The 61,842-nt window shown below is 39.2% G+C and overlaps 5 protein-coding genes and 1 pseudogene across 9 annotated transcripts; 5 read left to right on the top strand and 1 right to left on the bottom strand.

Annotated features, from left to right (window-relative positions):
* Positions 1-3,168: 3,168 nt before the first annotated feature.
* Positions 3,169-8,206, top strand: LOC103714514. Its single transcript, XM_039123805.1, has 4 exons — positions 3,169-3,327; positions 3,869-4,301; positions 4,563-5,332; positions 6,240-8,206. Exons 2-4 carry the CDS (start codon positions 3,903-3,905, stop codon positions 6,316-6,318), a joined length of 1,248 nt encoding a protein of 415 aa, XP_038979733.1. The 5' UTR covers positions 3,169-3,327; positions 3,869-3,902; the 3' UTR covers positions 6,319-8,206.
* Positions 8,207-18,048: 9,842 nt separating this feature from the next.
* Positions 18,049-28,349, top strand: LOC103714548 (polyamine transporter PUT1-like). 3 transcript variants are annotated; one of them, XM_017844602.3, is made up of 3 exons: positions 18,049-18,644; positions 26,372-26,416; positions 26,488-28,349. In XM_017844602.3, the coding sequence occupies exons 1-3, from the start codon at positions 18,507-18,509 to the stop codon at positions 27,946-27,948; spliced, it is 1,644 nt and encodes a 547-aa protein (XP_017700091.2). In that variant the 5' UTR covers positions 18,049-18,506; the 3' UTR covers positions 27,949-28,349. The 3 variants fall into 3 exon arrangements, with proteins under 3 accessions (XP_017700091.2, XP_008800055.3, XP_038979732.1); XM_039123804.1 differs by having other exon boundaries at positions 18,561-18,644; positions 26,331-26,416; XM_008801833.4 differs by lacking the exon at positions 26,372-26,416 and having other exon boundaries at positions 18,051-18,644.
* Positions 28,350-29,703: 1,354 nt separating this feature from the next.
* LOC103714547 lies at positions 29,704-33,526 on the top strand (annotated as a pseudogene).
* A 1,012-nt stretch (positions 33,527-34,538) lies between these two features.
* On the top strand, positions 34,539-41,465 carry LOC103714513 (ATP-dependent Clp protease proteolytic subunit 4, chloroplastic). Its single transcript, XM_008801783.4, has 2 exons — positions 34,539-35,123; positions 40,730-41,465. Exons 1-2 carry the CDS (start codon positions 34,657-34,659, stop codon positions 41,211-41,213), a joined length of 951 nt encoding a protein of 316 aa, XP_008800005.2. The 5' UTR covers positions 34,539-34,656; the 3' UTR covers positions 41,214-41,465.
* A 2,339-nt stretch (positions 41,466-43,804) lies between these two features.
* Positions 43,805-51,761, top strand: LOC103714512. Of its 2 annotated transcripts, none has more exons than XM_008801780.4 (5): positions 43,805-44,260; positions 45,297-45,427; positions 49,234-49,359; positions 50,639-50,766; positions 51,336-51,761. In XM_008801780.4, exons 1-5 carry the CDS (start codon positions 44,032-44,034, stop codon positions 51,652-51,654), a joined length of 933 nt encoding a protein of 310 aa, XP_008800002.2. In that variant the 5' UTR covers positions 43,805-44,031; the 3' UTR covers positions 51,655-51,761. The 2 variants fall into 2 exon arrangements, with proteins under 2 accessions (XP_008800002.2, XP_008800003.2); XM_008801781.4 differs by having other exon boundaries at positions 43,813-44,260; positions 51,339-51,761.
* A 1,597-nt stretch (positions 51,762-53,358) lies between these two features.
* On the bottom strand, positions 53,359-56,997 carry LOC103714511. 2 transcript variants are annotated; one of them, XM_008801778.3, is made up of 4 exons: positions 56,864-56,997; positions 54,966-55,135; positions 54,585-54,869; positions 53,359-54,195 (listed from the first exon to the last, which is right to left on the bottom strand). In XM_008801778.3, the coding sequence occupies exons 2-4, from the start codon at positions 55,110-55,112 to the stop codon at positions 53,554-53,556; spliced, it is 1,074 nt and encodes a 357-aa protein (XP_008800000.1). In that variant the 5' UTR covers positions 55,113-55,135; positions 56,864-56,997; the 3' UTR covers positions 53,359-53,553. The 2 variants fall into 2 exon arrangements, with proteins under 2 accessions (XP_008800000.1, XP_008800001.1); XM_008801779.4 differs by having other exon boundaries at positions 56,886-56,990.
* Between the last annotated feature and the right edge of the window lie 4,845 nt (positions 56,998-61,842).

Below are 61,842 nucleotides of genomic sequence, written 5' to 3'. Positions count from 1 at the left end.
GCTGCAATTGTTGTGTGTTATCATGTCATGGTTAGTATTTCGACGAGAGTAAGGCATTAGTCTGTAACATGGAGAAACATTTTGTGAATTATTAGTATCTTCGAATCTCATGCAACCGTTTCGTAGTTTTCATCTTTTGAAACGAAGGAGAAATAGAAAACTAGTCTCTGCAAATCATTACTATGATCCCATATACAGTGAAGAGAGGGAATTTATGAACTCCACTTGCCTTGGAGCTCCCCTGGCATTGCCAAGCTATCACTATACATGAGATTATACAACTCCACGGTGCTCCCCGAACTCCGGTCATGGTTTATATGCTGCATCCTTGAATAGTTCACCGGCCAAAATGCCGAGGAAGCTGTACAATATTCAGCTAGAACTTCAATACTGTTGGTCAAGCAATTAGGGTTTTTTACATGTTTTCTTTGCTCGGGGGACTTTTCTTTTTTCATGAGGCAGCTTGCCTCATTGTCATTCTTTTATCATCATTCCTTTTGTTCTACCTTGTGGCCACATTAGGAGGCAGCTTACCTAGCAAAACCTGACTCCCCCACCTAAACTAGCCAAGCACAAGTGATGAACCTCTTAGTATAAGGAGAAAGGAAATGGAATTATAACTTTATATCTCAAGTGTATGGCGAGGCTTGGCCTGGAGTGGGAAAACTCGATTTGCTTTCAAGTTGGAGCTAGGGAGGGACAGAAATTGTTGTGGCCTACTTCCACAGCTCTTAAGGATACTGCTTGGGTTTGGAAGTTGGGCATTCATCCCAAAGTAGCTATGTTTTATATTATCTTTTTTTTTGGCATATACTTAATTGTATTTTTATCTTTTCTGCATAAGGATATCTATTTTATATAAAATTGCACATATATACTTATTTGTGCATCATAGACACTTTTATTGTTTTGTACATGGGCTAGGAGGTCACTAAAAGGAGGATCTAGAGTTTCTTTTCTTTCCATTTTTTTCTAATACCTTATTATTAAATTGATATCTCCTCTTCTTTATTAAAAGAATAAACAGTAAATTATATCTATTTAATGCACAAAATTGGCTTAAATTTCATGTGATGTGTCACATGTGAGTATTCCTTTTCTCCCTCATGAATCATGAGGCTCAAGTGGATTCATTATCTTATCTTTTGAGGGAATATATTCCATCTACTTTAACCACCACTTTTAGCTGAGAAATGCAAGTATGGACACCCTCTGTGATGGTATATGGACATTAGAGTAGAGAGGAATCTGGAAATTAAGGGTTGCTGAAAAAGGTTGTCAAGGTGATATATCTTATGAAAACTTCCTCAAAACTTGGCTCCCATTTTAATTTTTCTGTGAAGTTTCTTGATAATTTTTCCCTTCGCCTAAGATTTTGTGCTCATACGAGGTTCGCTCACATTGTAGAGTTCAGTTTAAAGTGCTTTTTTTCCTTCTGTTCCCCTATAAAGCTTTTGTTGCCACCTAATGCATGCAACTTGTGTCATCCATTGCACCCTCTTCCCTCTCTCACACATGGAAACTCATGCACTTGGGAGTTATTTTGAACTTGTCCCTAGCTAATTTCTCCCACACTTCTTTCTTGCACTCATATCTGTACCGAGATAGGAGACCTAAGATTGCACCCATGGGTGCATCAAGCATTATTTTCTTTGCTGCATTTCCCCCACCGGGTTCCTAATTATCTCTATGTCCTTGTCTCCTTGACCTTGTGCTCTGTTCTTCCAGTGAGGCAGCCAGCAGAGGGCTCCATTATTAGAGAAAGCAAGCCTAGACACATGGATTCTTTTTTTATAATTGGTCTGTGTAAATTTTTGTTTACCTCTTTTATGTGGTTCGCTTTCTGCTTTCTCCTTTCTCCTCTTCTCCCCATAGTTTAATGAATTGGAAAGAGTTTAATAGGTGGGCATTCAATTCCCTTTCTTTAATGCTCTATATTTTTTGGAGCCAATATTTAATGTTCTGTTTATGTTGCCATTTTATCTTCTTGGGCTTGAATGTAGCCTTATGTCATGATCCTTTTTTTTTTTTTTGATGGAAAAGGAAGTAGACTGCAGAAGCTGGGAATTGGTGGGTGCCATCTCTATAATTGTTTGGTGTCATTGAAATAACAAAGGGGAGCTTGTCACTATGCTTAAAAGCTCCAAACATTATTTTGGAAGGGGACTTCACAACGATCATCACTGGGATCTCTGACTTTTTAGCAACTCAGGATGAGGCTCATCCCATCTTGTAGGACTTAAAGAAAAATATGTTCGATGCTGAACTTCTTTATGTCAATTCATATATGTTGAAAGAAGATGAACAATGCTGCAGATTGGGTAACGCCTCCATATAACAAACCATAGAGGATTGATGATCTTAGAATTAGGTTGTGTGGTGCAGGATTTAAATCATGTGGGTTTTATTTATGCTAGGGTTGTGTAATCATGCCATCCTATCAGAAAAAGAGAAAAAATATCAGCGAAGTTGCATATCGTGAACGACAACTTTTGGTGCTAAATTATGACTCCTAGGCAATTAATAATGTGAGGGCTCTATCTCTAAAATTGTGTTTTGTTTGCATTATTTAAAACAAAGCAGCATCAAAGAAATCTGTTTCAAGCCATGAGAATTATTAAAATGAATTCCAATAAAGCAGCATCTCATGCTGGACTCTTGCTCTAAGGCCACCATTGACCTATAATCTAAGTATTTATTTATTTATTTTTAACCTAAGGGTGAGAGGAGAAGGAAAAGGATGGGGGTTGGTTGGTACCTCTGAATTTTGTTGAAGTCAAAATAACATCAAAAGAAATTTATGTTGGAGGCCATCAGAGTCTTCAAAAGATTTTATTTTAATGAAGATAGACGGAAGGGTCATTGCTCGAGCTGACCACGGGCAAAGCCTCAAGCTTAAACTATATTCATTTTTACTCATGATGTCATGCCAAGTTTATTTAAAATTTAGTATTTTATATGCCCATTTATTCCGACCGTAATCTCCATAATATATATATATATATATATATATATATATATATATATATATATATATAGAGAGAGAGAGAGAGAGAGAGAGAGAGAGAGAGAGAGAGGCCAACGGAGATCCGACGGTTGAGATGGATGGGCCAGTTTTCCGTTTCATACCTCCCCTAACCCCCTTAAAATCCCAACTAATAAAAAATTTCAAAATTACTCTCTGGGAGGAAGAGAGGAGATTGGAAAAAGGAAGGGGGTGTGTACCCAAAAAAAAAAAAAGGAAGGGAGAAGGAGACAAAAAAATCTCTACCTTTTCTTCTTTGTTCTTCGCTTGGATCGATCTCCCGAGTTCGTCGTGGACGAAAGGTCGGCAAATTTCTCGTCGGAATCTTATTCGAAATTTATCTTAGTAAAATATGATATTTGATTCCGACTTTGAACCGATTATGTTCCGATCTTTTTCCTTTTAGATTAGGATTTTGTAATTTCTCTGAGGTTGCTGTTTTCTGTCATGGTATGATGTTTTAACGCTTCTTGGTTTGTGGAATTTGGATCGTATGTCATCAGTTTTGTACTGATTCTGTTCTCTTCAATAGATCATTGATTTCCTCCCTACTAATCAATATATATGTCTCCAAAGATTTTGTTTTTGAATTTTTAGTTATTCTCGTTTTGATTGGCTTCGGTTGATGTTATATGTTCTTTCTGCATTGTTCTTGTTGGGGTTTAGGACCGGTTTTGCTTGTTAGTCTTGACCCTTTCATTTTTCCTGAAGTTTTCCTCTGACTCATGTGGATAATCTTTAATGGATGCTCCTTGATTTGATTATGAGGTTATCAGTGTTGTATTTGAGGGATCTTTGAATTGTTCGATTTTGGTCTCATTTGCTATCTTTTTATTGCATCAGGATTTGGAAATTTGGTTTTGACATCACTGCACCGATGAGATTTAAGAAAGGGTGCAAGGTGGAGGTCTTGAGGAAGAGGGAGGTGCCCTCAGGCTCCTGGTGGGGTGCAGAGATCATCTCGGGGGATGGTCATACGTACAGCGTGAAATATGATCATTACTCGCCGGATATGGATGGGGTCGTGGAAAGAGTACCAAGAAAGGCTATCAGACCATGCCCTCCTCCTGTTAAGTGTCCAAGGAGTTGGGTTCCTGGTGACATTGTGGAGGTCTATGAGAATAACTCATGGAAGCTTGGAGAAGTGTCGAGAGTTGTTGGTGGGAATTGCTTTTTTGTCAGACTTCTTGGATCCTCGAGGCAGTTTAGAGTTCATATATCTGACCTTAGGGTGCGACTGTCTTGGCAAAACAGCAAATGGGTTGTGATCCAGAAGGTAATATGATCAGCTCTTGTTCTTTGTAGATTATTTTTCATTGGATGCATCACCTTTTTTCCCATCATGCTACAAGAGTGCACACAGGAAATTTCTTAAATCCGTGCTCTCAGTATTGATCTTGCTTTGATTGCTTTCAATTTTCTTAAAGTCATGTTGAACATATTTGATATTAACTTGTTTTCTTCATTTTTAAGCTGGCTGTCTAGCTTATTGTCTTGTCCGTTGGTGATGTCTGATTGGTTTATCACTTGCTTGCAGAAAGCTGAAAGATCCAATGATGCACTTGTTAAAAGCCAGACAAAAACCAGAAATTTCAGTCAGTTAATGCAGTCATGCATAGAGTTGGAAAAATATGGAGGACATGACCATGTTTGTACTGGAAATAATAACAGGGCTAAGGAACCCACCTCAAGATGCATGAAGAAAAGACCACACTTCTGTCTATCTCCTGTTGACTCATGCACTGGATCCAGAAGAAAGATGAGAGCAGTTGAGAAAGAGAGATGTTGCCGGCAAGTGACTACTGCACATTCATCCCAATTACTGGAAAAGGTAGATGCTGTTGCTTCACCATGTAAATTGCTTGGTGAAAAATACATGCATGCTTTCTTAAACCACAAAGTTTGTGAAATGGGCATGCACAATCAAAAACCACCTGCTGGTGCTGGCTATCGTTTCATAGAAAGCATAGAACCTAATGATGCTGAAAGTGTTTCATCTTCTGTTGGTAGTTGCAGTCCTAGCAATAGTCCATATAGGTCCATCCTCTATCCTATATACAGCCCAATCCATGATTTGGGTAGTAATTGCAATGATGCTGAATCTCCTTGTGCATCAGGAAGAGAGCTTCCTCTTCATACAAAAGAGGCACTTGAAGCTGAAATTCATCGCTTAGAGTTACATGCCTATCGTTGCACCTTGCTGGCATTGTATGCATCCGGGCCCTTAAGTTGGGAGCAAGAAGTGTTGATAACCAATCTTCGTTTTATGCTCCGAATATCAAATGATGAACATCTATCGGAGCTAAGGTATTTAGCATCTGCCAAAACAGATATTCTTGAAAGTTTTCACGGCACAAACCATAGCTCATTGTAGGTCTCTTTGTACTTTACTGTCTTCTTCATTTGCTTTAATTCTTCCATTGCCCTGTAAATCAGTCATTGAATGTGTACTATGTGGCTATTCAAATTTTGAGGATAAGACAGTGACTACTGTGGCAAGATTTTTTGTATGATAAAACTTTTCCACAAAGCAATGAAATATTTTAGACTTGAAGGCTTTGAGTTAGCTTTCTGTGTCTTGTCATATACTTATTATTTCGGCTATATTGTATAGACTTATTTTATGGTGAAATTTTTGAACAATTACTAAAGGGATGATCTTCAGCAAGGTGTACGGTAAATAGTCGAAAGATTATGCTATTTTAGATACTTGTTGTTATGCTTCTATGTTAGCTTAAGCCTGAAAGATATCTAGGGCAGTCATTACCTGATTTGCTCTCCGGAGGCTTTTTCAAAGTGTACAATTAACCAGTTGTGCTCTCTTATTACTGATGCCCTTTTTAAATAAAAAGTTAGAGCTGTTTTCAATTCAATTGCAATTCTTATGTAAGAATTTGGCAGGTTCACAGGGCATTTTGAACCCTCAATATGTGAATTTGTGCCTGACACTGTGTAACTCATGCTCAAGGAAACAATCTTAGTAGGTCATGTTCAGGGTTGTGGTATTCATCGGTTTCCTTTGCTTTGTTTTGCTCAATTTTATTGAAGTCCATTTTTTTAATTAATATGAAATCTCGAGTATGACCCACTTCTCTGTGCTCCATAAATATCAATGATATCTATAGTTGAGCACTTTGATGGTATCCATAGAATCTGGCCCTATAAAAGTATTCCATGCTGAGGATGTATTTGATACTCCCAATGTGTTTTTCAGGGCCAAAGTTGGAGGCTTGTATAGCTTGCCACAGGGCCAGGATGATGGGGTTTGGCACAGGGCCAGGATGACAAAATAAGTCAGCATACGATGATTAGTTGGTATCTTCTATATCTTTTGTGGCTTGCATTTGAGTTTCGCTGTGCATGTGGTAATGACTACAGGTGGAAATTGGGATAAAATGGTAATTATCTATAAATTAATCCCATGATTTGGAGATCTTCCAAGTTTTTATTTCCGAAACCTTCTCCTTATCTACCTTGTAGATTTCATAGCTTGCTTGTACTGGCTCTGCTGTGTGCATGTCACAGGCACCTAGAAACTTAAAATGCTGACTTTTTTTGGGCTTAAGATTTATAACAAATCTGATGCATATTTTGGCTTCCTTACTCTTGTTAAGAGTGGCATGCAAACCTTAAAGAGGACGCATTGGTTTAGATCTAGAAGCTTCTAAGTGAAACTTTAGAAGCAAGGAATATTCATCCATAATACTTTGAACAGAACATAGCGGATGGCAGCACATGAATAGCAATGGCATGAAAATGTGCACAACATTCTGAAAAAAATATTTCTTTTTCTTGATGCGTTTCTTAGATTATTGAATATCTGATGAGAAAGGGTATGCTTCCTGATACCAGAGGAGAAGATCAGAAGCAATACAAAATGATTTTGTATGTTTGCTTAAAAGTTTGATAACAAAAAAGTTGTTTTCCCTATAGGGCTGTCCTTTCATATTTCCCCTTTTTCTAGGGTGGGGGTGGGGTTTGGGCTACAACGGAGCAACCAGCTGGGGATGAACTACTGCTGTTTCCCTCAGTGGACATCATTATAAGAGAACAAGATTTAGAAATCTGAACATGTATGGTTGTCAAACTATAACACTCCTATACAATTGAATGAAGGTCAAGATGAATCAAATTATCTATTTACTGAGGGGAGAACAGAGGAGGAATTGGAAGCAGAAACTCATGGTATAGAGTTACATGCTTTTCATTGTAATAGAACAAGATATAGAAATCTGAACATGTAAAGTCGTCAAACAGTGCCATTTTTAATACCATTGAATAAGGGTCACGATGAATCAGATATAGTTTTTTACTAAGAGATCTTTCTATTTGTACAAAGGAGGAATTGGAAGCAGAAGTTCATTGTATACGGTTACATGCCTATCATTCTGCTCTGTTGGCATTCTATGCATCTGGACCCTTTAGCTATGAGCAACAAACACCGATGACTAATGTCTGCATTATGCTTCATAGATCAAATGATGAAGATGTAGTGTAATAACTAAGGCATTGTACATCTGTCTGTTACTCATCATAGTTGTGATGATGTCATTCCCTTGCCATTGCAGGGTTTTCTTATACCTTTGTTCTATTTTTGTTCTCATTCTTCCTTAGCATTGTAAGACAGGCATTGAATTTATGTCTGCAAGTTTTGTATTTGGAGGTTAAGACAACATTGCTGTGGCAGGAATTTTGTACAATATACCTTTCCATAAAGCAAGGAAATAGCCTGGATTGAAGGAGGGCACTTATTGCTCGAGAAGCTTTGTTAAGATGGACATCTAAATATTGTGGCTGGCGTATTTGTGTGCATGTGCTTTCTTGCTTGCATGCACTTTATAGGAAAAGGATGGGGTTCTTCTTGACATTTAAAATCATGGGTATTCAGATAAGAATTTGGCAGGTTTCAAGATGTCCATGGTTGCTGAGAACATTTTGAACTGTCATATGTGAATGTGTGCCAATTGTCTCAGGAGAAAATTTTAAATTGTTTCTTTATTTTCTTGAGTGCAGATTTATTGATTAATTCATTTGCAATCCCTTATGTATAAGTAGCTTCTCTGTGCTCAGTTATCTCAACAGTCTGATTGTTGGATATTTCTTAGAGAACTTTAACATCATCCATAGGATCTGAAACTCTTAACGATTTTGCATTTAGAATATATTTATATCCCTTGTGTATTTTTCAGGCCTAAAGTTGGAGGCTTGTCAAGCTTGCCACAGGTCCAGGATGTTGATGATTATGTCACCTGTTACACACTTCATATTTCATTGTTGCAGCATTTTCATCTTATCCTGACAAATAAGTGAGCAAATCATGATTTGTCGGTATTTCCTATGTCTTTTGTCATTTCTTCTTTGGACTAGCTGCATTCTTGTGAGTTGTGTACTACAAGGTGGAAGTTGATTGCAATACCGCAAAAGATCTTAGTCGAATCCCATGTAATGTAGATTTTAAAATCGTTTATTCTCAAACCTTCTCTCTATCTACTCTGTAGTATCAAACAAACTTGAAATTAAAACTGCACAGGTGTCCAGCGGATTTTAAAAAAATTTGAAGAAACAAATTTAGATCAGGTGTGCAATAGTTTGGCATAGCTTAATGCATGAGAGGTTATGAATGGGAATATTATGAAAACTTCATCCAGTACTTAAGAAGCATTTGGTTTATATGCTTTCTAGATTAGTTATTGAAAATCTGGCAAGAAAGGTCTGCTTAGCATTTCTAGGGAAAAGATTATAACCAATACAAGCCATTTCATTTATCTGTTTCAAAAGTTTATACAAAATGATCCAATTTAGAATCTGTATTCAGAAATGACAGTGGCTTTATCTTTTCTTTTGTTTAATGGATATTTTTCACTGGTTGCTTAAGCTCTTCAGTTGTCAAGCAATAAGTGTAAATATATCCATAGACAAAAATGTTTGAAGGGAATATTGTAGGGATTGGTTGTATAAGTCATTTTTAAGGAAATATATATCAAGATATCCATCTTTTGATGGGTAGTTTGACCTTAAGTCTTCTAGAGATCGGTTGACTAAAATGGATCTTTATTTTGATTTAGTATGATGTGTCAGATTGCTGAAAGATTATGTTTACTAAGATGAAATTAAATGGGCAAGCTGAGATCATAGGACTTGTGTCGAGGATCGCTCAAGTGATTAAGACAGATTTTATAAATAGGAAGAGATGATAAAAGTTGAACGAGAAGTATCTCCCAGCCATCTGTAAGGTTAATTTGATGAGTGGTCTTCATCATGCTAGGGTAACATGTTTGTGACAACGTATATGAATGTAAATGTATTTGCTAATTCGTCTAATGTGACGCTGTCAGCTCTGGTCTTAGAGCCTATATTAGGAGGGAGATGTTGCCATGCTTTATCCATTCCATTGAACAGGAAAGTTGTGTGGTATTTAAGGACTCCTATATTAAGGAGTTTCAGTTCCCAAGTTGGGAGGTTGCTTCCCAGAACCCTCAAAATGAAATTAACAAACTAGATTTGCTAGTTTTACTCGTGTGATCAAGGACAGCAACATTTCTATGTCTTCAATTAGAGCACCCCCAAATAGGTTATCAATGCAATTAAATGTAAGAATTTTCATCAGATTGAACCTTATGCATATTAATCGCTTGCTGAAGATGCTTATATGGGTGCTGGAGGTGAAGAAGTTGTGGTGAGTTAGAGAAGCATGGGCATGTATTTGGGGAGGGATGGTAAGTAACGGAGAAGAGAGGCATTGGAGGACGTCTCTGTACTTGAACTGAGATATGTTTTGATGATATCTAAGGGTGAGGAGGATTGGAGACCATTAATTTTTGTACTTACATCAAGAGCGGTGACGAAAGTTGTAAACTTGTCGATAGGTGACAGCTGTATGGACATGGTTCAGGAATCTGCTAAGGTTTGGTTTGTTGAAACTAGAGTTGTACCTGCAACCTTATAAGGTTGTCTGGGTAAATGACTCTTGTGCTCATAACACAGATGTGCTAAGTCGGTTGAGTTCTTGTAGGAGTCTTGTACTTATTCTCAAATGTTGCCATATTAAGAACAAACCTCTAGATGCACCGAGCATTGTACATTACCATAAATGTACGGTTGGTGGGTTTTGATAGGATCATTTATGGCTAGTAACCACCCTTCATGTGAAGATTTTGGTCAGTCCTATTTTACCCTGACTAGTGATGATATAACTGAAGATTATGTAGTTTCTGAGAATTACTAATTTAGGACTAGCCACCTATGCACGCAGAGTGCATCCTCATGAGATTATTTCTTCTGGGAACTACATGCAAGTGGAGTATTAGGTTATTTTGAGAGGGATAAAAATATCTGCTCCTAGTTTTAGCATTAAGCATGATATGGCATGTGTAGTTGTACATGCTGTAAAATGCTTTCAAGTCTCTGATAGAATTTCGTAATCTTTTGTCTGGTTTTAGTAAGTATTGGCAAACCTTATGCATGGACCTTAATTGGTGCTGTTGAGATCCAGTTCACTGTTTGCATAGGGAAATTTACTGTCAAAATGTGTCTTCATCATTAAGAACTTGGCTCATGTTTAGCCAACATAACCTTGTTAGATGGATCTTTTTCACTACATGTTGCCTTCTTATTGCTGGTTTTTGTGCCTATAGTTTATGGAAGCAACATTCTGGTTTTGATCATGTTGGCATCTAGAGTATATCTGCATATTCTCCTTTTTTGCACCCACGTTTATGATATGTATTCTCCTGATGTATGGTACTCTGTTTGTTTGCACTTAGCTCAGTTAATTCTTTAGACATATATACATGTATTATGGTGAATGGATTTCATTTAATCTGATTTGATAGTTTGTTACATGTTGTATCATAAGATTCTCCTTGGAAGCTATATAGTCCACCTTGTAGGCAAACAGGTTGATTGATTGCAGAAAAAGAGTTGCTGTTGATTGCTATGGATGTTTATCTTATTTCTGCGTGATAGCGTTAGTAAACTACTGATTAATTTAAACTGCAAAAATTCATATCACTTGATTTGGGAGAGGAATTACAAGTTTAGTTCATATCCATGTAAATCATACTATAAATCTATGACATGTGCAATTATGTGCATAAAACCTAGCATTGGTCTGGCCCAAAGGTGGAAGCTTCACAATGGACTTAAGTTAACAAAGGATAAATGCGTGTTCGTAGCTTGTTTTATTTCTTATGTTGTAGTTCTGATAACACTAGCAGCAAGACTGTAGATTTTCTGACTTACCTCTGAGCTAGCTGACTGCCTGACTGGCTTTCTTAAGAACAGCGTTATTTCTAAATTGCGCACTGAAGAGGTCCCCGGGTAAAAACGCTGATTGTTTTGGTGCGTAATATCAGTCATGGCTGGTATCGTAACTAGCGTAAAATATTGTCTGCAATGTCAGATAAAGTCATGTGACCGTTCGAAGTTGGGCATCATTTTGAAGTATTGGGGAAGTTTATGTATGTAGATTGTAACTGCTATCCCTTCCATCAGATGAAGAGTGCTCGAATTGAAAGAAAGAAAGATCCTCTGAGGAACTGAGAACCTTTTGCTTACAAATTGTGCCATGTCATGGTTGGCAGGATCACAGTGGTGGGAATAGTATTTTCAAAATTAGACAAAAATATTGAAATTGTTTTTGATTTTTTTTCCTTCCCATAACGATTCTTGAAATAATTGTTGGTAAACAGTGTACTCTGGAACTATTCAAATATCTATTATTTGTTCACATATTTTATGATTTATTTACAGGTTGCTCATGATTAATTGAAGATTAGCTTTATGAGTTGTAAACTAATATTGCTGTATGCTGCTACTGGTGGATTTGCTATTGTTTGTTGCTCTTATCTCATGTTTTTATGAGGTTGTGTCTTCAAAAGGAACTCAAAGTCTTTCCATTTTTTCATTACATTGGTTTCCATATTGAGAGCTCTAAGGTTTATGTATTGTAGAAAAAAATAGGTCGGCATTTTCAGCACAAAAAATTACAACCTTTTTTTTGTACAATGGCGCCTTACACAAAATATGTATGAGTGCAGCCAACAAAATCAGAAAAGAGAAGCCAATAGAGAGAAAAAGGGATAGCCGCTTGGTTCTCCTAAAGCAAGCCTCCAGAATGATAAGTCGCAAAGAAGGCCATCTAGTCGGTCGTATTGTTCTCCTTCCGGTAAACATGGATGGCTCGAAAAGAGCCACACCCTCTCACTAGTCTTGGAGTATCATGGAGCAGCAACTGTTTGCTCACATCGCAATGCTGACTATGAATCTACTCAATTACCGTAGCCGAGTCTCCTTCGAGATGAATACAAGCCGCACCCAGAGCATGCCTCGCATAGGAGATGCCTTCCCATGCTTTAAGCTTAGCTCCAATAACAGAGGTGTTAAAGATCCACCGGCCTCCAGCCACCGCAAGTCTGGCATTGTGGTTCCTGATAACAAAGCCTACACTCTCGCCAGGGCATAACCCTTAGGTGGTCGCTTAAGGCCTCGACCCAATGAAAGGCCTCGTACAAATCCTCTTTGCCTCCTCTCTCTCTCTCCCCCTACCGCCCCGATCGAAATGGAGGGAGGAGATAGGAGCCCTCGTCGAAGCCTGACCCTCCACCGGTCGTCTCCCTCCTTCTGGCTTCGGAGCCCCAGCCAGCCTCAACACTGTCCGTCTTTGCCACACCTTCGACCTCTTTGATCGCTTTGAATTGCTTTAGCTCCAAGCAAAGAGAAAGAATGGAGAAAAGAAACTCTCACCCCCCCTCCACCACCTCTTCGTTCCAAGATTTCAGAGATCTCTGAAAAGTTTTGAGCTGAGAATATTTGATGGAAGAGCACTAGCAGAGCCCTTTCCGCCCCTACTTGGAAACTCTAACCCTAGATTTCGGTTTTTTGGGCCCATCTTTTTGGATGAAAGATTCAGAGAAGGTTTCTTCTTTCGTAGTAGAAGCTGATCCGGCGATGGGCGTCTCCGACGAGGATTCCTTTGATTCGATGATCTTGGTTTCTGGTCGAGGCTAGTTTAGTCCAAGCTCAAGGAGAAGGATTGCCGAAGAGGAAGAACCCAGCAGAGCTCTTGCTCCTTTCTTCTTCCAAGTAAGAAACCAATAGCTTACCTTTCTTTCCATATCTGCCTGTCTTTCTTGTGGTATATTAATCGTTTTTTATTGCCTATCAACTAGTTGTCGAATTGCCTTGCTTTGTTCTGTGGATTATTTTTTATCGATGGATTTCATGTTGAGATCACTTTCTTGTATACCCTTTTTTTCAAAATTTTGGTTGCTAATGATTTGTCCAATTTGTTCTTTTCTATGGGCTTGTATGAGGGGAAATCTGAAATAGGGATCACTTTCTTGTATACCCTTTTTTTCAAAATTTTGGTTGCTAATGATTTGTCCAATTTGCTCTTTTCTATGGGCTTGTATGAGGGAAAATCTGAAATAGGGCAAAGAGAAATTTGGAAGCTTTGGCCTTCTGCAGTATTTTTTTTTTCCTTCTTCCTTCGTTGGCGGAGGAAAATATTGGGCTACATATGTAGTTTTTTTTTTTAAAGTACATAAACAATATTGCCAAGCATTATCTCAGTTATTTAACCAGTTTTATAGGTCATTCTTTTAGAGTAATTACTTTTCCGTGCTTCCATTTAAGAATTATATTAAACTGAAGAGGCTTCTTGTCTATGTCTGTTAGATTCATGCATCTTTGTTGAAATAGTGTACTTGACAGCTATCTATTTTTATATCATTTTTTAAAGTATTTGATACTTATTATTTTTTTATTATTAAAAAAAGGTCTCTTTCATTGAGTTCGCCTTAGGCCCCCAAATATGTTAGGCCGCCCCTGACTCTGGCTGCCTCTCCCCTCAGCAGCACTGTCGTCGAACTTCATCTTGAGAAAACTAGGAGGTGGGGGCTTCTAGAAGACAAAAGCAACCATGGTTGCTGAAGAAGCTAAGTGGGAGTTCTGAATATCCCTAGCCGTCCTAAAAGAAACTAATGCAGCGGTACTGATGAACTCCACCGTGTGAAGCAATGCTCTGTCCACCACAATTCTCGGGTGCACTCTCTTGTCCTCAAATATTCGGATGTTCCTATCTAGCCATATGTGATTAGCCAGGTAGGCACATTTGATCTTTCGCTCCATGGGCCTCTTTGAGAATGCCTTCAAACAAGTCATACCTTGCTCGAAGCTAGGGACAACCATCGTGCACCTCCAGATCTAGGCTGCCCATGGGCATCCAAAGTTTGAAAAGAATATTTTTTTTTAAAAAATAATTTTGAAATACTCATTTTGATATAATATAGATCTTTGTAGTATTTGATTATTTGAATTCTTCGCACTTTTGGTGAATTTTCTAGGTTTTTATGTGGTTGTAAGGTTCCTTGATTCCGGATGGTGGTGTTGCTGGGGTGAATGATGATGTGGTGAAGGTGGCCATGGTAGGACAATAAAGGTGGTGATGGAGAGTTGTGTTGATGGATGTGGTTACATCGGTAGTGTTGGTGGTGGTGGGCGACAATGATATGGCAGAGATGGTGGTGGCGGTATTAGTGCAGGGTTACACTGGTGGCGTTGGTGGTGGGGGGCGACGATGATGTGGTGGCGGTATTGTTGGAGATGGCAGCTATGAAGATGTTGGTGGTAGGAGGTAGTGGTAATATGATGAAGGTGGCTGTGGTTCTAGTAGCGGTATCAACAATGATGGTGAAGGCAGTGGCAGCAATGACGGTGGAGATGATGGAGCTGGCATTGGTAAAGCTAATACAGTGTAGGTGATGGTATAATATGAGTTTTTTATTTTTAAAAATATTAAAAGTAGGAATTTTTTACTTTTATTTTTTAGAAATATTTAAAATTATTTTTGAAAAATAAGAACAGGAATGATTGCACCAAACATTTTTCTTGTCTTAGCTTCTGTATTTGTAGTTTTAAAAAAATAAAAAACAACAACTAAAGTATTGCCAAATAAGTCTCTATTTTTTTTCTAAAATCCAAAAATTGAGGCAAAAATAGTATTTGGTAAGCTAGTTTCTATTTATTTTTTTAAAAAATCCTTTTTCAATTTTATGAAATTGTGGAAACTAACACATTTGGTTCAAAGCTGTTGCAAACCAAAGGCGTTCGTGGCTGCCAGCGCCATCTTTGTCACCATCGTTCTCGCCATTGCCTATGGGCCCCATTGCTTGTTGCTGCTTGCACTGCCCCCGTGTGTTATGGCCGCTACCATCACATATCGCCAAACACCGTCTTAGTGACTACTAAATAAGTTCTAAGTTTCTGGTTTTTAAGAAAAACAGAAACTAGTTTTAGTTTTACGAAATTGAAAATTAGAAGTAATACCAAACACTACCCAACTAAAATTAACAGTGCTTTTCTAATTTTGTTTTTCCATCTTAAGGTCTTTTTTGATGTTACCAAGTACGTAATTTTTAAAGAAAGTGTTTTTTTTTTTATTTTTGCACATTAAAAGTCATAAAAGCACTTCTTTTGGACAATATAAAAGATGCCATTAAAAATTCTAGCTTCAAACTATAGGAAAACCAATAATAATTGGGTGTGGGCATAGCCATGAGATGTTGGGCTTGGTCTATATTTTTTGCTTAAGGAAAGGAAAGAGGGGGCTGAGGAGGACCTTACCCACATCCTCCTCACCCACGTAGCAACCCCCACTGGCTCCCTTTCCCACTAGAGAATGTTTGATATGGATAGACAAGTTTTACTCATATTCTTTCCACTCGTAGGGAGCTCCACCAACGTCGCAGCCCCTTCACGTGTGAATACATCACACCAGCACCATCTAAGTACCGGCGGACCAGATGGCGACTCCACCGGACAAACTAGGCGAGGGGCATATGATCCTTGCATTTAATCGATGCCCGCGCGTTTCAAATCTAGGGCACTTCGGTGAAATTTTAGTCCTGTTCCGAACCGTGCTACCACCTCGATGGTGGCCTAGCCTATATGGCTTTCTAAACTTGGCATGACATTTTTTTTTTGTTTAGCAAAAATCTAAGACAAGCTTAAGGCATGCTTCGTGTTGCTTCTAGAAATCAAAAGCTAGATTTTCTTGCTTCTAATTTTTTTTTTTTTACTTTTCTATTTATAGAAGCACTCTTTAGATAATACCAATAAATTATTTTTGAATTTTTAAAATCATAGAAATATTATTCCAAGCAAAATCAAACATGCTCTTAGATTCAGGAAAAAAATCGATGGAGATAGTGTGCACATGAATAAAGAAGTAAGGAGAGGTCCTTTGATTCGTGTTGGAGATAGCAGGAAAAGGAGAAGACTAAGGTTCCTTTGATAAAGGTTATGAGGAAAAACAATGCTTGGAGCCCTTCACGAATAAGGATTCATAAAATCGATCCTAAATATGTACGAAATACTAAAAGTTCATTTAGTATTACCATCGTTTTATTGAGATTAGGATGGGTTGACTTCCATCGTTTCTACCCTATACTCATCTCACCCAAGGGTGTTAATTTCAGCTGAACCGTCGTGGCAAGAGGTAATCCATCTGAACAAGCACTTGTTGGGCTTAGGTTGATTAATTTCTTCTTATTGAATGAGAAATTTATTCTGCTAGTTAGTTTATTTGATTGTTTCTACTAGGATGTGGCCTTAGAAATCTACGCTAGTGATTTGAGATGTATGATGTATTATTTTACATGCACCAACTGCCAAGAGAACCTTTGGTGGATATGTTTTTTATCGCTCTAAATTTTTTTTATCCTATAAATAACAAATACTTTTGCTTTTAATAAATGCACCATCTTCTTTCTCTCCCAAGTGGCTAGTGGAAAATGAGCTTGCTTAAGAAGTATGTGTTCCGTGAGGCGAAAAGAGCAGCTGACTGCATCGCCTCATTTGTTGCTCGGCACATCGAAGAGATCAGCTGGATGGCTGTATTAGAACTACTCTCACCTTTATACTATTTAGTTTTGTCTGATTTGATAGAATGTACTCACATTAAAGATGTGCTCCATTATTTGGGGGGCCCTTGGTCTCGCATCCATGGTGAGGCTGAAGGGGGCGTGCGTTCTCTCCACCCATAAGATAATATAGTTAAAGTTAGGATATGTTGTGAAACCTCATGAATGATTAAGCTATAAGAAATATATTGAGATGGCAGAGTACGGGGCAGGGTTTTATTTATATATTTTTTGGTCTGTATTGCACTGGTGAGGACATGATTGGTGCAGTACGCTGCAACAACACATGATTTTGGTGTAAATGCCACCAGGCCAATCGTGACACTGCAGTCTTATGGTACCCATCAGAAGAGGTTGAACGAGAGGTAAAAAGAAAACCTACCTCTTAACCGTGTAGGATCTTTCGTCTATATATCCGAGCACCTATGTCACGCCAGTATTACCTTTTGAACGCTAAAGCCAAACTGTTTCTTGACTGAAAGGAATCACAGGAATGTGATGATGCTTTGGTGCATGATATTTCCATGATTTTTAAAACCTTATAGCCCCTCTCGACGAGTGCTATAGACTAGTTCGGTCATTTTGAAGAGTGACTCGGTTACGGTGATCAGTTGAATCAAGAAGGATCTGAGAAATGTGAGCCCAAACCATCCTTTACTTTGGAACAATTGGATGATGACGAGGGATGATAGGGCTTAATTTTCAGAAAAAAATATGTTTTTAGAGAGGCTAACGGAGCTATGGATTGGGTGGCCACTTATGTGGCTAACCATTCAAGAGGCACCTTGTGGGGAGAAGAAGTAGAGTTGCCTCTGGTACTCTGCGAATTTTTGTTTTCTAATTTTATTGGACCTATTCGTACACGTATTATATGATGAATCTCCAAAAAAAAAAAAAAGAATCTTATAGCCCTGCAACCTTGGTGGATGGTTGATACTAAAATTAATCGTAGAGCGTAAAGATTTTGAAAATTTTATTCAATACCTTGTAATAATTAATATTAATTATATCACTTTAGGCTTTCTTTTTAATGTTTAATAATCAAGAATATTTAAAATTATTAGAAAAAAGAAATCCCAGCAGCTGCCCGTTATATTCGGTTTGCGACGAGATCGAAATCAAAATAAAAATCAGAATAACCATATTCTTTTTCATTCGTAACTCGAACGAAATCAGAATTAGAATATGATTTGGATACTGGATGATGGTCGGAATTAGATTGTCGAGGATTAGAGCATATTCTATTTTCCTTCGAGTAAATAGCTGAAATGAAAGTTAGTTATTCCCTCAGAAAATTTAACATCTTTACTGCATGAAGTACAGAGAAACTCCCAGACAGCAAACATCACACCCCTCTCCTGCTACCAAGGATTTATTGGCTTCTGCGTCACCAACAACCACTTTGTACCTTTCCACCTATCGCCATTGAATTGGTTGTGATCTAGGTAAACCACTACTTCAAGGCGTTTCTAACCATCTCAGAGCCGCTCGCTCGACTGAGAGTGAAGCTGCCACCGCCGCCACCTCGACGGAACGCATCCCAACCCGGCTCCCGAGCAATGGCCGATCAAGTCAAGTCCCAGCCCGATGGCAGAGCACCTGCGAGCGCCATGGAAGTGATGATGACCATCGCAGCGCCATCCGATGGCAACGAAGCCGGCGTGAGCAGTCCGCAGGTGGAAGAAGACGTGATGCAGGTAGGCGAACAGATTTCTCTACTATTATAATGGGGAAAAAAAAGAAGAAGATTAGGCCTTAAGGTTATATATATGACTCCACAGCTCGATAGCTTCATAATTTTGTGAACTTCTGAATTATTTTGTTATACTCTTTTTTTTTTTTGGCTCGAATGATTACTTACTTTTTCTTGTTTAACCTTTTTGGTAGAATGATAAGTTTTGAAAGTAAAAATACGTCTTCTCATGGCTTTTTGTAACGAAGTCGTGAAATGAAATAATTGTAACGTTGAAAGGGTGCGAGTCTACGAAATGCACAAGGCGTCAATAGCATGTGTTCTTGGGGGACAAATACTGACATGACATGCACGAGGGAGAACGTGAATATTTTGGACCATCTTGCTTTATTTTATCAAAAACTTGGACTCATCTGTATTTACTCTAGATCGGCTCAGTAAATCCGATTTACCAGATTTGGCGATCCAAGCCTACAAAAATTTATAAAAAATAATATTTTTTTAAGGAATATGATCTTCTGGAATGAATTCCAGTGATCTTAGACTCAATCTAGGGAAGTCTGACATCTAAGGTTGATATTTCGTGGCTTTAAATAAATTCTGACACTTTCTGGTTTAAAAAGTTGTTAGAAACTTTAGTTGCAGACATATTATTTTGGAACTTTAAAATTTTAATCACTGTTTCGAGACTCGGCTAGATCGACCTGCTCAACTCGTGACCCAGACTACAAATCCGGTTTTTTTTGAGAACCTAACGATGTGCAATTGACTTGCTGACCTACTATTATCCGATGTCTTTTTTTTTTTGAAAAAAAAAATTATTTGGTTCATGTTGTGGATTTTACTTAAATTTCTAGTTCTTCATTTGTAAGCTATGTTTTATCTTTTATTTGATTTGTAAGGTTTATTTATTACGAGCCCAAGTATTTTTTTTATTAATTTATTGTAGAATAAGTTCTGAGAATTGAAAATCTCTTATTTTAATAATATGGATGTTATATGCATAATGAAATTAATATTCTGCTTTCTTCTTTTATCATATTTTCTATTTTTTTTTAGTCTTGACTATTTTAAGTCTTGAAATAATTAATTTATTTATGCTACCATGGGTTAATGTGTTGACCCATGGTTGACTTAGGGTCATCTTGTTGAACCATGACTCGGATACCAAATGGTTCAATATCTGGGCTAGGTTTCAAAATATTGATTTTAGTTAAATTAGGTGTTTTTCTATTAGATATAGAGCTTAAAATAGAAATTATTCAAAATTAGAATTATTAAGAGACTATTTATATGGATTGCATAAGATTGTAAGATGATTTTTGATATTGAACACCTAGTCGCTAAATTTTCTTATGATGGATTTCATGTGTATCCTTCTCTTCTCTCATATCTCTCTTTTTAATTTGTTCTTATTCTCCTATTTCCTATCTTCTTCAATCTCTTTATTTTCTACTTCCAAAGAGTCTACGAGCTTTATTATCCCCTATTACCACATTTTCTCCTATAATTATTTCAATATTATATCCATCTATGTGACGTTATTCAATTTTTACTCTAATTGAAATAAGAAAATTGCAATCTTTAGAATTACAAACATAGATTTATAGAATATACCAATGATATAAGAAAAAAAAACTTTTTATCAAACCAAAATATTAGAAACATATATATTATTTTTTGAGAAATAGAGCTATACATAATCTTTTTCATGTAGCAACAACTGGAAACTTGATTGGTGCCTTTCTCCAAGTGAGAGGTTTCAGGTTAAAACTTCAATGGTGGTAAAAAAAAATGATATTGTGAGGTAACTCATTGATGCAAGCTAGGAGGCCTAGCACGAGCTTTACAGTAACATAATGGAAGATTAAACTACTTTATGCAGAAATTAATTAAAGGTTTAAAATGTAAAGATAGAAAGAGAACTAAGCAAACTAAAGGCTAATTAAGGATAATTTGATACAAGAGGATCGCCCAAACCATTGTGGACCACTCTAGCCACCTTGGATAGGTCTGGACTTGGTTTGATAGCAAAATCCACCACATCTAAGATTTGATGGTGAATCTTAATGTCTGGAGACCATAACTTTCTCATTCAGAATCTATTAACAATCTTTCAGGCATCAAAAAATGAAGCTCTTTGACGAGTATTGCAATGGCACATCACCTTCGAGAGGTTCGATGCTTGCACTAGTTGGATACATATGATGATGTTTGGGCCTTGAATTAGGCTATTGAAGTAAAAAAAAACTTTCTTTCAGAAAAAGACTTTGACTGAGCATATGTATTAATACAGAAAAATTAGGTGAAGCAGTTGAAGTTAAAATTGATGCAAGGAATGAGATTTAGCTTTAAGAGAATTTTAAATTGTTCATGAATGTATCAACTAGTGGTGGCTAATTTGGGAAACTTGTAGTCTCTTTTAACTAGAAGAAAAATTCGAGTTGGATTATGGTAGGATAGACCTAAGTAGTATAAATAAAGATATTATAGAATTAATGAAAAAATGGATCTAATACTTTAAATTTTTTTATTATTATATTTTTAAAGAAGTCCAAGTTGAGCAAGTTGAAGGAAACCTTTTCTTCCCCATAACTAGTAGCTTATCCTACTACTAAAGGCCCTTGCATTGTCTGAAATCCATCAAGGCTCCCTTGAAGAAAACTGCAATCTGCCATAATCCACCAACATGCCGCTACTGCTTCTCGAATTCCATTAAGGTTTGCTCTGGAATCCATTAGAGTCATGCAAAATCTACCAATTAAAGAAAATTTAAGAGTAACCATGAATTAACATATACTCAATAGAAAAAAGTTTTCATTAACCTGAAAAATTCAGTATATAGGAGGGTATTTGTAGGCTTTAGGACCCATTACATTGATAAGGACAATTGGGTGTCCATCTATTTTGACCACTAGCCGAATAACTTACAAAATAAGCAATCTAGGATAATTTCTTGACCTTACAGACACTTTGGATGCCAAAAATATATAGGGTAATTATTCCTTATTAAGATAAATGTGAGCAGTGGAGGGTAGTTGGCACCGGTCGCTAGAATTGTCAAAAGGGTAATCATTCCATCCGACATAATTTGATCAATCTAACCCAATCCAATTTGATCAAATTTGAATTTTAGCATAAAATAGGGTAAGATTGGGTTAGGTCGGAGAAGGCCCATGGCAAGGCCATGTTGGATTGAGGGAAATAGATATTGAGTTAAGACCAAGGGTGGTAAGTTATGATCTGACCTACGAACGACCCATTTTAAGCAGATTTGGGTTTGACATAAACAGATTTGGATCGTAAATGGATCAACTCGTCTAAACCTATTTATTAAATGGGATGGGTTCAGGTTTTAATCGTTGATCCATTTAACTCATTTTGACCTGTTTAATAATTATGTCAGGTTAACCCAACTCGTTTAATTTGTTTAAAACCGGTTCAACCTAATTTAAACTTGCTTAACCTATTTTTGTCATACTTAACCCAATCCGTCTAACCAATTTAAATCCATTTAACCCATCAAAAACTCATATAACCCGTTAAAAACTATTTAACTCGTTTAACCTGTTTAATAAAAGAATTATGTGGATCGGGTTGGATTATCTGTTTACTAAGCCGATCGTATTCAGATTTGAAATTTCAACCTATTTAATTAATAAACAGATCAGATTTGAGTTGATGAATTTTTGACCCGGTCGTATCCAATCTGACCCGACTTGACCAGATTGCCACCTGTAGTTGGACCTTGCCAACCCGGCCGAGTTGCACCTGACGTCAGCGCATGATTTACGTTGTGCAATGAGATTTCCTTGTCACCTCCGGCCACGGTGCCAGCCGAAAGGGTATGTTGTTCTTTTTTTTTTTTTTTTGCTAATGCGGGTGGATCAGACCTGACGAGACCGGATACACCCAATAAAGTCAGAAAATAAAATACCTCGGAGTGCCAAAGGCAACTCCCCATCGCCACTCCATAAGGTGCCCCCGGAGTGAGAAGCTACATGCGCAGCTACCCAATCCGCCGCACCATTACCTTCACGGTAAATATGCTTGGCCTGAAAGGCCCATCCATCCCTCGCCATAACCCAAATGTCACGGAGCAAGGGATGGTCACACCCGCCACGCCTTGGACCCCCCTGGATCCAACTGACAATGGTGGCTGAGTCACCCTCCAGGATAATGGACCTAGCCCGTAAGACACACCGGGCATGGCGAAGGCCTGCCCAGGCTGCTGTCAGCTCCGCGCTGGGAACTGAAGTGTCAAATAACTGACTGCCACCGACAGCCACAACCCTGGCACACGGGTCCCGGATAACGAAACCCGCGCCTCCCCGCGTGCCACCATCCAAAACAAACCCATCAAAGTTGACCTTGAGGAAGCTCGGGGGTGGGGGCTCCCAGGTGAAAAACACCGTACGAGAGGCTGCCGAAGCAGAGTGGGAACCCCAGGTGTCCCGAGCTATCAAGGTCCCTCCAACAGGGATAGTGTAACACAGCTCCGCCGCTTGAGCGCAGGCACTCTCGACAACAAATCGCAGCGACATACGTCGTTCGCTGAAGGTACGAGCATTCCTGGCCAACCAGATCTGGTAGGCAATACAGGTAGCTCGGACAGCCTCCTGACGCAGCACCAAGGACTCCGATCCCTGACGCATGGCCTGTAAGAACAGGTCCCTACATCGCCATACCACCGGTGGAACCCCTGCCAACCGCCAAGTGCCCCTAGCCCATGTGCACCGAAACAGGGCATGGTCCACCGTCTCGGCCACACCACAAGCCCCACACACCAATGGGATCCTCACTCCTCGACCTGCGAGTACAGCTCTCGTAGGAAGACGGTCCCAGGCCACCTTCCAGAGGAACAACGCGACCCTCGGGTGGAGCCCCAATCGCCAGATCCAGGCAAAATCCGGGCCAGGCTCATAATCCTGCCGCAGGATATGGGAGAGATCGCCCATCCTGACCCTGGATCTGGTCGAGGAACCCCACACACGTACATCTGGTCCGCCACTCTGTGGTAACGGTAGTGAACGAACCCGCTCCGCCAAAAACTGCCCGAACAAACGGGCCAACTGAATCTCATCCCAACCAGCCACCCCGGGGGTCATGAGATCACAAACCTGTAGACCCTCCCCAGCCTCGACACTAACCATAGTCGGCCAAAGCCGCAGCGGAAGGCCGTCGACCCATGGGTCTCCAGCTACATCGATGCTACGTCCGTCGCCTATCAGCCATCGGGTGTGACTCGACACCAATGGCAAGTACGTCGCTATCTCACGCCATAGAAAGGAGCATCTCCGCCCTCCTCGGGCCCAGCCCTCCGGGCTTGCCCCCCCATAGCGGATAGTCATAATCCGGCTCCAGAGCCCCTGCGGCTCCAGGATGAGACGGGAAGCATGCTGGGCAAGAAGTAGCTCTCGTCTCTCCAGGAGAGACACCACCCCTAGACCACCCTCCCTGAGGGGAAGGCAGATACGCTCCCATGCCACCATGTGCACCCCACGACCCCCTCCATGTGAGCCCCATAAGAAGCCCCGAAGAAGTCGCTCAATCTTCAATAAAACAGACCTTGGCACCACCGTATTTGCCATAAGATAGATGGGCATGGAGCCCAGTACAGCTCGAATCAGCATGACTCTGCCCATCATAGAGAGGGACGCTGCCCGCCAGCCCTCTAGTCTGCTCTGAACCCGCTGCACCATCCCGGTGCACTCAGAAACTCGCAATCTCCTGCCCGAGATCGGAACACCCAGGTAGGTCCAGGTCCCATCCTGCTCGGGCATCTCCAGAATCCTCCGGATCCCCCGTCGAACCCTGAGTGATGTGCTAGAGCTAAAGGAGATGGAGGATTTCTGGCCATTCACTCTCTGACCGGATACCGTGCAATAGGCAACCAAAACCCTCCTGATAGCATGAGCATCAGCTACGCGAGCCCGGGTCAGGAGGAGACAGTCATCGGCAAATAGTAAGTGTGATATCGGCTGGGCCCCCGGAGCTGGGACATAGGCCCCCAACTCACCGGCGGCACACGCAGCCCGCAATGCCCGAGACAAGATATCAGAGCAAATAATAAATAGATACGGAGATAACGGGCATCCCTGCCGAAGCCCCATAGTGGAACTGAAGAAAGGAGATGGGGAGCCATTGACCAAGATAGAGAACCTCGGTCCCTGGACACACCCCAGAACCCACCCAATCCAAGTCTCATGGAACCCTAGGCTCTCCAAAGCTAGCCTAAGAAAACTCCACCTGATTCTATCATAAGTTCGTTCCATATCTAGCTTGACGGCCATCAAACTCCGCCGCTGCGAGGCCCGTCGAAGATCCCACATCATCTCCTGGGCCACCATAACATTATCGGAGATACTCCGACCCCTCACAAAAGCACCCTGCTCCTGACAGATAATGCCGGAGAGGAGGGGCTTCATACGATCCATCAGTATTCTTGCCACAACTTTGTATAAAATATTACACAAGCTGATCGGCCTAAAATGACTCGGCTCGGCCGCGTCCTGACGCTTTGGTATAAGCGTGACAAATGTGGCTTTCCAATCGTCAGGCATACCTGCCTGATTGAAAAAACACAAGACCGCTTCCACCACTGCAGTCCGAACGATTCCTCGGTATCTCCGGAAAAAGAAAGGTGGGAAACCATCTGGACCAGGGGCCCTGTCCGCACCCAGTGCCCAGATAGCCTCACGCACCTCCCCCTCCGTCACTGAACGAACCAACATAGCGTTCTCAGTCATATTGATTTGGGAAGCAGCCCTCGGAAGCTGACCGGCAGGATCAGACTCACAATCCTCCGTCCAACGAGAGCGAAAGAAATCAAGCAGGATATGGGTGATGGCCGAATCGCCTTCAACCCGGTGACCCTGCTCATCCCGCAAGGATCGAATCATGTTCCTTTGCCTCCTGATAAACGTAGAGCGGTGAAAGAAACTAGTGTTTCGATCACCCTCTCTGACCCATTGAATTCTGGATTTTTGCCTCCAGAAGATCTCATGTTGCCGCAAGATCGAGTGGTGAGTGGCGAGGAGACCCCGAAGGCTGACCATATCGGCCTCGGGGAGCGCACCCATCTGGTCTTCTCTACTTTGAAGGGTATGTTGTTCTTGAGAATTGAAGGAGACGTTGTTGGTGGTGGTTGGGAAGAGCTCTAGATGGGACCTATGGGTCTATTTTCTCCTGTGTCTTGCTCGCTTTCTCCTTCAATAGCTAGATTCTCAAATACCTTTTGAAGCCAGGCCTTCCTTTCCACCCAAGTACCTGAAAATTTTAAAGAGAGATCATATTCTATAATTGGTCAGCAAATATATTCCACTGACCTTTCTTTGCACTGGTCTTTTATTCTTGTTCTGCTCCTCCTATATATAGTTTGATGCTTTGCAAAGAACTTCATAGGTGGAAGTCAAATTTGTTTTCTTTAATGTTTCATATTGTGCCATTTATCTGGTTTGCCTCTGGTCTTATACTCTTTAAACTAGGAAGAAATTCTCCTTGATCCTGTTTCATGAATTATTGATAATTAAAGGAACGGCAGCATCCTCCTTGAGAAACCTAGCTATCTCTCTCTCCTCAAATGAGCAATTAGATATTCTTATAATGCGAAAACAAATGCTTTGATAAGTCTTTACATACCCGTTCCCTGACTGGATTTTTTCTTTTTTCTTACGTACTGTTGCACCAGGACATCTCACATCCAATGCTCTTCTTTTTCTTCTTTTCTAGCCAGTACTCGATGGAAGATACAGCTGCATTTCATCTTCTAATATGGTAAGAAGTAGTATTTTTGAAAATTAATGTTCACTATTTCCAATGACATCAATTTGTTGCTTTGCATGCAGAAACTGAGCGACAAAGTAAATGGTCAAGCATCTTCTACTCCAATGGGTGAAAATGGCCACCTTGATAACCACAGCCTTGTTAAAGCAGCCGGAAACGTACATAATCTCCAGAAGGTCTCGGTTCTACCTCTAGTGTTCTTAATCTACCATGAGGTCTCCGGTGGTGCATTTGGTGCAGAAGACATTGTTCGGGCTGCAGGTCCCCTCCTAACCATCATTGGCTTTCTGGTTTTCCCATTCATATGGAGCATTCCTGAAGCACTGATCACCGCCGAGATGGGCACGATGTTCCCGGAGAACGGAGGCTATGTGGTGTGGGTCTCCTCCGCTTTAGGCCCATACTGGGGTTTTCAACTAGGCTGGATGAAATGGCTTAGTGGTGTCACAGACACTGCTCTATATCCAGTTCTATTCTTAGACTATCTGAAGTCTGCTATCCCGGCATTAGGAGGAGGTCTCCCGAGAACATTTGCGACATTAGGCTTGACAGGAGCTCTGACTTACATGAATTATAGAGGTCTGAGCATCGTGGGATTGTTTGCTGTCTTCCTTGGTGTCTTCTCAATCCTTCCTTTCATCGTTATGGGGCTCGTGGCCCTGCCGAGACTGAGGCCTAAAAGATGGTTGGTGGTTGATCTCCACAATGTCGATTGGAATTTGTACTTGAACACACTCTTTTGGAATCTCAACTACTGGGATTCAATAAGTACTATGGCAGGAGAGGTTGATAACCCAAGCAAATCATTGCCAAAGGCTCTCTTCTATGCAGCAATTCTGATTATCTTTTCATACCTGTATCCCCTCCTGATAGGCACCGGAGCTATCCCACTTGATAGGAAGCTGTGGACAGATGGTTATTTTTCTGATATTGCGAAGATTATTGGCGGAGTCTGGTTGACATGGTGGATGCAGGCAGCTGCAGCATCATCCAATATGGGGATGTTTATTGCTAAAATGAGCAGCTATTCTTATCAGCTTCTCGGGATGGCGGAGTTGGGAATGCTCCCAAAGTTCTTTAGCATGAGGTCCCGGTATGGAACTCCTCTCATAGGGATCTTGTTCTCTGCCTCTGGGGTAATTCTGCTTTCCTGGCTGAGCTTTCAAGAGATTATTGCTGCTGAAAATATTCTTTACTGTTTTGGAATGCTCTTGGAATTTCTGGCCTTCATGAGATTAAGGATAAAGCATCCGATGGCGCCTCGACCTTATAGGATACCTCTAGGGACAGTCGGTAGCATATTGATGATTATTCCTCCTACGCTGCTCATATTTGTCGAGCTAGCTTTTGCTTCTCACAAAATCATGTTCGTAAGCCTCGCAGCGATGATTATTGGTCATGTTTTGCGGCCTTGTCTGAAACGTTTGGAGAAGAAGCAGTGGCTGAGGTTCTCCAAAATAACTGATATTCCTGATTTTGGAGCTACCCAAAATGCGAATGCTGCCGAATCTCCAATAGATTAGTTATTTCTCAGGTCTAGTAATATTGTAGGCACATATTTTGCATGTCCTTTGATGCCATGTTGCTTGAATTACACTTCGCAGTTTATGTATGAAAGCTTCCATTATAACTTTCTATCTTCATCGTGGAGAGGAAGGTTCAGGATTAGGCTTGCAAACTGCAACATCAGGCATCTTGTTTGATATGCTGTCGCTATGTAATCAGATGCTATTACTGGTTTGCTTTGTGGTCCTGTAATTTATGGAAGCATCGCAAGATTATTAGCATGTTAAGATCATCTTGCATGGTGATATCATCAAATGTGATCCAAAAAACCTTTCAGGAACAGTCCTTGTAGTAGTTTTTTCATATGCTAGTTGTAGATTCTATACCTATCTTATGGGCTAATGGAGTTGCTTGATTGCATGAAGAGAATTTGACTTCAACATGTTCAAAATTGTGAAATAGACAACGGTCAGCTGTTGGCTATTATGGATGTTATATCTTGATCTTCACATGCTAGTATAAGTAAAATCATGGTTAATTTTAAATCAAAGAATGCTTATAAGTGACAAAGAGATGACAGGTTATGACATGTGCTTCACAACCTAGCAAACCTGCTCTACTTTTGCTCTACTTCTGGTCTAATAGTTTTGTGAATATTGCAGCTGCAGGCAGCAAATTTTTCAACTTGTCCCTGAGGCATCTGCTGCTTGCCTTCTCTAAGAGCAGCAGACTTTTTCGAATTTGCTGACTCAGAAGGTTTTGAAGCAAAATGCCGAAAATTTTTTATGTTTTGTGAGATCAAGCAATGATAATAGATTAACTAGAGTATATTACGAGGAGAAACATTTTTATATGATAGCAACTTGATATCTTTTGAAACAAAGGAGAATTCAGTCTCAAGTAGATTGTAATAAGGCTCATTCAGGTGAAAATATAGAACAAAGGAACCTAATGGAGAAGATGCTTCCAATTTTTCACCTGTTGATGAGGTCTGAAACTTGTTTAGAATCAGAATATGATGCATAGAAGTGTAAAAAAGAAGTTAAGACTTCTTTGTACAGTTATAAAGCTATAGGATGTAAACTGATAGAAAATAGGCGAGACCGAAATGATTGAGGGGGTGTTGTCATGTGCAATGAAATATTTTTCTTCATTTGCAAGGGTATTAGACAGAGTAGGCTAGCCTAATCAGAAGACAAGCTCATGCTGAAAGATTTTTTGTGAGATCTTCTCCTGTTATGTGATATGTTGCTCTGACAAAATGCTATATAGTCACCAAATTCTTATGAGTTCTTTACTCCTGTTGCTGGACTCAAATTGAGGATTGATGTAGCTCCAAAACTCTGAATCTCCTCTTCTTCCTCCTTTTATTTTGTAATTACTCTCTGTAGAAGTGACTAACTTCCTCCATTGCTTCTAAAAAAAAAGTTATGTGATATGTTCTATGGGCTAAAAAATATGTCATTTCCCCACTTGGAAGTAATGCTGTCCTCTGGTTTTTTGGGCTTTGTATTTTTCACCTTGCACAGAGCATTCGGATGGGACAAATTTGAAATAAGCCTTTGATTCAGAGGCCTCCTTCCAAAGCACAGTGCTGACAATCTTTCAGCCTATCCAATTTACTTGGAAGACCAATGGGTGGATGCCAGAATATTTGCAGTACCTTCTATATTTTCCAAGATCTACCCAAGTTTTCGCTAGCTGTGGAGGTTTTATTTGAGTTTCTTGGCTTTATACGTGTATCTAAAATTTATCCCGTACATAACCGACATATGACTAAATATACTTCCTCCCAATCTCACTTGTGTTTAAGCCTTGTAGTTTCTAAGAATGTTAGCAGTCTTAGCTTTGAAGGTAATTATAGTATATATATCAAAGATCTACCCAGTGCATAACCAAAATTGGACTAAATACAAATTTTCATAAGTCTCACACTCTTTCTGCATTTACTCCCTACATTTTTATGCCATAGTGTCCTCGCAAGGCTAAGGATTTAAATACAATCAATCTAGTCACAAATATCATGATAGGCCTATGGTCAATCTATTATGCGCCTGTGCTACAAAGTCATGTAGTCCTTATGGACCATAGGCTAGGTTTCCTCTGTTGCTATTTGTAATGGCACATGACCTCATTTAAAAAGATTAATCAGAAGATAGTTTTTGGATTCCTTAGTCTTGCATACATACCCATGATCAACCCAGCATATAATTGATGTGGGACTAAACATACGCCTATACAAGTCCTCACAATAGCACTAAGTTATATGAGCTAAAGAGGATTGACAATCATTGAATAGGTTGTTGCCTATCTGGGGGCCTCATCTTTTCGAAATAGAGGTCTAAAGAATGGCCAATGGCTGATCCACGTGATCGGAGATTCTACTTGAATACAACCTTTTGGGTTCTCAACCATTTGGATTCAATCAGTAATTTGGCTATGGAGATAGATAATCTAATTAAAACTTTGCCGAAGGCTCTCCTTTATATTTGGGTTGAGTCAACAAGAATAAGAATGCTGCTTTCTGACAGAATAGCTCAATCTTTTGTTTGGTGAGAGTATTGGCACTATTTGTTTTTGGACTTCTATGGACTCTACTTGAAATTCGGTTCATTATCTATTTACCAAATTTACCATCAATTTTTTCCTTCATCATGGAGAACTTGATTCAGGTTTAGCCATCATAATCTTGTCATGATGGACATATTTCACTAAATGCTTGTTTAACTAAATCAAATGTTATTTATGGTTTGTTTGCTTGTAATTTGTGGCAATCATCGTTTGCAATTCTAAGCAAGTGACATCAAGATCATATGTTCTCTCCTTGTTCTCTACCTGTTCTTATGTCATCTGCAGGCAACTAATATATGCTACCTCTACTCCCCCTTGTTTGATTAATAGGACACATTGTACATATGTTGTGATAGGTAGGAAGAATAAAGAAACAAGAAGAAAAAAGAGAAAAAGGAAAAAGAACAAGAGAAGCATAAGAGCACACAATATTTATGTGGTTCTATCTATTGACCTATGTCCACAGGTAGAGATATTACAAAAACTTTACTATAAAAAAATGGAGACTACAAAGTACAAAATTACCTAATAAACTCTAGCCCGTAATACATCTGATCTCTAGAACACTCAATTGCCCTCTTTCCATGGGGTTGTAAGAGATATATAATACAGTAAATCAATTTAGATTCGAACCGGTATTCCTACAATTGTCAGGTTAGGCCAATATATAATGGGTGTCCTAAGTTGATACGGACTTGAACTAGTATCCTAAGTTGACTGTCTAGAATTGACGTAAACTCGACCTTCTAGAACTTGTAAACTCAAGACATACTCAACAAATCTGCACATTGGATTAAAGTTTATTAAGTCAAATATATTGAAATCTTTCTCATCATCTCTTCCATACTTGCACCGAAGGGCATCAACCTCTATAAACTCTAATCAAGTCCAAGCAATGCTTGAACTTATCAACTGAAAGTGTCTTAGTCAATATAACAGTTGAATTCTTTGCATTCCGATTATGAAGAAGGTCACTCGTTCTCAGCACTCTCAACTAGTGTAAGAGCATAAGCAACCATGTCTACATATCGTGAAGGTGGTTTAATCTACTTCCTCTCCGTATCAATAGCAATTCTGCATTGTTGCTATTGTTGTGACATACTATCCTATATAGAATCTTGTATATCTATCTCATCGGGCTGAACTGGAGAGTTTTGTATCTACTTAAAGCTTTAATATTAAGCTTCACCTATTTACAGACATCACAGTCAATGCTTAGACTATCTATTGACATCACGGTCTATACCTGGACTGTCATCAAATTCCTTCTAGTTTAGCGTAGCAAACACATCAAAAGTAACATCTCCGCTACTAATAATTTTAGGTAATCTAGAAACATCTATACAACGCAATCTATATCCCTTCACCTCATATGCATAACCTAGGAATATGCATCTTTTTGCCCTCGGTTCAAGTTTACTATCATTTACATGAACATATGTAGGGCAACCAAATATTTTCAAACTATAATAATTAACCAAATGATCAGACCATACCTCACGTAGAATCTTGCACTCAATTACAGTTGATGTAGACCGATTTATCAAGTAACATACCGTATTAACTACTTCAGCCCAGAAAGTTTTACCAAGTCCGATACTTAAGAGCATACAACAAGTTCTCTCTATGATCATCCTATTCATCCGTTCTACAATTCCATTCTGCTTTGGTGTTCCTCATTCCATTCTGCTTTGGTGTTCCTCGTACAGTATTGTATCTCACTATGCTTCTTGCATAACTCATCAAATTCACCCAAATAGTATTCCAAGCCATTATCGATGTTTTAATCTCCTTTCCGGTCTGATTCTCAACTAAGGCTTTCTATTATCTGGACTTGACAAACACTTCATCGTTGTGTTCCAGAAAATATACCTAGAACTTTTTAAAATAATCATCCATAAATGTCAGAAAATAATAATGTCTACTTATTGATGTAACTAAAGAGGAACCTAGAGGTCTAAATGGATGGAATCTAATATACCTTTGGTACTGTGAATATCATTACTGAACTTTACTTTGCATTACTTACCAAATACATAATATTTACAGAAATCCAATTTTTCTATCTTCACACTATCACGCAAGCCTTTTGGACAGAAACATCGTCCCTCTCTCACTCATATACCCTAAACGCATATGCTGAGCAACAATGCTCTATATATCCAATTCTATTCTTGGATCATCTAAGGGCTGTCGTCCCGGCATTAGGAGGACTCCCAAGAACTTTAGCAGTGTCAAGTCTGACAGCAGCACTGACTTACATGAATTATGGAGGATTGACCATAGTCAGACATGTTGCAATCTCTCTTGGTGTCTTCTCAGTCCTTCCTTTCATCATTATCGGGCTATGGCTTATTCCTAAGCTGAGGCCTGAAAGATGGTTAGCTGTTGATCTCCACCAAGTTGATTGGACTTTGTACTTGAATACACTTCTTTGGAACCTAGACTATTGGGATTCAACCAGTACTCTGGCAGGAGAGGTTGACAATCCAAAAGAATCACGGAATGGGGCATGCTCCCAGAGCTCTTCAGCATGAGGTCCCCTCATGGAACTCCTGTCATGGGGATTTTGTTCTCTGCCTCTGGTGTCCTCTTGCCGTACTGGATGAGCTTTCAGGAGATCATTGCTGTAGAAAATATACTCTATTGCTTTAGAATGCTCTTGGAGTTTCCTGCCTTCATTAGATTGAGGATAAAATATCTAATGGCAACTCGACCTTTTAAGATACCTTTAGGGACAGGTGATGACATACTGATGCTTGTTCCTCCTACACTGTTGATATCTGTTGAGCTAGCTTTTCTTCTCCCAAAATCATGATAATAAGCCTCTTAGTGGTCATTATTGGACTTGTTCTGCAGCCTTGTTTGAAGCATGTAGATAAGAAGCCGTGATTGAGGTTCTTCAGAAGCCCTGAACTTCCTGATTTTGGAGCTACTGACAGTAAGAATGTTGTTGGATGCTGGTGGGAGAAGTATGGCAGACATGTACCCTTTGATAGATTAGTTAAAACTTGTGTACAGTGAGAGTATAAGGTCACATATTCTGCATGATCTTTGAGCATGGTGCTTGAAATTCACTTCATTCACTACAGATGAAAACTAACATTATAAAGTAGTATAATTTAGCCAAAGTAATTATTATATAAATTAATATTAGATATATTCGACTATATCTTGCTGCAACTTGAACGTATATTAAGTAACAATGCAAGATTTTACTTTAGAAGACTAGTTGGAAGGTATTATTTGGTTTTTTAGTCTTGTATAAATACTTAAAATTTCTCCAACACATGATTGATATGAGATTGAATAAATGCTCGACATGGGTTCTGACATGCTCCTTCTGTTTAAAACTGGCATCCGCATATGGCTAAGGGTCCAAATCCTATCACAAGACCAATCAAATTAATTGCAAACACTACGATTAACTTGTGGTCAGTCCCAAAGGACTCATGTTGTAGTGTCTTCTTGTCTATATAGGCTATGAGCTAGGTCCACTTTGATACCATTAGAAACAATACAAGGCCAAACCAAGGATTTATTGTTCCAAGATAAGTACAACTTTTCCGGCCTTTTCTTTTACTATCATGTCCCATAATGATACCCCGAACACTTTCTTATCAAGCACGAATATGGAACATGCACATCCGAAGACAAAGGAAGTGCCTTATTATGGTTTTCATTTTCCATAGTTTTCTACCCTTGCTTAGGGTAGCTTGCTGGTCGCATGAATTGCTATCTTCAAGCAATTTGCCCAACATTACACTTGCACAAAAATTTTATGTTCGAGTTAGATCAGATTAATTTTAAATTGATTTTAGATCAAAAGTAGATCTATTCAATCCACTTGTAATCCTAATCAAAGCCACCAACCAACATAAATTAACAAGCAGGGTATACACAAGAAAATTAAAACAAGAGGTGCTGACCTTCTACTTTACTAGAGGTAAAAAGAAAAAGAAAAAAAAAAAATCTAATATTCTGAGCCTTTTTCTTCTTTCTTTCCCCTCCTCTACTCAGATTCAGGAGGGGGCATAAAAAAATAAATAAATTGCGACGCAATGAGACTCTGAGACTCCCCCCACCCTTGTGGTTGCCTCTTTATCGCTTCGGCAACCGTCGCCGAAGCCGCTCGCTCCCTTTCTTGAATCGCCATGACCTCCCTCTCCGTCTCCGCTCCCCTCAAACCCTCCTCCTTCTTCCCCTCTCGATCCATTCCAAAAAAACCCCTCAAACTTCGCAACCTTCTCTATAAATCCTCCCCTCCCGCCGTCCGCGCCCTCATCTCTTCCTCCTCCCCTCCCACAAAGTCCTCCTCCCATGGCGGAACCGTTGGTTTAGGATTAGGGTTTGAAGAAACCCAGGGCTATTCTTCTTCTGACGGGTCTTCTCTGTATGCGAGCTCGCCCTACTGCACGGCTCCTCAGACCCCGGCGACGGCCATGAAGGGGGCAGAGGCCGACGTGATGGGCCTGCTGCTGAGGGAGCGGATCGTGTTCCTCGGGAGCGGCATCGATGATTTCGTAGCGGACGCCATCATAAGCCAGTTGCTTCTCCTTGACGCCCAGGATCCCACCAAGGACATCAGGCTCTTCGTCAATTCCCCTGGCGGCTCCCTCAGGTACGAGAGATGTACTTTCAAACTCTCGAATTATGGTTAGGATTAGGGTTCCGTTTCCTTCCTTTTGATTTTGTTTGGATTTTCTTGGTTTCGTGATTTGAGCTAGTGTTTGGCTGATTTACTGCTGAAGTTTTACTGTGCAAAAAATGGTACACAAAATGCTTTCGGTTGTGTAAAATTGCTCCATTATTACTCTGTACATTGTTGTGCACAATGGAATGCCAGATGTTTGACTAATTGATTGTGTTACCTTGTTGAAGGAGGAAGTGAAACTCACTGTTTATTGTACATAAGCCCCAGTAAATGTAAGATGGGAATACACTGATGTGCAACCGATTCCCATAAACGTGTCTCTTTCTCTTCGTTGCTCCTGAGGGCATGGACGTTGCAGAATTTAGAGCCTGTGAAACCTCTTCCTTCTCTGGATGCTATTTTTCCCTATGCTTTTGAGATTCCTTTTTGGTTCCACCACCTTTTGTTGCTATCATGAACCCATCCACATCATCTTTTGCTTGGTACATTTCGCTCCTTTTCATCCTAAGTTCTGCCTTCTCGAGCTAGATGCATGCGGTGTTTGGCTTCCATAATTTTCATGATTACATCTTTTTCATTCTTGGATACAAATATTCTTTCATTCTTGCCTACTATACATGCTAAGAAGACATGAAAGACTAGTTAATAGAATTATCCAGGAAAGTGATGGAAGGGAAGAATTAAAACATGAATGAAACTGAAACAAAACTTGTGATGTTCAGCAATAGAAAATGTTAATATGAGGTAGAAACTTAGGATTTAGACTATGAAATAAAAAATGATGGAAAACGAATACAGATGGAATGTTCATCTAGGATAGAGACTGTTGGACACACATGCTAGAGAAGTGCTTTGATCTGTATGGAAGGGTGGGAAAAGATGGGGACAGGCCAAAAATAACCTGAATGGATTTGAACGGAGGTCTAAAAATTCTTTTGTCAATGACTATCACATGGACAGTAGTATGTGTTATGGCCCTAATTGATGGTGTTGGATTTTATGCACTAAATGTAGGACATGAATTTGACTGCATATATGCATATTTAGGTTAGCAAGCTAAAAATACAAATACTCTGAGGGGTCAGGAAATATCAAGTAAAAGCGTGAAAAACAGATGAAAACATCTAGCAGCGGTAATAGGGCCAATAATCTGCTAACCAACTTGACCATTAAAATTGGAAAAGAAAAACACTGGATCATAAATTTGGTCTTGATAATTTTGTTGGTTTAGGTTACTACGTAGTACTAAGGCAGATACGTAGGTGGTTTTTTCTAAAAAATTAAAATTTGTAAATATGCAAAGATAGGTAGAAAAAAGAAATAAGTCAGAAGAAACAAAATGGAAGGGAGATAAATTAAGCAGACTTTTTTTATATTTATTAGAAGACCTATTTTAACCAGCAAATAACTTATTTACTTTGCATGTAGAAAGAGGTATACTTAATAATCTAAGTGAGAGAATACAACTAGAAACTCTACAAAATGATGATAAATTGATACAAATTACATATACACAAGTAATTTGGAATTAGAGGGACTTGGAACCCGGAGAAGAAGAAGAAGAAGAAGAAAAACACTGGATCATAAATTTGTCTTGATAATTTTGTTGGTTTAGGTTGCTACATAGTACTCAGGCAGATATGTAGGTGGTTTTTTTAAAAAATTAAAATTTGTAAATATGCAAATATAGGTAGAAAAAAGAAATATGTCAGAAGAAACAAAATGGAAGGGAGATAAATTAAGCAGACTTTTTTATATTTATTAGAAGACCTATTTTAACCAGCAAAATACTTAATTACTTTGCATGTAGAAAGAGGTATACTTAATAATCTAAGTGAGAGAATACAACTAGAAACTTTACAAAATGATGATAAATTGATACAAAATTACATATATACAAGTAATTTGGAATTAGAGGGACTTGGAACCTTGTGTTTGGTACAAATGGGGAATATGGGAGCTGTAATTGCTTTCATAACAATGCTTAAACTGCACATTGCCTGAAAATAGAGTCCATAGCGACTTCCCCATGCTAAGCATGCCTAGGCATCTCTTAAGTAGTTGGTTCGTAAATAGGGCTAGGCAGATGATTGGTCCCTGAGTATGGCAGCTGATGAACAGTCTAAGCAGTATACAGCCTCCAAGGCAGTCCATGCAACGATGATGTTTAAAATAAGAGTTCGCATTAAAAAAGTCATGGTAATTGTCAATTGAAAATTACTGAGTTGTGAGAATGAACATGATTCTACTAATATGAAAAATCAAGTCAGTGAATCACTTTTTCCCACTATTACAAGGTTGTTTTATGATGAAAACAGAGATATTAGAGAGAGAAAAAAAACAATAAAGTTACTATTTTTGAAATATAATTTAGAGGTTCCTGAGTATCTAATTATGAACCTGAATCCATTGAAACTGATAAGAAAACCTGAACTTGGACACGAACTTCATTAGGGTTTGAGTGTGGTTCTTGTCAGATCCGATCTATTACAACTTTTTGGAACAATGGGTACCATTTGGAGAAGATAAAGAGTCACTAATCATTTTTACCACAGAGACATGTGAGCAGGTGTGTTGAAACTTCGAGCCCACTTCAGTGTATCATGGTGTGCTATATCAGTGCTCTTTAGTTAAGGTTTTACATGTTGGCAGTCCACTAATTTCCCAAACTGAAAGGCCCCTTTCCAAACAAAATTGAAACTATGAGATAGATCGGTTGGATTTTTTTGGTAAAAAAAATGTTAATATTCTATTTGCTGATAATTTTGTCAACCTGAGGCTGAAAAACTTATTATAATTACTTTCTCACATATTGTCTTGTAGCTGTCCTGTCTTTAACATGACAATCAGTGAGCAGTAGGTTGAGGTGTAGGTTTTGGGTCCATAAAAAATGCCCTAGTGATTGTCTCGCAAGTAACAAACTTCATAAGACAGGTTGATGTATTCTCTCACAAGTAACAAACTTTGTAAGACAAGTTGATGTTCTGGTCTGATTTTCTCCTTGCACAAGTAAACCCATACGGCATCAAGTGTTAATATTGTGTATCCAGGACATGGGGGATGTGTGGAAGACTAGGACAACTTTGCCATCAAGGAGTCCAGGTTTGGCAGCATAACATTCTGTACTAGCTTTATTATACATGTTGTATTTGGGTTGAAGGTCCTTAGTGTAAGTTGTTCATGTCACCATTCCCATGATATTGCAGTTCTTTTACTGTTCCTGTAACTGCATAAATAGGCTTATTGAAATGATAGGCATGCAATCGGCTTCTATTTTAACAATCACTGCTCAGAAATATGAAATTATTGATCTTAGAAATTGAGATTTAAGATATATGTGCACGCAAGGTGGGTGACAAACACAGATAAGACCACAACCCTCATTTAGATGGAGTATATATTTTTATTTTAAGTTACTACTAGTAATTTTTAGATGCTGCTCAGTTTAGTGATTTATCCAGCACACCAATCTATCAAGGTAGTGGATCAGATATGGCACTTGTTGGTTAGTAAGGCCACCCATTTCTGTGCAGAAATTGAGGTTGCAGCCTGTGGTGACAATTTTTTTTTTTTTTGTCTTTTTTTTCAATGATTGAAAGGTTGAAATCAACATGCTGCATATGTGTCTGTTGAGTTTTTGGTAGAGATTTACAAATCTAGCTGTGGTCACAGAAGCCTTATGCAACAAATCTGCCAGCTAACTTATACTGATTAATGTATTACTGTCCTACCTTAGTATTTGGGCCTGTAGATTCTTGTGATTGGTGCACCTAAATTTATGTATGTTCTTTTGACTTTCCTTAATATTCTTTATTAGGAGACATTAGCAACAAAATGATCGAGGATTTTTTTTTTCTTTTGCATTGTTTACTATTAACTATTAAGAGATTTTTTGGTTATTCATAATTGACAAGTAAAAAATAACTAGTTTTAATTGTACGTGATTAGTTTTGCGAGTAAAATCTGAATAATTGGTTTTAACATTTATATTGCTACTAGATTGCAAAGTTATAAACTATCATGTCTCGTGGTTGTACTATAACTATTATTTATTTTCAATAGACATAACAACGAGGGAAATATGCTCATAAAAATGTGGATATGGAATCAACTAGGGCTTTCTTATTGTGTATAACTTGTATTGATACATGTCTATTTTTTTATATGGGAAAAGATTGAACACAGATCCAAACTCATAAGATACAATCATATTTCAATATCTAAATATGTTGACTATGCCATTTACTTAGAGTTTTGAATAGAGATTGTTTTCCAAGGTATGGAAATATGTAAAAATTATGGTAAGATATCAAAAGAAGACAAAGAAATTAAAAAAAAAAATTGTTTAGCCATTTATATCAAAAAAATATTGAAGTACCAAACCTTACACCCTGGTAATTCAACAATGTACCATGTGTTGGTACAAGAGTGTGCTATATCGGACTGACTCATATAGATAAGTCATCAGTATAAGGTCTAGTATTGAGACTTAATACATTGGTAGGGACAATGCTAACAAACAAATACTTGCCAGTACCTCTTTCTCATCCTCACTCCCAAAGGCATGAAGGAAATATACTCTAGAGTTTGTGAATCTTCTTTCTTCTTCAGATGCTATTTTTATAAAACCATTAGTAATTGCTATCATGACCCCATCTATGTCACTTTTTGCTCATCAAAATTTCCTTCCTTTCCACCTCTAATTCCTACCTCTTTTGAGTTACAGAGGAGCGTTAAAGCAACCTTATGTTCTTTTTAGTATGATGTTAAATTAAAGAATGAATTAAAATGCATGTTGTGTTTGATTTCCACAATTTTCATGATTGTAGCTTTAACATTCTTGGATCCAAATCATTATGCTCAAATATTCCATCTATAATAGAACGTACATATTAAGAGAGGACATAAGTGAATACTGAATTGGAATTATGTGGGAAAAAGCGATGGAAGGGAAGTGATGAATATGAATGGAACTGAAACAAACCGTATTGTATTCAACATTGATAACATGAGCCAATGGATATTAAATACTAGAAAATTGAGGTGGATGTGTGCCAAAATTAGGGGCCAGAATTAGAGATGAGTGTGCTCATGGAAACTCCATGTACGGTATTCAACCACTTCCTTTTCCTTGCAGGAAACACACCAAAAGAGATTCCCAAACCCCTTTTTGCTATTATTGCGTGATGAAAGAATGTGAGGAAAAGTTGAGCCATCTATATGTGCAATTATGCATGCCTTAGATACACCATCCAGTAGTATATAGACTCAAGTGCTTAGATAGTAATTTTAGATTGGTATGGCTGCGCTCGGATGTTTTTATCTGTGCACAACAGTGACTCACATCTCCATCAGAAACGCAAGGGATGGAATTACATGATAGTCAGTTTTGACTTTCTAATCCAATATAAATTCAAGTTGCATGATTTGATGTAAAGGTTGAATGATATGATTTGATGCTTCTTTCAGGCATTCTATTGTTCTGGTTCATTTGATTTGTGTCTTTTTGATTTCACTTACATTATCTTTTGCCAAATTTTTCCTGAGCATTTGCAACTTGTGTTCTACCCCAGTGCTACAATGGCTATATATGATGTAGTTCAGCTTGTGAGAGCAGATGTTTCGACTATTGCACTTGGCATTGCAGCATCTACATCTTCTATCATCCTTGGTGGTGGTACCAAGGGTAAGCGACTTGCCATGCCCAACACACGGATAATGATCCATCAGCCTCTTGGAGGTGCCAGTGGTCAAGCCATAGATGTTGAGATTCAGGCTAGAGAGATCATGCATAACAAGATCAACGTTACTAGAATTATCTCTGCCATGACTGGTCGCACAGTTGAACAGGTTCAGAAAGATATCGATAGAGACCGTTACATGTCCCCCATTGAGGCTGTTGAATATGGGATTATTGATGGTGTTATTGATAGGGATTCCATCATCCCGCTTATGCCCGTGCCTGAGAAAGTGAAGCCTAAACTGAATTATGAGGAGATCAGTAAAGATCCTAGAAAATTTTTGACACCGGAGATTCCTGATGATGAGATATACTGATGTTCATTCAGGAAGAGCTACCTCATGTTTATGCGTGCTTGTTGCGTTTGCTTTGCACCAATGGATTCCACTTTAACAGAAATAGGATGCTGTGGTTTTAAACTTCATTTGGCGATGGAGTACTTTATAAGCTTCAAACTGTTTTACTTTGTCAATGGAAAATTTTAGTTGGCAAGAGATGCATCTCAACAATTTTATCCACCTCATTAATGTTTCTATACAATTATTATCTGCCAATTATTATTTCAGGAATTGCCAACCTTGCTCTAACTGCATAAGTTTTTATGCTTGGTTGCTAAAGATGCAGCAATTTTGATTGCTATTAAGACTTTGGAACAACAATATAGGCTTAGACGGTTGCTGGGAGCAGTTTACCCTCTAGCTTTTTCAACGATGAGCTCTTTTTTTTTTTTTTTTTTTGTGAAAACGGTAATTCATATTCATCCTACCAAGTTCGAAGAAAGTAAAAAGTACAATGAAAGCAGTAAATCAACTACAGACGACCAAAATATCTCTCTGAAATATTGCGCAACAAATGAGGCAATTCAATCTGCTGCCCTATTCGCCTTCCGGAACACATGTGCTGTTTGGAACTCATCTAACTCCATAACCAGCCTGCAAGTCTCACGAATAAAAGGGTGACCATCTCCATACCTATCCGCACCCAGAATTCAATCGATCACTATAGATGAGTTCCTTCTGAGGTACATCCGTTCGGCACCAAGAGCCCGCCTCGCGTAGGAGATACTCTCCCAAGCTGCTTGCAGCTCTGCTCCAACTACAGTAAGTCCGGTCGTACGGCATCCCCCGACGGCAACCAGCCTGCCAAGGTGGTCTCTGATCATAATTTCCATACCTCCGGACATCCCATTCATCAACATATTGCCGTCAAAATTTATCTTGCGGTAGGCAAACGAAGCTGCTGTGTGGACGTTTTTCATCTGCTTTGTTCTAAAACGAAGCTTTAATTCATAGCAGCAGCCAAGACTGTTTCCAAGCACTATTTTGGACGTCTTTCCGAAGGGTGCGGTTGGATCTGTTTTCGGATGAGCAGGATTGGTATAGTTGGGTCCATTCGCATCAACTCCTCCAAAGAACTTGTCATCAGAATAATGCAATAGGAGGTTGTCATGCAATATGCACGAGCTCTTTTATTAGAATATTAACATGCACATATGATGATAGTTTCATGTTTACATTCCTTATCATTTGTTTTTACCAATACTAGTAAAAAAATTTATTAACTAATTTCCCACAGCTTGATGCATAAATAGAAGACTACCAAAATATATCATCCATAGTGTTAAACTCTAATTTGAATAATTATAACTGATATTAGAATTATTTTTTATTTAAAATTTGTTGTTCATTATGCGATCCAACTAAAAATTTATGCAGACTCCATCGCTAATGCTAGACTTAGTATATTATTATTCTTTTGAGTTAAACATATTAGAGACCGTCTGTTGGACCAATCTAACTATCAAATTCTATGGTACAAGGAGATCTTACGGTATTTGTTTCTAAATTTGTTGGCCGTGCTATTGTACCTAAAAAAAATTACAGTATTTTTTTTTAGCCCTTTGGAGCAAGTAAAGGGCAAAGATGGAAATTGCATGACATCAACTTGGGTAGTTCTATATACACCCCCCCTATTGCTCAGGACACCCCCCAAAAACCAAAAAAAAAATACCCAAACTAACCTTTAGTGTAATTACCATATTGCCCTTGAAATTTTCTCATACACCCCCTTCCTCCTCCTCCGTTTCGTTTTGAAAAGAAAAAAAAAAAAACCCCTCAAACCCCCCTTAAACCCCTCCTCCCCCGTTCCCCCTTCTCCCTCTCGTCGCCGGCATTCTCCCGATCTCCGACCACCTCGCCGGCTTCTCCCGGAACCACCTCGCCGGCTTCTTCCGAAATTTTTTTTTTTCACGGTTCGTGCTCCGTTCGGCACTGGATCGCCGAACAAAAGGCTTCTGTTCGGCTGAACAGTGCCGAACAGAAGCCTTCTGTTCGGCAACCCTCAACCGAACAGATCTGTTCGGCTGCACAGTGCCGAACAGAAGGTTTCTGTCCGGCACTGTTCAGCCGAACAGAAGCCTTTTGTTCGGCGATCCAGTGCCGAACGGAGCACGAACCGTGAAAAAAAAAAATTTCGGAAGAAGCCGGCGAGGTGGTTCCGGGAGAAGCCGGCGAGGTGGTCGGAGATCGGGAGAATGCCGGCGACGAGAGGGAGAAGGGGGAACGGGGGGGTTTTGGGCGTTGGCGAGGTGTTTTGGAGGGGAAGAGCGGGGTGGGGGGGGGGGTTTGGGGGGTGTAGAGAGCAATTTAGGTGAGGGGGTGGGGAGGGTGGGGGGTAATTTAGGAATTTTTAATTTTTTAGGGGTGTCCTTAGCAAATGGGGGGGTGTAGAGAGTATTTAATTTTTTTTTAATTTTTGGGGGGTGTCCTGAGCAATAGGGGGGGTGTATATAGAACCACCCCATCAACTTGAAGACAAAATGTCTGCAACTAGTTTCCAACCTCTCATCCGTTTCAAGATTCGGAAACTGCCTCCACGCACCACTGGCGGCTTGTCGTTTATCCTCGCCTCCCGGTCTTCTACCGACGGTGGAATCGGAAACACGCGGCTGATAATAAATTCCACACCCCCCCCCGGGTGTCGCCCGAAACCTCCATTTTTACCCCCATTTCTCCCCTTTGAAACCGTAAATCGCCTTCGATTTCTCATTCTCTGTCACCGGAAACCGCTTCCGGCGATCGGAGATCGCAGGGGGATCTGGCGGCCGCCATGGATTTCGAGTGATTGTTCTCATAGATGGATCCTCCAGCGGTCTCAGAGGGAGAAGGGGGAGAGGGAGGAGGTGGAGTACGAGGGGGGAAGAGAGGTTTCCGGATCCTGATTCGATGTTGTATCAGTATTTTCTTCTCCCTTAGCGCTTCTTTTTTGTTCGCCTTCGTGTTCGGCCTTGTGGCCTTGCTGATCGAGAACTTCTCGGCTTCTTCTCCTGTCTCCGTCCGTTCGGCGTGCAAAATTATTTCCAGCAGTGAGTTGATCCTGTTCTTCATTTGGTTTTATTCTGATTTGATGCAAAATTTATGGTAATTTTTTAGAGGGATTACTCAATTAAGCTGTTTCTTCTGTAGAAAATTCTCATATTTGGTTGATTTTAATCTTAAGCGTATGATTACTTATAGCATACTAGCAATGCTGCTTTTAATTTTCCATCAATTTCGAACTCTGTTTAGAACATTGAAGTGGTCAAGATTTTAGTCAACCTTGGTCTATATAAGTGGTTCTGTTTATATGATTTAATCACATGGGGTGTTGGATGTCCAGATTTTTGGTGATGCACCATCCAAGAATTGAACCAGAACCTCTGGTTGCTAAGCTGAGGGGTGCGGCCACTAGAGAAAGCCCCAGTTCACATATTTTGTAAAGTTAATTATACACAAAAAATCACTTGTGAACTCCATATTTTGTAAACACATGACTATGAAGTATCGTAAAACTTGTAATCATCGTTATTTATATGCATAACTAGGTTAGTGTTTTTGTTTATTAATTCTGGTTCCCCTTGTTGATAGGAATCTATTTACTACTAAGGATGCTGTATTTGAGAAAACAAGGCTGCTCATAGATCATTCATTGGGCATAAAGATGATGTATAGTTTAGATGGAAAAGTTTTGTAGCTTCCCATTTCCAATAAGAAAAAGAAGCTTGTACAGCCAGTTTTTTGTAAGAAATGAGTGGTTGCAGCGGGGCTTTAGATAGGATACATGAAATAACAGGGGAACTACAGGGCACAATCAGGAGTGTTTCTTTCTTTCTGTTTGCTTTTTTCACCTCCCTTTTCTTGATGTTGAGTTATATTTGGGTAAATAACATTTCTCGACTGGCAAAATTGTTGCCACCTAGCTAAGTGATAGGGTGATAAGTGATGTTTCTTTTCTGAAACAACATCATAATATCTGTGTTCTCTTTCTCTTGAGCCTTGAGGGCTAATAAGCTACATAGGCTGCTTGAAGCACAGACTGTTGTTCTTGGAGGTTAGTTTGAAATGATGATGGATATCCTGCAGGTGTAGATCTTAGGTCTTCCAAGGTATGTGAACTTGGACTTTTGAATTACAAGGCTGAGCATGTATTTTACCCTTCCGAGAAAAGAAGATTTCGGTGTCACGATGATTACTACTGGGCTTCAGTTTTTGAGGTGACTGTTCATCTTGTATCATTTTCACTATTTTATTTAGTCATACCTACCACTTTAAGAACATGCTAAGTTGAAAGATAACTGGATATTTGTCTTTTATTCAATTTATCTTCTTCTATGAGTAGATGATCTAGACTGATGAAATCAGTGGTATCTCTCTTTCCTTAATTTTAAGTATTTATATTACTAGACAATCTATTTTGGTAGGTCTTATATGAAGGATTGCCATGGACAATCATAGGAAAAGAAGAAATATGCATATGCAGTCGCCTTCCGGGTTTTATTTGCCCATAATCACAAATAATAACTGCATCCATTCAGTGGTGTTTTTGGATTATTTGATGGTTGTTTTATGTGGCAGAAGAATGCTCATTGCAAGAACTTGATTCTGAATAGAAACCACAAGTTGTAATTTCCCCTTGATGGATATTTCTATTCCGATCTATGATAGAGGTGTACCTGACAGGTATTACTTCTTCTGTAATGCTACTAACGTTGAGGAGAAGGGACAAAGGAGCTGTGCAAACAAATGTTAAATTTAAATCAGAAATCATTGAATTACAATAACATGTTTGATTTCCAAGTCTTGGGGAGTTATGTGATTGCTTTGCTTATATCTCTACTTGTTATGGATCTCTAAGACATGTGGTGTGACGTATGGTATGCTGGTGCCATGTCTCTATGTCACTCATGCTGTATGTCCTATTGTGTTGTGCCGTGCTATGCTCGTGCTTCAAATGCATTGTCAGCACCACATGCCAAGCCACTGCTATGCAATTGGTATCATGTTAATGGCATGTGCCAATAAGGCATTGGCATGGTATTGCCATGTAGTATAGGCCATTTTAGTTTGGGACTTTGGTTTATAACAAGTATGAGCAAAAATATAATTTTTTTTGAAAGAATCTTGTTATGAACATGAAACTTAACGATTAGGAGCATGACTCTGGAGAATGTTGTCTCAAATATGTAATGCCTTACTATTGTAAACCTGACCCCTTCATCTCCACCTTATTTTCTGTTTATTGACATTCATGAGTTTTGTCCCCAAGTCTTAACTTTTCCAGGATACAGTTTTGAGTGCATAAAACCATCTTTTTGGAGATTTTCTGGTGGTTCCATACCGTATATATTGAAAAGTAAAGACCTTCATGGGCTTGCTGTTATGAAGGCAATATTTATAAAAATAATTTGATGGTCGATGAACATTATTGCATTCAAAGATTTGTTATTAGATCTTTCATAAGATTGTATATAATAGTAATTTTTAGAGTTGCAACAAATTTAATGTGATCAAAGAATTACAAGAATGTTCATCATTGTGGCATCATCTTTTTAATTCCGTTGATTAAATTTTGTTCTTCATACCAATCCTATTAACCATCCTATACCCTTTTCTTTTTTCTCATAAATATCCATTTATCCTTGGCTGATTATTTTGCTAACCTAAATATTCTCTTGGTGATCTTCTTCATATCTACTTCTTTAGGGTTCCTCCATTCCAAAGTCGCTGAGTCCGGGCATGGATTATTTCGTGCTTAAGTTTGTTTCTGTACCTACCTTTGCTTCACATTATGCTTGAACCTGAAACTGCTTTTTGCTTCAACCAAGCATAATTGGAGCATATTATCTTTAGAACATGCCTTTTCTAAGTTTTGTTCTTTATAGGTGTGGCCAAGTTATATCGATATTTTACACCACTTCCCAAGATTGTCTATGAAAATGAAATTCTTCGAGTGACCATGTGGAAGAAGCTGTTTCCTCTTCATTCAGGGAGTAGCATCCTCATGAGTCTCAACTGGTGAAGGAAGATTTACTTTGCAGGGCAAGGAACTTCAGTGTCATCATGACTTCTTTTAGATGGAACAATAAAATCTTCTTTCCTTTTTCACAAATAGACCTCAACTGCCAGTTTTGTGGCTAAAGTTTACAAAATCTGAATCATCTTTAAGTAATCTCTCTGAAGTGTTGAACTAAAATTTGATGTTATTCATTAGCGTTATGGCTGTTGATTATATGAATTTGTCAACATCCCACTGGAATCTTTGTTATGAGTATATTATGTTATATGGTTCATGGGATTGTGAATGTTGAGTATTAGATTCTTCCATGTACTTAGCAGAAGAAATCACAAGCTTGTTTTGCTATGGTTGTGTACCTAGTGATTTTCAACATCCAATTCCTGATATGGAACTTTACTTTGCTTGGACTGTGATTCTTGTGATATATTGTTTATGTATATCCTTTCTCCATGCTTTGTTCTCTGCTTTTAGTTTTTCATGTCTGACCATTCACTTGTGACTATCTTCAACTGATTTTCCTTGTCTTAGTCGCTCTATGCTTTTATGCAGTTATCTTTTGTAATTTTTAATGACTTCTTGTCAGAAGTTCAATGTTCGGCAGAATTCTTGTATATTTACACCAAATAAATGGAACAATTTTCATCATAATGCTTTGACTCAAGTTTCAAATGATAAATGTGAATATTGTCCTGCAGTCCTCAAAGTGCCACTTAAGATGTATTGCAATAACTGATTCATGTTGCCATCTTGCTCTTAACAAGCACTTCCCATTCGTAATAATTCACTCCTCCATTGACCTGCAATAGCAAGTTGCATACTGTCACTGTTAACCAGGTTGATCTTGTGGCCCCCCAACCATCACTTTTTGGGATTTGCTGGAAATCAACTGTAGTAGGTTGAAAGGAGTTGATCATCAGTTAAGTCAGGAGTGGCACTATGGATCACCTATATATGTCTTTACTGGTTCATTACCTTTAATCATTGTGCATGTAGATACACCAGGGCATTATATATAGGAGAATTTATAAAACTAGCAATCATGTAAAAAGTGGCTTCTTAAAGTAAAAAAGTAGCACACAGAAGTTATTTTTAATACACAGCCCAGGATTTAACATACATGTTTTGTTTTTGAGTGTCTGGTGACAGTCAATGGATTAGATTTTCCTTACAAGTGAACTGGGTGTTGGCTGACTTTCTAAATGGGGTATTATTTCTTTTTCTTTTTTTTTGATAATCGGTTTTATTTCTTTCATTTGCCCAAAATAAAACGTAAACAGTATAACTTTCTTGTACACGAAACTATTCTTTTATTAGGATTTAGTAATTGTAGGATTAGCTTTTTAAGTCAAGGTTCATGTTGCAAATAGAATGGACAAACATCACCAATGGATGTTACCGCCAAGGGACTTAGATGATGTAATGTGCAAGAAGGATATGAAGAGGTATCTTTAGGAGGAATAACTGGATTTGTGTTGGAATTAATAATTTAAGTACCTGGGCATATTGGTCTATATCAGTTGTACTAGATCGTACTAGTAAGGTATTGGTACTGATACAACCCCCTTGTGCTAGGAATATATTGATACATGGTATTTCATCTTTATCTTGCTATGTTGGCACCAAAGGGCGTAGCATGACTTGTTATTGTACCATATCACTAATGAGGTATCACTATGCGCATCGAACCAATACTTCAACCCTTGGTTGGAATAGTCAAAGAAAAGGAGAGAAATGACCGTAATGAGGAGTGTGGCAGAGATTGTTCTAAGGTATCCAGTAAAGGAGGGTGTGACCTACCATATTGTAGATGAGAATCAAGACGGCAAGTTGGATGTATGAAGTATTTATCCTTGTTAAGATGAATTGCAAAGAGGGCTTGATAGAGCTATCCTTGGATAATTTGTATAGGATTTATAATTGAAATATAACTTAGGATGTCATTAGTCGTTTCTGCTTCAACATTTATCATTGATTGATAATTTTAACTTGCTATTGTATGTGCAGGTGGAGTACAAAGAATATTTTTCTGGTCAAATATTTCATGCAGTGGCAGAGGCTCCAAAGCAGGCCCTGCCTCATGACTGTAGGCCTAGTTTTAGCACAGCTTGGTTGACAAAAATGAAGTACAAGGTACATGTTCCCAATTATATGCAACTAGATTATTATGCTGCTTCTACTATGTTGGCTATGCACCATTATTTGGGGATCAATGCCAACCAAGATTTTGAAATATAGTCTCTTTATATATATATATTTGTAAAAAAATCTCTCGAGAGGGAGGTGCACGTGTGATTCAGCTGAACAGGCCCACATGTCATGACATGGATCAACCATACTTGGCTGCAATTGTAAATGTGTTGGTGACAGCTGAGGCTTGGTTAGTCTTTACTTAAGAAATTTTAAAATCACCTCACTTCCAAACTGTTCATTTTGTCAATAAAAATTATAATCTCAAATTCTCAATAGTTTCACTCAGGAAGCACTTCTTTTAAGCACCCACAATCTCTACAAGAGTGACTTCATTCCTCGAACCAGACATCTTTTCCTATTACCACTAGCTTGCAACACCATATTTGTTGGGGGTTTGAATCTGTTGTATTACTTTTCATTCTTTTCGATCCAAAGTATTAGACCTTAGTCGTTTATCTGCATTCTTGGTAACATAGTGGTTTATCAATAACTCTAGTCATGTATCACCTACTTACGAGAACAATCATAAGGATACTGTTAAGCAAATAAAAAAGAAAAAAATGACTGCTTACTAATGTATAGAATCAGCTTAGCTTGTTTGGATATGATGGTGGGTTGGATTGGTCCAAGTGTAGTCTATATGGTCATGGGCTAGGTCCAAATTTCTTGAATCGGTGTCAGGGCTGGTTCCATGTCTGTGGATCACTTAGGCATTAAGATTAGGTTCTGGCCTCAGGTCCAAATTTCTTGTATCAGTGTTAGGTTTGAGTCCATGTGTGCGGATCACTTACGCATTACGATTAGGTTCTGGCCTCAAGTCCAAATTTCTTGAATCGGCGTTGAATAGACAGGAACAACAGCAGGTTTGTTCTATTGTTGCATGTGTTATAGCACCTGGAACTTGTCTATTAAACTATTATTCACATCAGCCTGTGTCTACCTTTTTTTTTCTTTAAGGCAATTATTTCTATAAACTTAAGAACAGATATTTGATCGAATGTCTATTTAGTGGATGCAAATCATCCTTGAAAATTTCTGTTCAAAATTATGATGATGGAATAGGCTTTTATTGGTGGTTGTGGATTTATCTATCGTTTTCTCTTGCATTTTTTACCATTCATTTTCTTTTAGTTTTTCTCCCTCTAATATTCTTTAGGTTTTTCTGACCTCTTGGTATTCTCTTCTTATTTTTGTATTGTCTTCTTTCTCTCTCTTTTAGGTCAATGAAACATACAGTTGCAGGTATATCCTCGGTAGCCAGAAAGCTGACCTTTATTCCGATGATCTTTTCAATTGCCATTTGAAAGAGCCATCAACTGCAGAGATGATCAGAAGGATTTTTATTCTGTGAGTATACCTTATATATTACTTTAAATCTTTCCAATTAGATGGGAAAGTCCTCTGATCCAATGCTCTGCAGAATATTGAACTACCTGCACTCTGCACGTCATGGCTTACAACACCAGATGGAAAGAGTCAAAATGAAATTTAACAGGCAGCCTGATATTATATAATTAAGGGCTCCAATTTTTATATGTCAGCTTGTTGCCACATGCTTTTTAGGCTGCATGCTGCTTGTTGCTCATAATCGCTTATAAGCCTAACTAATGCTTGTTGGTTATGGCATTTCAAAGATGAGCACCTTTCTTATCACAGAATATGCATGCCAATTTAGCCGTTGTCAGTTGAAAAGGGTCTGCATGCACTAGCCAAAATCTTAACATTAGTTGTTGCAGGCAGCTTGGCAGCTGCATAACTGGTTTAGATAGATCATGAATTGCTCCTTTGCAGGTGAATATATTACTTTGCTGCCTAAGATGGAAACGAATAGAGATTTATGTTCGCCATTGTTAAGTTTTGGTGAAACTGTTACAAATCCGGCTTATGGTTTAACTTGTACCTATCTTATGTTGTAGCAGGTTCACCAGATCGTGCTCCGAGATAGGAAGCTCCGGACGCCAGATGTTATACACGGTGATAGGAATTGTGTCTGGTATGTTAGTTTCCATGTGTGTTGTCATTGTAATCAAAAGCGTTCAGGTCTTGGCCCTTGCCATGGCGAAAAAGTGGGATGCTAATAAGCACCAAATCAGGGTCTCTGCATTTAGATGTAGGAGGGCTTGTCTTTTTGTTGCTTATTTCTTTGCCTTGGGATGGCTAACCTTGCAGTATGGCAAGATGATCGGCTTCAAACAGCTTTCTTTCAACTCCATTATTGGAGAGAGGTTAATCTAAAAAAAGGTTATTTATATGTAATTTCTTCCTATCAAACTACCAAAATATTTCTGTATCCATAATGGTTCAAAATAATAGAATTACGTCAAGTCAGCATAACCGCACAATCTGTTTCAGCATTTGCAAAAAGTTTTTATGGTTGAATTGGGTCGATTAGGATGAATATGGGCTTCTATGACATTCTCTGCTTTTTTCAGATTGGAAAAAATGAGGGAGAGAAAACCCCCCATATGCAGAACTCAATCTATTTTCTCGTTGCTCTTGAAACTTTTCTCGCACTTAAGCTAGTAGGGTTACAGGAACTGGTGCTCATGTTGATAGGAACGGTATGGACGATGATAATATCAGGGATAAACTGAGTGGTAAGAATTAACCCATACAGAACAAAGATAGAAGTTTCAGTATTTCTGAGAAAAGAGCTTTTAGATATTTGGGTTGAGGCATGGATGTCAATCAAGTGAAGAGTTGACATGGGTTCCTCAAATTTTAAATTTGGGTGAACATATGCGATTAAGCAGTCCCAGGATGTGTTTGGGGTTCTCAGTTTATGTTTGAATTGGAGAGGTCTCGTTCCACCACATCACCTGATATCTGTATTGCAGGATAACTCACCATTTTCATAATTCAGGTGTTTCTGGTGATGGGTAGCTGGACCTCTCTTGTCGGTAATGTTCTCACAGGCATTGCAGCATCTAGCATCATAATTACATGGCACTTTGTATGAAGATGTCCCCAAATAATTACTGATTTATTTTTAAATTTTTTACATAAATATCTTGCTAAATATCAAATTTTGCATGATTATTTTTTCAAAATTAATATTTACATGTATATTCTTGTAAAATATTTATTTTGCTATTCCATCTTTTTTTTATTCTTATTTTTGCATATATACCCGCGCCATCTAATGCCGTTAAAAAATAAATAGTTTCAAATTAAAATGACTAAAATATTCTTAATAGGTAGATGTGCAAAAACAAATATTTATAAAACAATGGCATTAGAGCAAAAAAAATAATTTCAAATTTTTATTTTATTTCTAATTAAAATAAATATAATTTTTTATTCACCGTGTTAGAAAAATCATTATATTAAGAGTATTTATGAAAAATAATATTTTATGAGAGTATAGAAATAAATATAAATTTTTTTAAAAAAATATTTACATAAATTTGAATTTTTAGCAAGATATTTATTCAAAAAAAAAATCTCGTCGGCTACTGGTATGGTGTGAATAATCTAAGAAGGGCGACTCCCGTCGTCTAGGATTTGGTGCCTGGTTTCGCCGGCTTAGACTAATTCTCGTCTCTCCATTACAAAAGGGCAAAAAGACGCGACCAAGCGTCTACTTATTAGCCATGCCACGGTGTAATCCACCGAACTCCGCCTAACAAAAGCCCCGAGAATATAAGTCAACACGTTTTGGCCAACAACCACGATACCCATTCAAAGCACAAAACAGTACATATACTTCTTTATTGCTCAAAACTTTGACCCATAAGCGTGCGCTGATCAACCGCCCATCCTGATGGCACCAAAAGAAACTCCATTTATAAATCTATTCAATCCATGTAATAGATTCTCAAAAACAACATTCTTATTCGCATAATCTTTACTAGAAGGATGTGTTTGTTTTCTGTTGAAACAATTAGTGCTTGCACTTGTGAAAACAAAGCCTGCCTCCGTATTTCAATGAAACAGAGCTTTTGTCGCTGAATTATGACAAAACAATCTTCAATGCTTTTTATTTGTTCACACCTTCCCCAAAAAGTAGAATAGGGTTTTGAAAGATGCCAACTCATACAGAAACAAGTAAGCAAGTAAAACACTAATCAGTCTTTCAAAATGGTGTAATGAATCATTAACAGCACACAAATAACATGCCTGAGTTCATCATTATCAGTAACATATATCTGTTGTTGTCTCAGTTGTCGAAGAGCCTCCCCTCTCTACTTTGAGCGCAAGTGGTTCCCAAACCTTTTCGTCGCCACAGTGCCCGCTCTTTTTGGGATACATGATAGCCTTGCGAGCGAGACTACCGGAGCCTCCATCGGTTGCTGCTGCTGCTGCCACCTTCTTCAGCCGGAGTCGTTCAGCTCTGGATCCAATAGTCTGACCTAAGATCGAGGCTGCTATGGTGAACGCCATCGCAGTCTTCGGCATCAGCACAGACTTTCTGAGGATGGCAATAAATGGCACAGCTGCATGGACTGCTGCAAACCACTGGGGGGAAAACTTCTTGGTGTGTTCCCTCCAAATTCCAAGGGGGAGATTGGCTGCAATGCCCAGCATGGCAATTGCGAGCATCTTAGCCGGCAGGGGCTGGGGGCGAAGGTTCTTCACAAGGGCTGTTCGAGCCAGGGCTGCCCGAGCAGCCACAACAGCAGGTGGACACCTTAGTTTCATAGCTGGTGGAGGCTTTAGAGCTTTTGCAACAAGGGGCAGGACCCTACCGACTGCTCTGTATGACTTTGCTATGGGGCACTGCCCGGTTTCCAGCCACTCATTGCTCAGCGATTCATGCGAAGAATTTCCTCCTCTCTAAAGCATGTAATTAAGTTAAGCCAGAACGGAGTAAATGTATAGCCTCACCATCAGATAACTTCAAACAATTTTTTTTGTACATCTAATGTAGATTGAAATGGTTCACAACATTTCACAATGACTATGCTGATAAAGTAAATGCATTAAGTCATAAATTTATATGCATGAAACAAGAATTTAATAGCATCATAGCCATTGGCTGATGACTGATGTCCCATCAGAAATTTTTTTTGCCTTCGGTATGTACTAATAGAAGCTAAAACCATGTGCTGACTTTGTTATCAACGATGACTACTGATAGCTGCATCATAGGTTCTTAAGGTAAAGTATCCTTAATTCCTTATGCCGGTGTCAAAGTCTAGATCAAATGTTTGTAGGGGAATTACCTGAGTAGATGGTTCTTGCTTGGAGGATTTCTTATTTTGCCTTTCCCACTTTTTTGAGAAAAAATCAAAGCCAAAGGGTCCTCCAGGTCCAAAAGCAGAAAGACTAATGGTGGCTGCTTTTGCTGCTAAGGGGTTAAACTTGGGCTCCAGTTCAGGTTCTGGTTTCTCACGATGCATGAATGCTCCTCCTGAGAGCGGGACAACTCCATCTCGTCCATGGAAAAGCCTGAATGCCATTTCAAAATTGGGTCCATCCTCAAATATCGGACCCTTCGCTCCTCGTACCTGAAAAGAGACGGATATGATTCAGTAGAACTGGCAGTCATAACCCTGCATGTAGACTTAACTCAAAACATGCTGAAGGAGGAGATAAGAACATACTGGTGCAGGAAAACTGACAGACGAGAAGGAAAAGTTAGTAGGCTCATTGATGTTTCTCAAAAATGGACATCTTTGAATGCCCTCATGAGCAAAGGAATCTTCAGGACACAAGGATTCATTAATGATTCTTCTGGAGACAGATTCCATTTTGGTGCCTAGAGTAACTTAGCCTGTACAAAGAAAAGTTATTCCTCTTTACAAATGTTTATTAACTAATAGAAGATCTTAAAGAATTAGGATAACATAATGCTAAGTTAAAGAGAAATAATAGCAGCAGATAAGTAGAAGAAAGAGAGATCTTTCATTCAGAAATAGGTAATAAGGAACTATAACAAAGATCATATGCATGAACTGGCGCAGTGAAGAAATGTATCCTGCACGACCATGCGCAGCTTTGTTTTATCTTCACCAATTCTTTTCATCTCAATACGCTAACTTATGGTGTGGATCTTGTATAAACATCATTATGCAAGTATGCAACCAATGGTACCATTGCACAAGTTTTGCTGAGTATGATATTTGAGAAGAAACATAACACAAGGACCTCCTCACCATGAGAAACATGAACTTTGCATGCATCTAATTGTTTGGAAACAAACACAACTTTGAGGCCTATAATGCAAGTAATAGCATAGCTTCAATTGGTTTGATCGGGTTAAATGGATGTACTGCTTGACCGTGAAACACCCATATGATACCATCAGGTAAGACAGATCCCTAGGAATCAAAAATGGCAAGAGCAGCGCGAACACATGAAAGCAAAACGAACCCCCATTTTGTAACCATCATCAAACAATCCTTTTCAGTTAAAAAACAGCTGCATTAATTCTCAGAGCAACATCAGCAAGATTTCCTTAGCATGGTGACGGGGTTTCCAAGGGAACAGCATGAATCATGCAATTCTAACTCCAGTCTCCAGATTAGGTCAGACTCAGCTGTTATTGATCTTTAATATTACATCATACAATTCTAATTAATCTCAACTCATAAAACTGACAAATATTTCAAAACGAACGGCACCACATCATTCCAGATGCTCAACCATCAAAATAGATAAAATATGAATAAAGGATAAGTTCTAACAAGCTCAATGGAAAAAAATCAAATCAAATACCGATATGATACTATCAGGTAAGACAGATCCCTAGCAATCGAAAACGGCAAGAACAGCGCGAGCACATGAAAGCAAAACGGACCCCCATTTTGTAACCATCATCAAACAATCTTTTTCAATTAAAAAACAGTTGCATTAATTCTCAGAGCACCATGAGCAAGATTTCCTTAGAATGTGACTGGGTTCCCAAGGGAACGGCATGAATCATGCAATTCTAACTCCGGCCTCCAGATTAGGTCAGATTCAGCTGTTATTGATCTTTAATATTACATCATATAATTCTAATTACTCTCAACTCATAAAACAGACAAATATTTCAAAACGAACGGCACCACATCATTCCAGATGCTCAACTCACAAAGTAGATTAAATATGAATAAAGGATAAGTTCTAACAAGCTCAATGGAACAAAATCAAATCAAATACCGATCCCTATATGAAGTCAAGCGGATTTCCAAAACCCTCCTAACATTAAATCGGACCGAGGTTTTAAGATCTAGGTTTCAGCGGATCCCATTATTCCATGCGAATCAAACCTGGAGCTCAAAAATCCCATCTTTCCTCCAAATCTCAACCCAATTGTATTGCGAAAACCGTACCACGAACAGAACTCTCAAACTATCAAAGCGTTCCATTAAGTTCACCAATAAATCCAAAATAAATTCAAAAATTCACAATTTCAGGGAATGGGAAGATCAACCAAACATAGACGAAAAGAAAAATCGGGGGAAAAAAACGAAATTTCCTCATAAATCGAGTAGATAGAGCAATGGAAAAAGAATACCTGCCGAAGCAAAAGCTCCTACCAGAGAAAAAATCTCGAAAGAATAATCGTCGGAGCGCCGAAATCCCAAATCCGGAGGACGAATCGTGTGGAGGCCACGAGATCTCCTCCCGCCCCTTCCCCCTTCCGATTTTATTCCAGCCCCCGGGCGGAGAAGACCGGTCGGGCCGATCGTCACCCGGTTCGTCAGCCGCAACAGCCGGTCATTTTCGCGCACGATCCCATTGACCAGTAGAATAATCATCCACCGTCAAAGCCGTCCGTCCGACCAGAGAGTTGGTCCGAGCCGTTGGATCTGGGGGAGGGGCCTTGGAGATCGAATTAGGTCCGTTGGATGACCCACGATCGTGGTGGCCGAACGCCCCCGTTTGACAAACGAGTCGCGGACCCCCGGTAGGTGGGCACTGGAAACGCGGACGGAAAGAACAAGCAAGATCGTGCACGGCGTGCGAATCTAGTAAGGATTCCTTCAAATTTTACGAGCTAATCCATACCCGTTTAGGAATCGCAAACCGAGTCGAACTAGCCCTTATAAAATATTTATTTATATTTATATTTATATTTATATGTACATGTATATCTTTATAAAATTCTTATTTTTTCATGTATATCCTTTATTTTTCTGTTTTCTTGCATATATATCCGCACCATCTAACACCGTCAAGAAATTAGCAGTTTAAAATTAAAAATAATTAAAATATCCTTAATGGATAGATATGCAAAAAAAAAAAACATTTATAAGGATCTGCTTGTTAATATATTCCATAAAAATATTAGTTAAGAAAAATATTGATTCGACAATTAGAGAAAAAAAAGTTATAAAAGTCCTTTAACTAATCATGAAATTATTCTACTTTATTCTTCTTTATTTATAAAGATCACTATATCTTATTTTATCAAAACATAGCTTATAATATTTATTGTTATACATGCATATACGAGAGCATGTATTAAAATATAAAAAAATATTAGAAGGGTATTTATGCAAAAAAAATTGTGTGTCTATCCGTGTAAATATATAAAATTGTATGAATACTTTCCAAAATTGCTCTTTACAGGTATATCCTTATAAATTTTTTGTATATTTATCCACTAAGGATATTTTTATCGTTTTAATTTTAAACCGCTTAACAATGTTAGATGGCATGGATGGATACTATATATATATATATGTGTGTGTGTGTGTGTATCCACGCATGCGCGCGTATACAAAACAAGTGTTTGATGAAAATATATATAAAAATATTATTTTTAGAAAAATATTTACGTAAATTTTAATATGTAAAAGGGTGCATAGACAGAAAATCTAATTTTATATGTCGATACCCTGCACCCGCATCAAAAGCTAATCCATACCCGTTTAGGAATCGCAAACCGAGTCAAACTCGTCCAGACGGCAGATAGAGGGAGGATGGATTTGGAGGATGCGGATTCACCCGCGTGTGGCGCTGTTCATTCTGGAAGGTGGCATGGGGATGCCTACCTACCAGAAGCGTACTAGTTCGGCGAGGAGTATGAGTCACGTAGTGCTGCATGGTGTGTACGGAGGTAGAGGAGACTATTGATCATGTTCTTGTGCAGTGCCCGAGGGCGAGAGAGATTTGGAGTAGATCGCCGGTCCCCTTGCCCCAGTCGGTGGAGTCGGCTCAGGCCCTGATTATTTTATTGAGAGCATCCATGCGGAGCCCCAGATTTTGGGAGGAGGATATTTTTAGAGCATATCTGGCTTACGATATCTGGTTGGACATGAATGCTGGCATCTTTGAGGGTAGGAGGATGTCACCGAGGATGGTGGTTGACAGAGCTATATCACAGTATGGGGAGGTTATTGCAGCCTCTGCGTTATTCACCAGTGAGATGGCTATGGACATCTGGGGCACTTTACCCGCTTTTACAGCGCCCAAGTTCGCCCTCGTTTCTTGGGTGCTCCCACCCCTTGGTCATCTCAAAGTGAATTTCGACGGAAGCATGTTGGTGGATGGTGGATTTGGAGGGGTTGGATTTGTGATCAGAGATTCCTGGGGCAGGATGGTGGCAGCAGAGGGTCAGCGCGCGACGGGACTTACAGTTGTTGGGGCAGAGCTTCGAGCTGCATGGGAGGGATTGTCTTTTGTGAAGAGAGTTCTCGGTGCCGAGTGGGTGCTTCTTGAGGGGGATTCCTCTGTGGTGGTTGATTGAATCCGAGGTGTGGATAGATATGGGGATGGTCATTCCCTCATTAGAGAGATTCGGAGACTGGCTCAGGAGTTCGGTGGCTTCCAGGTAGCCCACGTATTTCGGAAGGCAAACAGGACAGCAGACTGGGTCGCCTCCTTTGTCGTACGGCACTCCAGGGAGTTCCTTTGGACATCTATAGGAGATATTTCTTCAGATCTGTATTCTTTACTTTATCATGATCTGGCAAGATGTACTCACTTTAGAGCTATATAATTTGCCGTTTTGACCCCCCCCCCCCCCCCCCCCCCCCAAAAAAAAAAAGAAAAAAAAGAAAAAAGAAAAAAGAAGAAGAAGAAGAAGAAGAAGCGCTCTGCCTCTCTTTTATCCTCCCTCTAACTTGATTCCCCCCGCCTCTTCCTTTCTTCCCTCTCAGCAACAAGCAACCATTAAGGAGAGATGGAGGGAGCGAGAGCTTTCGTCCCCCATGATATCAACTTCGATATTCTGCAACGGCTGCCGGCTAAATCCATACTCAGGTTTCGAGCCGTGTGCAAGTCCTGGTCTTCGCTCATCTCCGACCCGTCCTTCCTCCTCGCTCGCGCTCGCCGATCCAAGCCATCGGTCCTCCTCGCCGCATACACCCAGCCTTCACTCGGTCTCCGTCTGCAACCAGTCTGCTGCACGAGCAGCAGCAACGATAGCAGCAGTGCAAAGGCCCAAACAGCAACTTAGAAGTTCCGCATCCCAGCCTTTCTTAATTTGCTCGCTTCCTGGATGGATTGCTATGCTTCAAAGGGATGCCCTTCCGCACTCGAGGTCGCCACTCTCCTCCCGGCTGCTGCTACGTGTGCAAACCCCTCACAGATGAGTGGATCACTCTCCCGAAATTTGGGAATGTTGATGGGTTTCTTTGTGCCTTCTACGTACTACCATCCGTCCATGAAAGAATACAGGTTATTGCTGCGTAACTCTCCCTTTGGGTACGAGATCCTTACCATCGGAGCAAAGGATTGGAGAAGGATTACGTGCTTATTCGATAGCACTCCTTCGCCTATTCTCGAATTCTGCGTCCTTTATGGTCCTCCAAGCTTGGATGCGCCTCCCATACCGATGCATGGGAAGCTGCGCTATCTACCAACTACGGAAACTTCATTGATCTGGCTGATCATGGTGTTCGACATCAACTCCGAGAAATTTGGGCCGATGCGTTGCCCGAGTGCTGTCGTACCAAAGAATGGACGATCCACGAGGCTCGTCTGATCGAGCTGGAAGGGAAGCTCGGTGTGTCCACCGCCGTATCAGATGCAGTACTGGATCTATGGATGCTGGAAGACTACGAGACTACGAGAAACAGGGTCTGGGTCAAGAGGTACCGGATTCGAACGACGCCGGAGAGAGAACATATAACATGGTTAAAACCCTTGGGTGTTAGCGACGACGGCGAGGCCATGGTGGATTGGCGTGGAGGTTTGGTTCTCTACGATTTCAGACATGATGCACGCAGGAAAGTTATCGTAGAGGATGACTTCCGGATCACGAATGTGCTCTACAAGGAGAGTCTCATCCGGCATGGTTTCTTCGAGACAGGATGCCAGACTGGATTCATTACAAGTCCAATGAGTTATCTTCATACTTCCAGCAGCAAACTTAATTCAGGTAGTCTCCTTCCCGAACACCTCGAACTTTCCCCGTTTACATATATAAATCTGATTTTTGTTTGATGATATAAGTCTTCATTAAACTGCATGGATTTGTGGATATCCTTGTTCTTCATATTAAATTTCTCTTAGGTTGTTCAGATGTTTTTTTTTTTAAGTTCCCTGTGCTGCATACACAAGAATGATGCTACTATTGTGCTTGATGTATATGCTGATATGTATGTATGTATGTATGTATGTATGTACACTTATGTACATTACTCAAGGCGAAGAAGAGAGCATCGGTGCCACTCTTGAGGGGTCCTCCTTAATTCTGACTAGATCTATTTTATTTGAAGCAACGGCAGCCAACTAATTCTAGGTAGATATATAGCTAGGAGGCCTTTATATATAGTGTATGGGTATACAAAAGAAATCGATGTTCTTAAAGAAGAGACCTGTATTGGTTCGAGTACATCTTGAGAACAGCTCTTCCTGGGAAGGCAAGGGAAGGACCGGCTTCTAGAAATTTTTTTCTTTTACAATAAACTATAGGTGATGAGGGAGTCTGGCGCAATCCATAGGGAAGGTTGAAGTTTAGGACAACCTAGGAGAAATTTAAATCAATTTAAATTTGGTAGAAATTTAATCAGTATGTATAGTGCTGCAGGGAGTAAATACTCTCATACGGAGTTTCCAGAGAATCACAAATGTAATTCATCTCAAAATTCATTAGCTATAAAATATGGACTTGAGCTTGATTAGTTTTCTCAATGGAGATACTTCTTGTCATTTTTGCAGTCGTTGTTCCTTCGGAGCTTGCTGGAGTTTGGTTAGTTTCCTCCATGCCATCACATTCATCAAACATTAGCGGCCCTTAGTGCTCCATAGTAAACCAAATGTTCTTTTGCTCTCTGAGCTCGTTATTTTAATCCGACTGTAAGGACTGTAAGGTATAAGTGTGGCCATAGAAAAGATGATGAGTTGAACTATTATATTTTTGAATTGTTGTTATGAATATGAATATTTGCATAATATTTTAAATTATATTTATGAATATGAACTTGAGTATTTAAAACATTATGGATATTTTTATGTTGTCTTATTTAAATGTATATTGACTTTATCTATATGCATATTATATAAGAAAAATTATTGAATTATTTAGGTGAGGTGCTTGTTACT

The sequence above is a fragment of the Phoenix dactylifera genome, chromosome 2, assembly GCF_009389715.1.
Source record: "Phoenix dactylifera cultivar Barhee BC4 chromosome 2, palm_55x_up_171113_PBpolish2nd_filt_p, whole genome shotgun sequence".
Taxonomy (NCBI): domain Eukaryota; kingdom Viridiplantae; phylum Streptophyta; class Magnoliopsida; order Arecales; family Arecaceae; genus Phoenix; species Phoenix dactylifera.
The sequence above is the reverse complement of the archived record's forward strand: the minus strand, read 5'-3'. Positions and strand labels throughout refer to the sequence as shown.

Bases quoted from the DNA above. Each gene is read 5' to 3' on its own strand.
- LOC103714514 (XM_039123805.1), top strand. From the start codon at position 3,903: ATGAGATTTAAGAAAGGGTGCAAGGTGGAGGTCTTGAGGAAGAGGGAG. The intron at 4,302-4,562 runs GTAATATGATCA...ACTTGCTTGCAG, and splicing joins AATGGGTTGTGATCCAGAAG to AAAGCTGAAAGATCCAATGA. The intron at 5,333-6,239 runs GTATTTAGCATC...TGTGTTTTTCAG, and splicing joins GAACATCTATCGGAGCTAAG to GGCCAAAGTTGGAGGCTTGT.
- LOC103714548 (XM_017844602.3), top strand. From the start codon at position 18,507: ATGGCCGATCAAGTCAAGTCCCAGCCCGATGGCAGAGCACCTGCGAGC. The intron at 18,645-26,371 runs GTAGGCGAACAG...CTTCTTTTCTAG, and splicing joins TGGAAGAAGACGTGATGCAG to CCAGTACTCGATGGAAGATA. The intron at 26,417-26,487 runs GTAAGAAGTAGT...CTTTGCATGCAG, and splicing joins GCATTTCATCTTCTAATATG to AAACTGAGCGACAAAGTAAA.
- LOC103714513 (XM_008801783.4), top strand. From the start codon at position 34,657: ATGACCTCCCTCTCCGTCTCCGCTCCCCTCAAACCCTCCTCCTTCTTC. The intron at 35,124-40,729 runs GTACGAGAGATG...GTTCTACCCCAG, and splicing joins TCCCCTGGCGGCTCCCTCAG to TGCTACAATGGCTATATATG.
- LOC103714512 (XM_008801780.4), top strand. From the start codon at position 44,032: ATGGATCCTCCAGCGGTCTCAGAGGGAGAAGGGGGAGAGGGAGGAGGT. The intron at 44,261-45,296 runs GTGAGTTGATCC...GATATCCTGCAG, and splicing joins GTGCAAAATTATTTCCAGCA to GTGTAGATCTTAGGTCTTCC. The intron at 45,428-49,233 runs GTGACTGTTCAT...TTGTATGTGCAG, and splicing joins ACTGGGCTTCAGTTTTTGAG to GTGGAGTACAAAGAATATTT.
- LOC103714511 (XM_008801778.3), bottom strand. From the start codon at position 55,112: ATGGAATCTGTCTCCAGAAGAATCATTAATGAATCCTTGTGTCCTGAA. The intron at 54,870-54,965 runs GTATGTTCTTAT...GTCTCTTTTCAG, and splicing joins CTGTCAGTTTTCCTGCACCA to GTACGAGGAGCGAAGGGTCC. The intron at 54,196-54,584 runs GTAATTCCCCTA...TACATGCTTTAG, and splicing joins AGCAAGAACCATCTACTCAG to AGAGGAGGAAATTCTTCGCA.